Source organism: Choloepus didactylus, chromosome 8 (assembly GCF_015220235.1).
Source record: "Choloepus didactylus isolate mChoDid1 chromosome 8, mChoDid1.pri, whole genome shotgun sequence".
Classification (NCBI taxonomy): domain Eukaryota; kingdom Metazoa; phylum Chordata; class Mammalia; order Pilosa; family Megalonychidae; genus Choloepus; species Choloepus didactylus.
In genome coordinates, this window is record NC_051314.1 from 77,727,621 (window position 1) to 77,799,709 (window position 72,089).

The following is a 72,089-nucleotide window of genomic DNA, read 5'->3' on the forward strand; positions in this document are numbered from 1 at the left end:
AAGCCACACATAGTCTTATCAAGCTTCTTCTGTATGTGATGGATCACTGTTCTCTGGCTGCTTTCAGAATTCTCTCATTGTCTTTGACATTTGACAATTTGATTAGTGTCTTCTATTATGCCTATTCTGGTGTCTTCTGTTTGAGGTACGCTGCAATTCTTGGATCTGTAATGTTATGTCTTACATAACAGATGAGAAATTTTTGGTGATTATTTCCTCTATTATTTTTTCTGCCCCTTTTCCCTTCTCTCATGCTCTTGGACACCCATGACACTTGTATTCATGCACTTCATATCATCATTCAATTTTCTGACACTCTGCACATATATTTCCATTCTTTTCCCTATTTCTTCTTTTTCATGTAGGATTTCAGGCATTCTATACTATAGTTCACAAATCCTTTCTTCTGCCTCTTCAAACGCAAATGATGCCACTGTGTTTTTCATCTCTTCTATTGTGTCTTTCATTTCCACAAGTTCTGCTATTTGTTTTTTCAAATTTTTGAGTTCTTTCTTATGTTTGTTCATTATTGTCTTTATATCCTAAATCACTTTTGCCATATCTTCCCTCAACTTGTATATTTGATTTTTGAATTGACATAGTATGTATGTGTGAACTAGTTGTTTCAACTTCTGTATCTCCCTTGAAGTCTTAGTTTGTCCCTTTGACTGGGTTTTATCTTTGTTTTTCCTACTGGCACTCATAATTTTTTGGTGTCTAGGAATCTGATTTCATTGATTTGGTTATTCTAGAAGTTGTTCCCACTTTTTTACCTAAGTTTTTCTTGTTGGTTGGCTTTCTTCTCTATCTGTTCTTTGCCATTCAGTTCAACTTCTTTTAGCTGTCTAGCATAGCTTCTGTTTAACTTATGAGAATTTTAAGCTCTTATTCTGATTCTTTTCCTGCCTCTATGGTATCTCATTTAATTTGAGGAGTAGAATGTACCCAGGTGTTCTAGTTTGCTAATGCTGCCAGGATGCAAAACACCAGAAATGGATTGGCTTTTATAAAGGGGGTTTATTTGGTTACACAGTTGCAGACTTAAGGCCATAAAGTGTCCAAGGTAACACATCAGCAATCAGGTACCTTCACTGGAGGTTGGCCAATGGTGTCTGGAAAACCTCTGTTAGCTGGGAAGGCACATGGCTGGTGTCTGCTCCAAGTTCTGGTTTCAAAATGGCTTTCTCCCAGGACCTTCCTCTCTAGTCTGCAGTTCCTCAGAAATGTCACTCTCAGTTGCTCTTGGGGCATTTGTCCTCTCTTAGCTTCTCTGGAGCAAGAGTCTGCTTTCAATGGCCATCTTCAATCTGTCTCTCTTCTGCACCTCCTCTCTCAGCTCCTGGGTGTTCTTCAAAGTGTCCATCTTGGCTGTAGCTCCTCTTCAAAATGTCACTCTCAGCTGCACTGAGTTCCTTCTGTTTGTCAGTTTATTTATATGGCTACAGTGATTTAATTTAGGCACACCCTGAATGGGTGCAGTAACACCTCCATGGAAATTATCGAGTCATCACCCAGAGTTGGGTGGGGTGCATCTCCATGGACACACACACAGATTTACAATCTAATCAATACTGATACATCTGCCCACACAAGATTACATCTAAGATAATGGCATTTTGGGGGACATAATACATTCAAACAAGCACATTCCACTCCCTGGACCCCAAAATAACATGATCTTTCCATACACAAAATGCATTCATTCCATCACAATATCACAAATACTTATATCATTTCAGTAACAGTACAAGATCCCATCAAAATCAGTTACAAGCATAGTCTGTCTTAAAGCAAAATTCCCCTCTGGCTGTGGACCTGTAAACTTAGAACAAGTTATGTGCTTCCAGTATACAAAGGAGGGACATTCACAGGAAAAACATTCCCTTTGCCACAAGGAGAAACTGAAAGGAAAACAGGGTTCACAGGACCAAAACAGTTCCTAAAACGTTCAGGAAAAACTCCACTAGATTTCAAAGTCTGAGAGTCATGTACAGAACAGCATTGCATCCTTGGGGCTTGACATAGCAGGAGTCTAACCGGTCCTAAGGGCCTTTGTGGCAGCCCTTTCCCCTCCAAATGCTGGAGTGAGTGTTCCAATATATCCACACATTGGGGAGACCACCTTCTCAGCCCCACCCTTCTCAAATATTGGGGCAGTACCCAGATTCCCTTCCATCTCCGGGGCACACGCTCAACCCCTTCAGAACAGTGTGGTGGTAGCCAGGCTCTCCCCAATTCCCTGGAAATGTGCTCCAACCTCTATCTTTGAAGAAATTTTTCCTTCAATTTGTTCCTTGTGTGTCTCCTCCAGTCCAGACCAGCAGCACCTCTGTCTAGAAAGATCTCACAAAACTTCTGTTGGCTTCACAGGAAGCACACAGGAGTCAAAGCCATCAGACAATAAGAATTCCCACAAATCCTTTCAGGATGACTCCATCTCCAATCTTGGCTTGTACTGAAATGGTGGCTGGGTTCCATGTTTGGTTGCATCCTCATGTTGGGCTGTAGCTTCTGGGGTTTCACTCCCTGGAAGCCCACGGTTTTTCAGGACATCAATTTCTGGTTTCTTTGAAACCAAGAGTTCATTTCTCAGCTTATCTCTGTCTTCTCTCATTTTACTATAAGCTGCAAGTAAAAGCCAGGCTACTGCTTCTATATTTGCTTGAAGATCTCATCAGCTAAATATTCCAGGTCATTGCTTTCAAATTCTGCCTTCCATCCAACACCAGGACTCAATTTTGCCAAATTCTCTGCCACTTTAAAAGAAGGATCACTTTCCTTCCAGTTTGCAACAACACATTCATCATTTATGCTCAAGTTCTCTTCAGAAGTATCTTTACAGTCATTTCCACAGTCTCTTCAAAGCAGTTTAGGCCTTTTCTATCAAGCTCCTAACAATTCTTCCAGAATCTTCCCCTTATCCATTTAAAAAGCCACTCCAACATATTTGGTATTTGCAAACTCAGCAGCACCAGCACCCCACTTCTGGTATCAAAATCTGTTCTAGTTTGTTAATGCTGTCAGGAGGCAACACACCAGAAATGTATTGGCTTTTATAAAGGGGGTTTATTTGGTTACACAGTTACAGTCTTAAGGCCATAAAGCATCCAAGGTAACACATCAGCAATCAGGTACCTTCACTGGAGGTTGGCCAATGGTGTCTGGAAAACCTCTGTTAGCTGGGAAGGCACATGGCTGGTATCTGCTCCAAAGTTCTGGTTTCAAAATGGCTTTCTCCCAGGATGTTCCTCTCTAGGCTGCAGTTCCTCAAAAATGTCACTCTCAGTTGCTCTTGGGGCATTTGTCCTCTCTTAGCTTCTCTGGAGCAAGAGTCTGCTTTCAATGACCATCTTCAATCTGTCTCTCTTCTGCAGCTCCTCTCTCAGCTCCTGGGTATTCTTCAAAGTGTCCATCTTTGCTGTAGCTCCTCTTCAAAATGTCACTCTCAGCTGCACTGAGCTCCTTCTGTTTGTCAGCTCTTTTATATGGCTCCAGTGATTTAATTTAGACCCATCCTGAATGGGTGGGATAACACCTCCATAGAAATTATCCAATCAGAGTCATCACCCACAGTTGGGTGGGGCACATCTCCATGGAAACACTCAAAGAATTACAATCTAATCAACACTGATACCTCTGCCCACAGAAGATTGCATAATACATTCAAACTGGCACACCAGGTATGATCAATCCCAGTCAGAGCTTCCTAGACAAGACAGGGCTAGGTCTTATGAGGAGGGTGTAATCAGTATCAAGTTTCCCTTAGGATGAGACCCAGCAGAATGTCAGAATTTCCTGTGGTGCCTCCAAACTCTGTGCATTTCCCATTCTTCCAAGCAGGTACAGCTTGTCAGCCTCCAGTTCCCCACTGGTGTAAGGGGGTGCAGTGCCTTTAATACTCAGCAGACCCTGTTATTGCCAGGGGCATTGTTGAGACACAGGCATAGAAGGCAAGCTTAAGCTGTTTCTGTTTTGTTTTTCCAGCCCCTATAGTCTGAATTCCCTGAAATAGTTGTGCCACTTGAGCTGGGCCATTCCACCCACTTTTCTTGGGGAGGTTATGCCCTTTACAGAATTATCTCCTTCACTTGACTCTTTGTCTCCCAGATCTATCTTAACTCCACTTTGCCTGGGTCAGCACTGACAATTAAAATTGTCTGAGGCCTTCTCTAATGAGTTCCTAAGAATAGTTTAAAAAAAATAAGTAAAAAAGAAAAAAGAATCCCCCTTTTCAGAACCAGTCCACAGTCCCCTAGTTTCACCAATCAAGAGCCAGTGTTGATACATGGCTCTATGTAACCTTTTCTGGGGCACAGCCCTTTTCCAGTATTGTGAGCTCAGCTGGCTCTAAAAGTCTCTGCTTTTATTTATAAATCTTATTTTATTTTGTCTTCCATCTACTCCTCCTTCTCTCTGTTTAGAGAGACCTAAGTTTCCTTTCCTGTTTCTTCCAGGTTTATCTGTGCCTGTAGCATATATTCATTCATCCAAATTTGTTAGCTACAACTGCGTTTGGGGCTTGGTTGAGTTACTTTCCCTTACTCATAGTAGACTGTTTTTTTTTTTTCCCACAGGGAAGTGCTCCAACTCAGCCTGCCACCATCTTGTCCCTGCCTTTATTTTTTGTAGCCAAATATGGTGAATTTAATTAAAACCACTGAATTGTACCCTTGAAAGTGGTTAAAATGGGTGATTTTGAGTTGTATATAGGTTATTATATTATTTTTATTTTTTAAACTGAAAGCAATGGAGAAAGCTATACCATGCTAACACTAACCTTCAGAAAGTTGGAGTAGTGATACTAATTTTGGACACAGAAGACTTCAGAATAAGGAAGATTTTCAGTGGAAAAGTAGAGAACTACATAATGCAAAAGGGGGCAATTCTGCAAGAAGGCTCAACAATCCTAAAGAACCTAACAACAGAGTGCCAAATACAGGAGACAAATAATAGAAAGCTAGGATAAACTCTTGATAGCCTAATAGAGGGTCCCTTTACTGGCGAACTCGAATGAAACATTTAAAAAGAAACTATACAAATTCTCCACAATGTCTTCCACAATATAATAGCAGAGGTAACACTGACTCATTCTATGAGACCAGGATTATCCTAACACTAAAAGCAGAAGACATTACAAGAAAGGAAACTACCTACCAGTAGCTTTCATGAGGATAGATTTAAAAATTCTCTACCAGATACTAATAAGTTGAAAACATGACAACAAAGTAGGATTTATTATAAGTATGCAAAGCTGGCATGACATTTGAAAATTAATTGATGAAAACAATAAAAAACATGCTTAAGAATAAAAAGTATGTGTCATTTTAACAGATGCAGAAGAAGCAAACTAAGAAAAGAAGAGAACTTCTCAACTTTATAAATAACATCTACAAAAAACCTTAACATTAACATCATACTTAATGTTGAGAAACTGGACACTTTTCACCAAATTCAGGAAAAAGGCAAGGATATCCTCTGTAGCAAATCCTATTTTACATTATTTTAGAATTCATAGTAAGGGCAGTAAGATAAGGAAAGTAAAAAGGATACATACTTGGAAAGAAAGTAATAAAACAGTCTTTATACCCAGACGACATTATTGCCTAAGAGGAAAATAAGAAAATCTAAACAGAAAATAGAAAGCCTCCTAGAACTAATAAGCAAGTATATCAAGGTCACAAAATACAATATTGATTTGGAAAAGGAAATGGCTTTTCCACTTACCAGCAATGAACAACTGGAATTTGAAATTTTCAAATCAATGCCATATACAATAGCACCATAAAATTAGATGCGTAGGTATGAATATAACAAAATATGCACAAAATCTATTTTCTTGTACTACAAATGTATGATGAAAAAAGTCAAAGAATATGTAAATTAATGGATAAACAATAAACATTCATGGTTTGGAAGACACCCTAATATTAAAATTTCAGTTATCCTCAATGTGATCCAAATTAAAATTTCAGCAAGCTCTTTTGAAGATATTGACACACTGATTCTGAATTTTATATGGAAAGGCAGAAACTTATAATATACAATACAGCACTAAAGAAGTCTACGCTAAGATGACTCACACTAAATGAATTCAAGACTTACTATAAAACTACGGTAATTACCATAAAGCGTGGCATTGTCAAAAGAATACACACTAGGATCAAAGAAGCACTTTAGATGTCCTAGAACATACCAAAACAAATATAGTCAACTGATCATTGTCAAAGAAGTAAATGAATTTCAATTGAGAAAGAATATTCCTGTCAATCGATCATTGGCCATCCAATGCAAAAAATTAAAAAAAATAAAACTAGAAACAGACCTTATGTTTCACAAAAGTCATCTCAAAATGTATCATAAACCTAATGTAAAAATTCAAAAACTCTGAAATCTCTAGAAGAAAACATAGGAGAAAATCTAAGTAACCCTGCATGTGGTGAATGAGATTTTAGATACAGCACCAGAAATCTGAACCATGCAAGAAAACTGTTGTTCAGTTGGACTTCATTGAAATTAATAATGTCATCTCTGCAATAGACCCTGCTAAAAGAATGAAAGAAGTTACAGAGAGGAAAAGATATTTACAAAACATATATCAGATAAATTACTTGCATCTAAAATATACAAAGAACCCTTGAAACTCAAAAATAAGAAAATAAACTACCTAATTTTTCAATATTGAGCAATGTGTTGAACAGATAGCTCACATAAGATGATGTAAGATCTAAAAAAACTTGTGAAAAGATACCTTTCATAATTTGTTTTTAGGGAATTTCAAATTAAAATAACAAAGAATTAATCACCACTACGCACTTACTAGAATAGTTTGAAAAAAACAAAATAAAAGAAAACAGAAACATATCCATACCAAATGCCGATGAAAATAGGAGCTAACAGAAACTCATTCATTGCTGGTCACAGACTAGATGGTACTACCATTTTGGAAGACAGTTTAGAGGTTCTTAAAAATCTTAACATAGTTTTACTATGCAGTCTAGCAGTTGAATGCTTATATATTCACCCACCTGATTTGAAATCATGTCACCACAATTACCTGCATATGAGTATTTATAGCAGCTTTCTACTGATTGCCAAAACCTGGAAGCAACCAAGATGATATCAGTGAGTGAATGTTGTGCTTTAAATACATATGGCTAAGTAACAGAATCCAGCATGAAAGTATATATACTATTTGATTCCAAATATATAACATTCTTGAAAAAGTGAAATTATAGCAACAGTAAAGTCAATGTCTGTCAGGGGTTCATAGGGAGTGAGGGAATGGGGTAGGCTTGACTAGGTAAAGAACAGGGAATCTTTGAGGATGATGAGACTATTTTGTATGAAAATGTAATGGTGATATATTACATTATTCACTTTTTAAAATCAGTTAAACTTCACAGCATAAAAATTGACCTTAATTATGTAATTGAAAGGAAAAAAAACATTTAGGTGGCAGGGAAATTCAAGGATAGAATGCAGAATGTGACATAATAGTCCAACTGAATTACCAATTTATGAGACATCCTCACTGAGTACAATAGGGAAAATGGGTGCTGATCTAATAAATTTAGAAGTGAGTGGAGTATTAAAAATTAAAAGCATAAGAAACTGTGCAATGTATTTCTCTATCATTCATAAATCTGTGACCCATGGGATTACCAGCTAACTATTCCAGTAATGTTATCTATTTATACTGGATTTGAACAACTAATAAAGGATGGCAGATTGTGAGAATCAGGTTTCTCACTATTGGGTTGGAAGTTCACAGATATACAAGTGGAGGAAGTATTAATTATCTACTGAGATAAATATAAATACATATATCACTACTCTAGCACCTTAAGGGCTTAAAATCCATTTGAACTGCATAGCAATGTGTACACCTAGCACCCATTATCTTGATTTCTAATACTATTGTTCTGTAAAAGAAAACAGCTCATTGGAGAAATGACTGGATTTAATACTGGTACAGAAAACATAAAAGATAAGCCTGGAAACTGAAAGTTCAAGAAAATAAGGCAGCGCTCAAAACACACACACACATAAACACACACACGCAGAAACATAATGATAGGGGTATTTAAATACCAAGCTGGCACTAAATGAAAGAGCCCTTGTGCTGGGTTGAATCTATTATGTCGCCCCAAAAGCCATGTTCTTTAATGCAATCTTGTGGGAGCAAATTTATTGTGAGTGAGATCTTTTGATTAGGTTGTTTCCATGGAGATGTGACCCCACCCAATCAAGGTGGGTCTTAATTAGATCACTGGAGTCCATAAAAGAGCTAAGAACCCACACAGACCCAGATATTTGGAGACGCAGACACAAAGATGTTTGGAGATGCTTAGCTAAGAGATGAAGATCAGAGTTTGCCCCAGAGAAGCTAATAGAGAACCCCTAAACACTTAGAGAGAAATGCCCTGGGAGAACAAGCAACGATACACAGGAGCTGAGAGAAGTTAACAGAGACAGAAACCCAGAGACATTTTGGAGAAAGCCATTTTGAAACCAGAACCCGGGATCAGTAGTCAAGCAGATGCCAGCCACATGTCTTCCCAGTTAACAGAGGTGTTCAGGATGCCACCGTCCTTTCCTCAGTGAAGGTACTCTCTTGTTGATGCCTTAGTTTGGACATTTTCATGGCCTTAGAACTGTAAATGTGTAACATTATAAATCTCCTTTATAAAAGCCAACCCTCTGCAAATATTTTGCATAACAGTCACTTTAGCAAACCGAAACAGCCCTCAGTGACCAAAGTTGGAACAATTGTAGGAGCAACCTTGTAAATAAAGTGCTATTGGGTTATATCTCACAGTATATAATAAATATTCACGATTATGTCTCCAGTTATATGAATATGTTATTGAATAATTAAAATATGTGGAAGAATAGACAAATCTCCCATGTGTAAGAATTCTAAATGATTTATTTTGATGCTATAATCTCAAAGAAAAGGAACATAAATCCCCACACCCTAGTGTGGGCTGAACATAGTGACTTTATTCCACAGAGTGCAGAAAGGGGGTGGCTAAATTCACAGTGGAGAGCCTGAAAATCCCTACCCTCAGTCGGGCAATCAAGGTCAGCATCAGGAGTGATAATTCACATCGATAATATATGCCCTAGATATGAGGGGATGAAAATAAAACTATCTCTGTGAACATCCACCCAAATGCATAACTCCATTCTAATAAAACATCAGAAAAATCACAATTGAGGAATATTCTACAAAATACCTGGCCAGTAATTCTCAAAGTTATCAAGGTCAACAAAAATAAGTAAAGTTTGAGAAATTGTCACAGTGAAAAGGAGCCTAATGTCATGATGACTAAAGGTAATGCAGTATCCTGGAAGAGGTCCTGGAACAGTAAAAAAAATTAGGTAAAAACTAAGGAAATCTGAATAAAGTGTGGATTTTAGCTTATAATAATATATTAATATACATTTGATAATGATAACAAATAGACCACAATAATGTACAATGTTAATAACAGAGAAAACAGTGTATTGTTTATTGGGAACTCTCTGTGCCATTTCACAATTATTTTCTAGGAAGCCCGAACTGTTCTTAAATAAAAAAATGTATTTTATAAATATCCTATGAAATAATCAAAAAAGCTGCTAGAACTAATAAATGAGTTTAGCAAGTTTGCAGAATACTAGATCAATGCACAAAAACCAACCAACCAATAATTGGAAATATAAATGTAAAAAATTAACACTAGCATAAAAATATTGTACAAATATTTACCAGAATTTTACACTGAAATCTACAAATCAGTGTTAAAAGAAAATAAAGAGATATTTCTTATCCCTGCATCAAAAATCATTGGCTAAGTGACTGCTTAGGGCTATGTGTTTTTTCTTTTCTGAGAACTGAAAATGTTCTAAAATTGATGTGATGATGAATGCACAACTCTGTGAATATACTAAAAGCTATTTACTGTAAAATTTGAATACATTGTATTGTATGTGAAATTATCTCAATAAAACTGCTTTAAATTATCACTGGCTATATTTTTGAACAAATAATTGAGCCAAGTGAGCCCTCCGTTTTTTTTCCTTCTTATTCCGTTTCTTTTGTCTATATTATATCCTCTGCCATTTGTCACTGAATGTAGAATCATCTTATCTATTTTAATAAAACTCTTCCATAAGTTTGATTAGAATTGCATTATATCTGTTGATCAATCTGGGAAAAATTAACATCTTCACTGTACTGATTCCATTGATCCAGGAAAATTTTAAATCATTATTTTTATTCTTTTTTTTTTCACCATTTTATAATAGTTTTCAACCTACAGGTCCTGTACATATTTTCTTAGTTTCATACTTAAATATTTTATTTTTGTATATGTGGAAAATGTTGTCAGTTGTTAATTAGTATATAAAAAATATATTGATCTTTTATTCTGTAATATTTGTAAGCTTAGTTATTAGGTTTTGGAGGAAGTTTTGGAAGATTTCCATAATTTCATAAGTAATAATATATACTATCTACAAATAGGAGAGCTTATTCTTTTCCAGTCTATATACATTTATTTATTTTTAAGTCTTTATCAAATGAGGTAGGACTTCAAGTACAATAGTGAACAATAAAAATAATAGCTAACTTTTACTGATGCTTTATTATGTATGAGTTGTTCTTCTAAGTTCTTTACATTTAATTAAATAGTTTAACCCTCAACACAGCCATATGATGTTATTATATACTATAGACAATAGCTAAAAGTTTGATGTATGCAAGATCATATGTAGTTTCTTTAAAGCTACTGTGCATATATATGCAATTTCATTTAGTGTATTTCAATATGTGAATAATAAGAAATGTAGACAAACATTCAAAGAAATATTTTGTTGATAACAATGATAAAATCCGTTTATAATATTTCCAACAATTGAAGTCCATAGTTGCAAGCATTTCTTAAATTCTAGGGAAATTGATAAATATATTACATGACATATTTAATGCTCAAACTAACCGAATGAAGCAATTACTATCCTTATATTGAAGAAAAGAAAGTAAATTCCAGGAAGATTAAAAACCTGATCAAGGTCACACAAGTAAGAAATGATGGATCTTGGATTCTGAGCAGAAAGATGTACTCCAGAGCTAATGATCTTTAACCATTACATAGCATTGATTTCACAAAACAATCTAATTTCCCCACTGAAAGTAAAGCTGGAAAGAATTATGAAATGGAAAACAAAGTAATCAATAATTTTAATATTTATATAATACCATGAAAATTCTTCCAATGTAATGGGAACTAAAAATCAGTGTCAATTACTTTAAGTAGCATATAATCCCAGGTTTTTAAACAAATAATATTTGTAGAAAAAGAACAGAATGAGAAAATAAATTGCTAATAATAGTAGATATCTTTGTGTTTGGTTTGGTCATTGGATATTGTATTTTATTAGTGTTTTTTTTTTCCTCTTTGTATCAGCAAACATCTAAATAGGCTCATTCCCCTAAGCTATACCTTTTTTTAAAAAAAAGCAAATGTCTAATAAAAATGTTTAATTAGAACCAATCTGTGAGTTATTCCACAAAGATCTATTTCATTACTCTGAACATATTTCAGGTTAGCTCTTAGCTACAGAAAAATCAAATCTGTATTTTTTGGAGTTATTAGCAAAAACACATTTCTCACTGGTGAGATTGATTGGACTTAAGAGTAAATAAAAATTTTTAAATATTCTTTCATATATAGCATTATATTTGTTCACTCTATGTGAAACATGATTTCTGGATTTCAAGTGAGGTTGCTTTTAGAGTTTAGGAATATTAATTTCTGGAATCACATTCTCAGTGCCAATGGAAAAATGATAATGGATGCAAAAAACCAGGTTCTTATGAAGGATGCCAAGCAGAAATGGTAATTTAAACATCTGCAAAATTTTATGATTCATATTTAAAATGAATCTTTTTTCAACCAAAAACAACAAAACAAAAACGAATTGATAAGTAGGCAATTCATCTATATGGTTTACAATTTCAGCCATATTTTTCAAATTTATAAACAGAGGCGATTGTTACAGAATTGTGGCAAGTAGATTCTGAATCCAAATTTTAAGGAAACATTTCATGTTTGCATAATAGTGGAGAAGATACTTAAAAATTGACTCTATAAATATTTTGCAGTAATTTAGTTCTGAAGATATTTACACAACTTTATCTGTTCCCTTGATGTGAATATGTATAACTCTTTGAACTAGCAAAACTGTCTACATCACAAGAGACTAGTTAATTGGGAGTCCATCAACATGGACCCATCATTGTCTGTGAGCTGGAAAAATTTTAAATGAAATATTGAAAATCAATTGCATAAAATCTAAGGAAGTCACTTGAAAGTGATTTTTCCCTTAAATAAATAATAGATTAACTGCATTGAGTACCAATGAATAGGTAGAATATGTATTAGTTGGTAACTGCAGATAATTATAGTTTCAAGAATATAGTAAATGAACATGTGGATTGAAAACAAATATGAAAGATGAACAATGACATATCTATTACCCTTTTTGTCTGTGTATATTATTTTTAAAGCAGTTTTGCACCAACTCATTTGGCCTTTCAAATACCCTTTCAAAATAGACCATTGAACCCTGCTGATTTGGGGTGACTTTTCATTTTGTATCTTACAAATGTGTGCATACAGTCATAACAAGCTATACAAAGCCAACAGTGCTCATTCTGCTGGCATTGACAGAAAATTCAGACTGTAAATTTGTATCAAATTGGCTGCTGTTCTGGAAGCCTTTGCAGGCCTCATCAAGTATTTCTACCTGGACTTCTGTGGTGGCAATATAATTCATCATTACGTATGTGACTATGGCCCTGTCCTTCAGCTTTCTTGCACAGGTATCAGTCACATAGAATTCTTCTCTTTTACATTAGCCATACTGACAATTCTTTTCACCTTCATGTTAGTGATTATCTCATACACATTTATCATAAGGACACATTTGAAGATTCCGTCTACACAGAAAAGGAAAAAGACATTTTCTGCCTGTTCTCAAAAGATTGTCATCTGCATTTCTTATCAATGCTATACCTTCATGTACATTAAGCTTAATATACAAGAAAGGCTGGTTTTAAATAAAGGGTTGGCAGTGCTCAATGCTTCGGTTACCCCCCTCTTAAATCCCTTCATTTACACTTTGAGAATATCATAATTATATGATATGAAAAAGCACAGGAACATTAATGATAATGGTATAATGTTCCAACTTCCCAAAGGAAGAAACTCCAGAGGACTTTGCTGCTAAAATAGTAATGTAGGTTTTATTGAGCAAGAGCAAACATGAATGTGGGGCAGAGCTAAGAAATAGCATCTGCTCAAGGGTTGGGACTTAGGTGGTGCCTTATATGTGCTATCTGGGACTTGGATTGCCTTTGGAGAGGGTGGGGCATTGTTAGGGGTGGTCTCATGGTGGAATATCTTTGAACAAAGCAGGCCAGTTCAGATATAACATCAGAGCAGAGTATCCTTGGACCTGACTAGTTAAGATATTACAGAAAGATTTTGTTTGCAGACTTTTTCTTTGTGTGTGGCTAGCTTAAACTGGTTGTTTTGGCCTTATGGTTGCTGCAGCTGCAGAAATGTTCCAGGCTCAGTTGGTAGGCAGCACAAAGGATCACTGATATGCCAAGGTGGAATAGCAGCTGCTTTGCCTCCCATTAGGTCCTGATTCCCAATCAACTCAGTGGTTCTCTGGATAAGTTGGGAGTTCAAGCAGATCAAGATGGTTAGTGTAGTCACTAACCATTCCATTTTCACAACTGACATAATCAACCTAATATTATAGAACAACCAGATAGAAAAATACATAATAACACAAAAATGAAATACCTACAGGTAAATAAAATAATATTTGGGCAAATGTTATATAAGAAAAAAATTAATATATATTTGAAGTACATATAACTGATCCTGAACAGATGGGATGACATAAGGTTAACACATTAATACTCACATTGTAAAAAGTCAATTTTGTCCACATAATCTATATAATTAAAGTGTATATAATTAAAATACCCAATTTTCAATATCTGTTCAGAGATACAGAGAGATGTAAAGAACATTAATCCCATAATAACATCAAGAAGGAAAAAGTCCTGGACAAACTGCAAAATCATTGCATTTCTTGGAGCTATCTGAGAACTGAGGACAAAGACCAGTTAGCTAATCTGAAATCTGGAAGAGACAGTTGCCTGCAGGGAGAAACAGAAACTCAGCATTTGTTTATCTGGAGCTGACAATACCAAAGATACTAGAATTCCATAAAAGGGTACTGCTAGAAAATTTCAATGCATTCCTGAATGTCAAGTATGGGCTAGTACAAGAAAGTGAAGCCCCAGGGGTCATATACATGAGGGATTTCATACTCAATGCCAGGCTAATCCCCAAGAAATTCCATCAGCAGCTCATAAAGAAGATAGGGAAGAATCTCGAGTTAATCTTCCTATGTGGTACTCTCAGGCAGAACAAAAGAGCAACAACTGCACAAATTCTTCCCAGAGCCATCTCCTGAATGAAACAAAAGGATTAGTTTTCAGGGGAAGACCAACAAAACTGGTAGCCTGAGGACATTGGTGGAAATAAATTTAAGCTGTGTGAGGGGCACAGGAAAAAAGGTATATTCCAGGGAATGGAAAGAACTATATTCCAAACCCAGCACTAGATCTGAAGGATGGGCAATTACAGTTGTGAAGGCCACATCCCCAAGGCTAAGATTCATTGTGAATGGCTCAAATTGAAGCTTAATTAAAACATCAGAGAATTCTCCCTTCCTACCTCTCACCACTTCTCTAAGAAATAGTAAGGAAAATAATATATGGAGCAGCTGGAAGGGACAGATTCTTGCTAGGGATTAGAAAATTGAAAGTAGCAAATTAGCCAACAACCTAAATACAAGTTATCATTAGAGTAATTTGATGTCTCTGGGGAACTGATGGGAACCTTAGAAACAACAAATGTCAAAACACTTTTAACTGCTAACCAGTTTAACAAAAATTCCACACTAGTGGTCAAATGAAGGAAAGGTGTACTCTTCCCTAAGCATGAAATTATTTATCTTTGTAGACCCTGCCCTGAAATCCTGTCTGGCTTTCCTCAAATAATTATGAAGCAATAAAAATGAGAAGAGAAGCACAAATCAGAATAAGATTCACATAAGACACAGACTTGGACTTATCAGTGAGGTAATTTAAAGTTATCATGCTTAATAAATTAAAGGCTCTAATCAAAAAAGTAGACTACATGCAAGATCAGGTGGGTAATTTCAGCAGAGTGATGGAAACAATGAGTAGTAATCAAATACAAATGTCATGAGATTTCAGTTCTAGAATGACAGTAGAAGGAGCTCCATGGCCTGCTACTCCACAAAACAACCATAACTGATAAAATTTACTTTAATAACAAAAATCATGTAAGGTCCATGAATATTGCCCTAAAATTACATAGCAAAGGCAAATAATGTTTACTCATGAAAATTTTTAATCCCTGTAAGTGAATGAGAGCTTGTTATACTTGATCCATGACTGTTTCATATGTTCCTCCTACCACATCATCATTATGGAAACTTCACTCCAGATATAACAAAGATGGGACTCCCTTCTCTCCCAGTTCCCAATTAAAAGCTATGACATTTCCCCAGGAAGTACAAGCCACCAGTATGTCTTATATTCCTCAGCTCTGTGTTGCAAATATTAAATTCCGGATAAGTGCAATAGCTCAGGGGCTCCCTTCCTCCTCCAAATCCACACTTGTAGGGCAAAGGCTCTACCCCAGGTATGGCAGGCTTATCAGAATATGAGGGCCATTATTCACTTTTGCTCTAGCTCACTTTTATGGTGGAGTTTCCATGCTGGGAAAGGAAAGATTAGAGAAACAGAGGTTGCCATCCTAGCCCAACACTCTTCTTATAAAGCAAGAGTGTGTCACTCTAATAGAAACAGGCCACTGTCCCTATACCCATTTATACAGCAGTAGTTCAGAGCTTTTGAGCAGCATGGGAAGGCAGGTCATAAGAGCAGAGAGCTCTGAACTTTTCCTAAAAGGAACTGATTTCATTTGGAATTGCGTGGGAAACTTCAAATCTGAGGAAGCTTTGAAAACAATAGAAATTTTGGTGAAAAACAATTTAGAGGAGACTGGTAACACATGAGAATAACAAGCTAGACTGTAAGCTAGTTACTGTATCAGAGAATGAAGGTAAGAAGGAGACTTCTGAGAGTGTTAAAAAACCACTTAGACCAGCCTTAAAAATCAGTGAATATGCCCTCCCCCCTACGTGGGATCAGACACCTAGGGGAGTGAATCTCCCTGGCAACGTGGAATATGACTCCCGGGGAGGAATGTAGACCTGGCATCGTGGGACGGAGAACATCTTCTTGACCAAAAGGGGGATGTGAAAAGAAATGAAATAAGGTTCAGTGGCAGAGAGAATCCAAAAGGAGCCGAGAGGTCACTCTGGTGGGCACTCTTACGCACACTTTAGACAACCCTTTTTAGGTTCTAAAGAATTGGGGTAGTTTGTGGTGGATACCTGAAACTATCAAACTACAACCCAGAACCCATGAATCTCGAAGACAGTTGTATAAAAATGTAGTTTATGAGGGGTGACAAGGGGATTGGGAAAGCCATTAAGGACCACACTCCACTTTGTCTAGTTTATGGATGGATGAGTAGAAAAATAGGGGAAGGAAACAAACAGACAAAGGTACCCAGTGTTCTTTTTTACTTCAATTGCTCTTTTTCACTCTAATTATTATTCTTTTTATTCTTGTGTGTGTGCTAATGAAGGTGTCAGGGATTGGTTTGGGTGATGAATGTACAACTATGTAATGGTACTGAGAACAATCGAAAGTACGATTTGTTTTGTATGACTGCATGGTATGTGAATATATCTCAATAAAATGAAGATTAAAAAAAAAATCAGTGAATATTGTAGTGGACAATGTCTGTGATTAACTGTAGAAATATAAAAAGTTCTTTCATGAACTAGAACAAATGTATGACAGTATTACAAGGAGTTAATAATAGAACGGTAAACAGGGGAAATGTACCTATTACAAACTATGGACTATAATTAACAATAATATTTTAATCTTCTTTCATTAACAGTAACAAATGGACCACACCAATACTATAGGTCAGCAATAGGGGAGATAAGGGGTATGAGAGGATGTGTGTTTTCTTTTTTATTTTTATTTCTTTTCTGGAGTAATTAAAATGTTCTGAAATTGATCATGGGGATGTATGCACAACTATGTACAGATACTATGATCCAGTGATTGTATACTTTGGATAGTTTGTATGGTGTGTGGATATATCTCAATAAAATTGCATTCAATGTAAAATAAAAATGTATCCCTGCAAAGCAGCTTGCATTTAATTGGATCAGACCTTGTAGCTATTTATGTCCCACAGGCCTGCCAGAAAACAAGAGAAAAATCAATAAGCATTAGTGGAAACTAAGAGCTGGGTGTGAAAGTAAGGGAGGCAGACAGCTTAATGGAGAGCTCCAGGGAATAGTCAAGAGTCTTGCTAAAACCATTGTCATCCCAATGTGACTGTATGCCCAAAGCTGCATCCTTACACTATGGGGGAAATAGACATCATTAAAATAGGCCAGTCAAATCACCAAAAAAAGAAAACAACAAAACCATAACAAGAAAAAGCCTCAGTAATGGGGTAGGTTAGTATCTTCAGTTGCTACATTATATTTCAGAAAATACCTTAGTTTTTAACCAAACATTATGAGACATTCAAATAAATAGGAAAGTGTAAACCATACACAGGGAAAAATAATATAAGAGAGTCTCTGTGAAAAAGTCCCAAATGTTGGGATTACCAAAGGCTTCACAGCAGCCATGATAAATATATGCTTAAAGAACTAAAGGAAATCATGCTTAAAGAAGTTAAGGAAAGTATGATGACAATTTCTCATAGAAGACAATATCAAAAAAGAGGTAGAAATTATAAAATAAAAACCAAATGGAAATCCTGGAATTGAAATGCACAATAACTGAAATGAAAAATTCACTGTAGGAGTTCAAGAGAAGATTTTAACTGACAGATGAAACAATCAAAAGAGATTAATCATTCAAAGAACAGAAAGAAAAAAGAATGAAAAAAATCAGTCCTTAGAGGAATGTGAGACACCATGAAACCTACTATCATATGCACAATGGGAATACCAGAAGGAGACAGAGAAAGAGAGAAAGGAGCATAAAAATATTCAAAAAATAATTATTGAAAATATCCCAAATTTGACTTATTTAATGAACATATTTCAAACACTTAATGAAACACAAGAGGAGTAAACATAAAAGAACCACTCTCAGATGCACTATAGTTAAAATGTGAAAAGGCAAAGACAAAAAGAAATTTCTGAAATCAGAAAATAAAATGAAACATCACATACAATGGATGCCCAAAATATTGACAGCTATCTTATCTTCAGAAACAATGGTGAGCAGAGGCGGTGAGCATCATTTCAAAGCCAGGTGGCTTCACTCGTGAATTCTACCACATATTTAAATCAGAATTACTAATCACTTTTAAACCTATTTGGAAATGATAATATAATTAAAACATAGAATACTTGTATATTCATTTTGAACATTTATGGATAATATTTCTATATTTTATATTTTGAAATTTGCAAAAAGTCTCTGGAGTAATTAACAAATAGTGGTGAGGGTTGGTACCATTTATGTGTTGTCATTAATATGAATGAAACTACCATTTAACTTTGAATAACAGTTTAATTTTCCTATAAAATTTCTTTTCCTTAAGGCTTTGGCATAGTTACTTTCACATCAATGTGAACAAAGAATTTTTCTGTTTTTCCTTGAAGATTCATTTCCAAATAGAAACATACTTCAGATTCCCATAAATAGCTTTCTCATCTTAACTATTTAAAGGATAACATGATGCATTATATCACAAATGTCCTTATAAGCAGTATATTTGTTTCTTCATCTTGTACTCTTATGTTTTCTTTATTGCACTGATTCATCATACTTGGATTTTATACAGGATTCCATGCATATATTTTATGGATAGTTTATAAACTAATAACTATATTATTTCCCATTAATTTATGTATGCAACTATTTACATGGATGTACATTATAAATTACCCTTTGTACATTAAAATCTTATAATAAAATATTCAGAAAAACATGGGAATATTTAGGAGGCACCATTTTAGAACTTTGTATATTTAGTAAGTGCTTCATATTTAAAATATGTATTAAAATTTTTACTTCCTCAGGAACATTTGCTAATTCATACTTTGTCCTATAAAACTTCAAAAGTACTATTACATAATTGCATATAGTATCACTGCTACCTTAGCATAACAGAATTACACAATTTTACTGTGTTTTATCATAATGGAGGAACAATTAACATTAAAATTCTTATGTTTTAGTTTCAATTTTCAGAGTATTACAATTGCAGGAGTTTTGTTGTATAAACCTCATTGTTTATTTTTAATTAATTTCCACATATCTTTATTTTCTTTCATTTTTAATGTTCTGAATTTCACATTTAATTCCAATATTTTCATTCTTACCAATTATTAGCATGAGTCATTTAGAGAGATTATTTCATGCAGAAAAGGTGTGTCATTTGTCTTTGGACTCCTCTTATTTATTTGAGGATGATAAAATCATGTTCTTTGATTCTTATATCTGTGTTACTTAATATGTATAAAGCCTGCATTAATTGTATGTGACTTCAACTGAATTTCAGCATCTCACACTTCCCTCTATTAGATCATGAAGTTTTATAATACATCATTCATCCCTATTAACTCTGATTATAGAACTTCCTCAGAGTAGATCACCCTCCCCAACAACTAACTACAACTCTCTCCTACTTCTAGTTTATAAGGAAGTGAAAAATCCAAAAGGATGTAGATGAATATTTCTGTTGGAATTGAGTTGATGGAAGGGTAATCTAACAACTTAAAATGTCCTATCTTATTTTGAGATTTAAAAAAGTTACTTTGATTAAAAATAAAACATATAACATGGCATTAAAAAAAATATCCTGTCTTCACAACAGAAGATCATTGTTTCTCAGCTATTTTTCCCAAACAGATTCTGAATATCTGATTCAATATAATGGGGTATAAGAGTAGGGTAGAAACAGAGCCCTTTCCAAAAAATAAAACTTAAGAAGAACTGTTTCCAAGTCTCAAAATTAGGGCCCATTCCATTTTTTATTAGGCAGTTGCTGTGCTTTTTTCCTTAGGTTAATTTATTTTCAAGAAGGTTTTGAATATTCTGTCTAAATCTTGCAACATATTCTCCTGAAACAAAGAGCAAGACTTTCCTTCCTTCCTTCCTTTCTTCCTTCCTTCCTTCCTCCCTTCCTTCCTTCATTCATTCTCTCTCCCTTTCTCCCTTCCACTCCCTCTTTCTTTCTTTCCTTTTACAGTCACATCTCACAACCTTCATAGTCTTGGTATGTACAAAATATATTAACATATGGACCTGGGAAAATTAGAGAAAATAAATAAAGGATTACACAAGGAAATAAGTTTGAATGTAGAAAACATATACAAAAACGAACTATAAAATAACTCTGAAATCCATGAAAAGCTGTTTAATTTGAAGCCTGCCCCCTCCATTTCCATTACTGTATTTCTTTTTTTTTCCCTCATAACTTTTACTAGGGATTAGGTGGTTTGATTATTAATCATGCTTACTCTTTGAAGATAACTCTACCATGGTAGGAATCTTAATATGCTTTATTCCCTTTGGTATTCCTAGTACCTAGAACAATGGTTTGTGCTTATTTGTGGGGTTTTATTTGTGGTTTAGGGTACAGAATTAATAATAGTTAGTGTTTCTTTGATAATAACACCCTTTTGATTGAGTCCTTAGGGGCTTGTTTCACCTGCTGGTTCCTTAAGGTGTAAATGAAGGGGTTCAGCATGGGAGCAACAGAGGTAGTAAGTACTGCTGCACCTTTGCTCAAAGCCACCCCTTCTTTTGCTGAAGTTTTGATGTACATGAAAATGCAGCTCCCATACGAAATGGAAACCACAGTCATATGGGAGGAACAAGTGGAAAAGGCCTTTTTCCTTTGCTGGGCAGAAGGAATCTTCAGAGTTGTTCTAAGGATGACTGCATAGGACATAATCACCAAGGTCAAAGTTACCATGAGTGTGAATACCGCTAAGAAAAATGCCATGAGCTCCAGGAATGCTGTGTCTGTGCAGGAGACCAGCAGCAAGGGAGAAGAGTCACAAGCAAAGTGGTCAATAATGTTGGAGTTGCAGAAATCCAGTTGGAGACCCATAATCACAGGGGGAAAGATAATGAGGAATCCAGCCAACCAGGAGCAGATTACAAGCCTGTGGCAGACTTTGTTGCTCATTATACTTGTGTAATGCAGAGGTTTGCAGATAGCCACATAGTGATCACAGGGCATAACAGCCAGAAGAAAACTCTGTTGCTCCCAGAAGGATTAAAAAAAATGCTTGAGTTATGCAAGCATTATAGGAAATGGCTGTGTCTCCTGTAGTGATGCTGATCAGAAATCTAGGAATACAGGCAGTTGTGAATGAAATTTCTAAAAAAGAGAAATTCCTAAGGAAGAAGTACATGGGAGTCTTCAATATAATATTTGACATTGTTAATGTGATGATAATTGAGTTTCCACTTACACTCAATAAGTATGTGCACAACACAAAGAAGAATATCACAATTTGTAATTCCGGGTCATCCGTTAGCCCTAGAAGAATAAATTCTGTAATTGATGTCTTATTTGGCATGCTAAGCTCTGAATTCTGGAAGGTCTGTAGAGTAGAAATAAAAGTACTTGTCAGTCTCTTATATGACTTCAAATACCTTTAAAGTACTCTTATTCTGCACAAAGAACCATAAAGGATGCATTTAAGAACAAACGGAAAAATAGCTATCCCTCACAATTACAAGCCCTTTTTCCAATCTGTTTGGTGGTAAAATTAATAATCACTTCTACTACTTTAAAAATACAGTGTTTTGTCCTTGAGGATGAGCTCCTTTCCCAGGCTGACTACACTTCTGAGGTTTCTGGCTTGGGCAGACCTTGAGAACCAATCTCTTGAGCCCCTCAATTGGACCAGACCATCAGCTGACCTGAAGGTGGTCCTATTGCATGTAAAAGACTCTTCAGCTTTCCCCAACTGCTTCTGCTAGGTGTTAAGAAACCCAGCTTCTCCCTCTGGTACGACAGGATCCAGAGCAAGCCGACCCCACTTCACCTTCGGTGCTTGGCAGCAGGAGCAAGGATAAGGACAGACGCCAGAGAGAGGAAAATGTGACGTGTTCTGGGCAGGGTTTGAGGTTTTGGAACATTCTCTAAAAGGGACAGCAAGCACCCTGCTATGTTTCCTAATCATGGGGTTGGTGTGAAGAGGCTGGGGCCAGAGTGTGCTGGGTTGGTCACGATGCAGAGGTTCCTCCACTGCAGTAGACTTGTCCTGGCTCTCTCCTTCTCCTAATTTGGGAATCTTCAGTTCAAGGCTATCCCATGCAGACAGCCAGGTACCAGTGGGTGTGCTGCAGCCCAGACAGTAATTCTGCAAACTGAGTTGAGGAGAAGGGACCAGTGTTCAGCCTCCCTACAAGGACTGACCTTTATCAATGACAAGGTTCCCAAACATGCATGATGTTTTCCCTCTCTCTGAGGACTATTCTGGATCAGGCTCTGGATCAGGCTCTGGAAATTGCTTCCTAACTGAGATTGAACAAGAATACGAACCAATAGATGAGAATGATGTTCTCCATTACAATGTTCAGCCTTTCAAGAGGAATCAGCCTTCACACTAACAGGACTTGGGTCAAGATGGATCAGAAGACGATTTTATTAGATAACATAGAGGGTTTCCCCACCTTGACAGCAGGCAATGTATTCAGTATCTTTTGGGTACTGTAGTTAAATGATCTTGGGACAAAAAATTTTATAGGAATTTTAAAACATCTGAAAAGAAGCTTAAATTTATATCATTTTTTTCCTTACAGATTTTTTAAAGTTATAAGCTTATGCTTTAACGCTAATATCTATCATACTGTTCTGGAAAATACCTGAATTCTCTTTGTATCATATTCAACCAACCTCATTATGAAATTAACTAGACTCCCCATGTCCACATAATTTATTTAAAGAATAAATTATGCTGTTTAAAAAAAAAGTGTTTGAGAAGCAAGTTGACAGGCAATAATACTTCATACCATTTTAGTCTTCAGGAACAGGACTCTGAATGTGAATTACAGACATGCCCCTTTTCTTGTGAAAATAAATCAAGATATAACACAGTGAGTTTATGGAGTATATATTTGACTTGTTCTATGGTGCAAAGTGTATTACTATTATACTATGAATGGATGTGTTTGCAGAGCTAGTGGATGTTGTTTAAAAGTGTGGTGTCTTTTACAGTTAGAAGCTTAAGACCCAAGTTAAAGCACAGCTGTATTCTCAATGCCTCCTACACTTTTACCTCTTTCTTTGGATATCTGTATATTTTCAAATTACTCTATTAAAGCAGAAATATAACCAAAAAAATATAGAGAGTTTTAATTTCAGGTTTGTTAATCCCATAGTATGTATTTTTTTAATCAATTCACTCATAGAATGTTCCTTTTTATACTTACTAAAATAGGCAACAATGATAAATACTTAGTTTTCTTCATTTTGTTTTGGGGAAGATAAAAAAATATTGAATTATGTAGTATTTTGTTAACCTTAATGGTCAAAAACTTCTAGATGGAAATTTTGTTATTGGAAAACTTATTTTGTTTCAAAAGGTAATTTTTTCCTTATTGATACTTGGTTTTTATTCATGTAAAAAGAATACACTATGTATAGTAAATTAATTGACTCCCACCACTTCTTGCCTTTATGCAAAATGGCCCCTGTTAGCTATTCTGCCCAAATTTGGCATTAGACAATGCTAATTATTATATTATTGATAAACAAAGCCAGAGGGATAGATTTCCAATTGCATTTATAAAAATGGTAATCTCAGATGAATTCCATTTAGTAAATATATTATTTTAGAAAGTTGTGTGTCAGCCTTTGTCAAGTTCTGCTTTCAAAAATAATAATCTGATAGTTATTATTTTGTACAGTGTAGTTTCCAAGTATGTTAAAGGAAAAATACATATATGAGAATGAAGATAATTATTAATAATATAAAATTTAAATCATTATTATTACTATAGCAAATATCTATATATCCCTTATCCTGTGTCCAGCAATAATCTGGATATTACCTATTAAAAGATGCACTCTGCATATGAGGAAATTGAGGTACAGAGTGCTTATATATCTTGCCCATGTTAAATAGGTACATATGGCAGAGGGTGAAGCATTGGTGTCTGACTTCTACTGTGCCCTTTCCAGTGCCTAACATAGACTCAAGCTCAATTTTATCTTATGAATTGAGAAAGAATTAATGACTAAACAAATTATACCCAACCCTGAGCAGGACTGTCCTAAGATCCAGGGCTTTGTTTAAGATGTATGAGTTTAGCTTCTGTGTTTATCCTCCAATTATTCTGAAATAGTCCATCCTGACTGATATGGATACAAACAGTGGGGTCTGTCAGCAAAAGGAAAAAGTCCAGGAAACACAAATCCTAGAATCATAGTGAGGCTGATTCTTAGAATCTTGAAAGATACTTAACCTAGGAAGCTCTGTATTGCCTACTATGACCAGTTCTAGGAAGAGAGAAACAGACTAGGTGATCCTTCAGTGAACCATGAGGGTAGCCTGTTTAAATAACAGAATCAGAGTGTATGGTATTAGGCAGAGTGCAGATGACAATGGAGTGGGGTATGTATCCTGTGCCTAAAATAACTGTACTGTCTTACCAGATGAAGTCTGTCTAAGAAAAGTCTACCTGAATCCCTCCTGAGGCAGGTGTGATCAATTTCTGAGCTCAGCTCTCACAAATTTTGGAAGATATAGGCAGAGAAATTAATGCAAGTACTGATGAAATGCCCTCAGATTGCATCTCAAAGAAAGCAAAAATTCAATTGTTCAAGTCCAATGAAATGAAAGATAAAATAAATATCTTTTTATCATGCAAATCTGCCTGTTTTCCTAGATTTCTGATCAGCATTGCTACAGGACACGACCCCACTATGCCATAGACACTTCATCCACAAAGACAGTGAGGACAAACAGCTATGCCCAGAGGCACCACTGTGCCCCAGCAGGAGGTCAGTAGGTGCCAGCAGAGAAGCAGGACATGCAGATCCTTACCCCCAACCAATGCCATAGGAATCACAGGTGCCCCCTGCCACCCAGAGGCCACCTTGGAAAGAAGATTTTAGGAGAAAAAACTCAAGAGAAGAGGAACAGATCTTTCAGAGGATTTGAATAGATTGAATATTTACCAAAAGTCTAATTAACCCAAAATAGACAGTTGTAGTCTGGAAATTATGAATATTTTGTTTATGGGCAAGTTACATTTGTTTCTGGCAATAATAGAATTGGGGAATCCAGAGCAAGATGAACTTGGATTTGGAAAATGAAGAATATACATTTTTTTTACAACCAATTTGTAGTATGGAGATTTTGACCTTATTACCAGTATTGTTAAAAATAATTTACAAATGAGGAATCCCACACTAAGAAATTTCAAAATAATAAGGATCATAAAAGCAATGTATTTCAAGGTGCCACTTTCTAGGAAACAGGTAGGTTTTACACAGAAAACTTAGAGAAAGTGGCAGTTCTGCCACTTGAAGTCTAAGTCCCAATATGGATAAACACCAACCAAACAGACTGCAGATAAGGATGTGGGGAAAACACTTAACCAACCCTAAGGAAACTAATTTATAGATTTTCCAGTATTGTGGAATTACAGATATTGTAGTCCATTATTCTCAAAGAACACATACCTGGCAATCAAAAGGAAAGGAGCAATGGAAGAAAGGAAGGAAGGATGAAAAGAAGGAAGGATGAAGGGAAGGAAGGAAGGAAGAAAAGGAGGGAGGGAGGGAGGGAGGAAGAAAGAAAAGCCAAAGTGTTGTAGAATTGCCTTTGTTGTATTTTGTAGCTTAATGTATTTTGTTTATTCCTGGTCAAAATCCATCCATTTCTCAATCCAAAGCCTGGATCTACAGGATAGGAAAATCCAATCAGTATTTTTCCACAAATATTTTTCTGATATTCAAACAAAAGGTAGTTCATGTTATTTCTAATATTTCTAAGTGATGTAGGTTTTTGAAAAATCTTTAAGCCAAAGGAAACAGACCTGTTTTATGTGTTTTTGAATATGCTCGAGAAATTTATGTTTTGAAGGAAACATATAGAACTCTCTGGAGACAGAGAAACTAATGATCAACAATGCAATTAATTTTGGCATTACTTTGAAATTGGTTTCCCTTGGAAGCCATTAGTGGAATGTTGGAGGAATATAGAATTCTACCTATAATGCTAGACTCTCCTTAAAGCAAATGGAAAGACTGATGAAATAATGATTGCCTGCTTGTAAATTACCCCTCTCTTTATGATTATAAATTGAGAGAGATTAACCTTCACTCTCTATTCTATTTCAATGAGATAACATAAACTAAGGATCATAAATTAATCGAGGCCTAGAAAAAAAATCCAACTAGGTGATGCCATAGTGCCACAGGATGGATAAGTAGCTCCCTGAGTAGTTTTGAGGCTCTCCTTTGAAAAGAACATGAATTTTTAGTGGAGTGATATAGCAAAGTATTACAGCTTTCTTAAAATAAAAAGTTGGCATCCTTGGATTTAGAGCAAATAGAGAAAATGTTTGATCTGCTATTGGATATTTTCAGGGTGAAATATGAATTTTATCATTAGCATACTTGATTCCAGGCATTGATATAAAGTATATTTATATACTTTATAAGTATAAAGTATATAAAATATTAAGTGTATTTTACATAATATAAAGTATATTATAAATGGCCAGGAATGCCTGACCTTGTGTTTCATGCTTTACCATGCCAATAAAAGCTGAACAGTACTGGTTACTTTTCATAATATAGAGCATTCAGGGATATAGAATTGATGATTATGGCAAACAGTGCTCTCAGGTTATTCAAACAGTGGTGAAAACAAGATGAAATCTAATAGCTTGGGTCTAACTGGAGAGATTATTTTACTCTTAAACCAATATCAACCAGGGAATCCCTGGTCTTCAAATGGTTAATAAACTGATGAATATTCAACTGGGGTTCAATTGTTTTCTTTTCTTTCTCTTTCTTTCTATTTTTCTTTTTATTGACAGTCCCACAAAAGGAGAGGTGAGGAATTGAATCCCTGGAAAACATCCCATTGGAAAATGTATGTCTATCCTTATTTTATGCTCAATGCTACATATATGATCCATAAACAAAAAAATGTTTAAATTGGACTTCATCAAAATGTAAAACCAATACTCTGCAAAGGCACATTTAAGAGAATGAACATGTTAGTCAAAACAAACCAAATTTACAAACTTCATAGTTCATAAAATGTATTATCCTCAGCAATGAAAAGAAACAAATTGCTGCTAAACAGGAAAAGTTGGATGAATCTCAAAGGCATTACGTGAAGTGAAAGAAGCCAGTTTCAAAAGATTACAGACTGCATAGTTCTTTAATATGGCATACTTAAGAAGGAAAAACTTAAGGGACAGAAATAGATCAGTTGTTGCCATGGGATCAGGATAGAGTATGTATCTGACCACAAATAGTTATCATGAAGAAAATATTTGGGATGATGGAAATCTGTCCCTATAGATTGTTTATTCTGGATATTTCATGTAAATGGGATCAAATAATATATGGTCTGCTGTCCTTGGCATCTTTCACTTAGCATGTTTTCAGGGTTCATCAATTTTGTAGCAAGTGTCAGTACTGGAATCATTTTAATTGCCAAATAATAGCCCATTGTATAGATATTGTATAGATATTCCAAATTCTATTTATTCATTCATCAATTATGAATAATGCTGTTTTGAATATTTGTGTGCACATTTTTTCAGAGACAAGTGTTTTCATTATTCTTTGGTGTACACTTAGTGGAATAGCTGGGTCATATGGTAACCGTGTAATATAGTAATTTTGTTTTTTATTATGGTAACATATACATAACACACATTTTACCATTTTAAACATTTTTTAATGTAAAATTAAGTGACATTACATTCTCAATGCTGTGCTACCATCACCACTATACATTAACAAAACTTTTCCATCACCCTAAACAGAAAATGTATATCTATTAAGCAGTAATTCCCCATTCTCCCCTCCCCTGGTCCTGGTAACCTGTAATCTACTTTATATCTCTATGAATTTGCTAATTATGAATATTTCATATATGTGGAATAATATAATATATAAGTTTTTGTGTCTGGCCTACCTCACTCAACATGATTTAAGGATTCATCCATGTTGCAACATGTATGAGAACATCGTTCATTTTTATAGTTGAATAATACTCCATTGTACATATATGCCCTTTTGTTTACCCTTTCTTCTACTGATAGACTTTTTCCACCTTAGGACTATTATGAATAATGCTTCTATGAATATTGGTGTACAAGCACCTGTTTGAGCCCCAGTTTTCAATTAATTGGGGCATATAGCCAGGAAAGGGATTGCCACATCATTTTGCAGTTCTTTGTTTAAGTGTTTGAGGAATTTCTTAGTATTTTTCTGCAGTGGTTGCATCATTTCATATTTCCATGAACAATGTGTATTACAATTTTTTCCATATTCTTGTCAACATATTATTTTCCTTTATTATTTTTTTAAATAATAACAACCCTAATGGGTGTGAAGTGGCATCTTTTTGCATTTACCTAATGATTAATGATGTTGAACATATTTTCAGGGGTTCATTGGCCATTTGTAAATATTCCTTGAAGAAATACCTATTAAAGTCATTTGACTGAATGGTGCAGGCATTCTGGAGGGTAGTTTGGCAGCTCCTCAGAAAGCAAAGTATAGAATTGCCATATGGTCCAGCAATTCCATTACTAGGTGTGTACTCAGAGGATCTAAAAGCTAAGACACAAACAGGCATTTGTAAACCAATGTTTATAGCAGCATTAATCACAGTTGCTGAGAGATGGAAACTGCCCAAGTGTCCATCAATGGACAAGTGGATAAACAAACCGTGGTGTGTGTGTGTGTGTATATATATATATATATATATATATATATATACGTATGTATATATATGATGGAATATTTTGTAGCTGTAAGACAGAATAAAGTCATGGAGCATGTAACAACACGGATGAACCTCAAGGACATTATATTGAGTAAACTGAGTCAGAAACAAAAGGGCAAATATTGTATGGTCTCACTAATATGCATTAACTTTCATGAGCAAACTTTGAGAATTAAAGCTGAGAACTTAGGTTATCAGGAGATAGAAGGAGGATAGAGATCGGGCATTTGATGCAGAAGGAGTATAGAATGTTCAACAGGATTGACTGTATAGATCCAGAAACGGATAGCACAATACTGTGTGATGGTAGCACAAGATCTCAAGTACACTGTACAAATGTGACTGTCAATACAGTTGAAAGAGAAAGACTAGGGGCATGTATGACACCACAAAGAAAGATAGAAGATAAAGATTGTGACCATGTAACTTAGTGAAACCTAGAGTGCTCAGTGATGGTGATTAAATGTGCAAATATTAGAATGTTCTTTCATGAGGGAGAATAAATGAATGCCAGACTTGCAAGGTGTTTAAGATGGGATGGTATTGGGAAAAAATATAATCAATGCACACTAGAGTCTATAGTTAACAGCAACATTGTAATATGCTTCCATTAATTGTAACAAGGGCAGTGAACCAAAGCTAAATGTCTATAAGAAGCGGGTATAAGGTAGGGGTATGGAATTCTTGATGGTAGTGTTGTTGTCTGACCTTTTTATTCCATTTTATTTTTATTTTTATTTTTTATTTTATTTTTTTATAATACTCATTTTATTTTTTGGAGAATGTATGTTTGTAAGGACTGATTGGTGATGAATACTATATGATGATACTGAGAACAATTGATTGTACACTGTGGATGATTGTATGGTCCGTAAATATATCTTTATAAAATTGCAGGTGAAAAAATAAACATAGAGATATAAGTGCTGAAAAAAATGTGGAGAGAGTGATGGACCTATTCACTGTTGGTGGGGAAGTAGAGTGGTACAGCCCATCTGGAGAGCAGTGTGCCAGTTTCACAGGAGGCTAAGTATAGGATTGCCTTATGGTCCTGCAACCCTGTCATTGGGTATGTACTTAGAAGAACTGAGAGCAGTGATATGAATAGATATTTGCACACCAGTGTTCATGGAGGCAGTATTCACTATTTGCAATGGATGGGGGTGGCCTAAAGGTACATCAACTGATGAACAGAATGGTAAACTGTGGAGATAGCATACAATAGAATACTGAGCAACTGCAAGAAGGAATGATGATACGAGGCATGAAACTAGGTGAACAGACCTTGAGGACAGCATTTTGAGTGAAATAAGGCAAAATTAAAAGACATATATTATAATGCCTCACTTATACAGACCAACTATAATGTGCAAACTCTGAAAATTCAATCTTAGAGCATAGGTTATCAGGTGAAGGCTTATTGTAAAGGTCCCTAGATTGGAAATTCTTACAGCAGTCACATCTATTCCTGAGTTTTAATGGTTATGTCTAAATCCTGAGATGCTGAGCTTTGTGTATAACCTGGATGGCCCCAGGAACTTTTGGTATCTGTGTGACACCTGAGACTCAGAGTCAGAGTTTGGAAGCTATGAATGTCAGTATTACCCCATACAGCAACTGGATAAAAAGCTGAAAAAGAGTTCAGACTTCAGTTAGAGAGATGAATGAAACAAATCTGGTCAGGACTAAGGCAAATCAGATTGAAGGGTAAGGGGTGATATAGATGGTAATTTAAAACTTCAACTTCTGTGTGAGACCAAAGGAAGAGATGTTTATTTGCTGAAACATCTATATTTTCTGTAGCACACTATATAATTTAACTTGTATGCTCAGTTCATTCAAAAACCATAATTACATGGAACTTTGAATAGGGAGTGAGATCTGTTGGATTTTACAGGTCAGCATGAAGCCCCGATGCATCCCAGAGTAACTTGGGCAGAGTAAAAATATATTTGTAAAGTCCCCTTGAGAGACTGCAGAAAAATATGGAAATATTAAACTTCCCCACCTGGGGAATTGCTGATATTCTCACAAGGATTGGAGACTACCAATTTAGAAGGCTGAGCTCTTAATCTTGGGGCTTGCACTTACGAAGCTTGTTACTGCAAGGGAGAGGCTAAGCCTACTTACAATTGCACCTAAGAGTCACCCCCAGAGAACCTCTTTTGTTGATCAGATCTGGCCTCTCTCTCTAAGCCAACTCTGCAGATAAACCCACTGCCCCACCCCACCCCACTTGGAACATGACTCCCAGGGGTGAAAATCTCTCTTGCAACATGGGATATGACCCTTGGTATGATCCTGGACCTGGCATTATAGGATTAAGAAAGACTTCTTGACCAAAACAGGGAAGAGAAATGAAACAAAATGAAATTTCAGTGGCTGAGAGATTTCAAATGGAGTCAAGAGGTCATTCTGGAGGTTATTCTTATGCATTATATAGATATCACTTTTTAGTCTTAGTGTATTGACTGCTTTTTAATTGGATTTTTATCTTTTGTTGTTGAGTTGTGTTCCATGTATATTCTGGAAATTAAACCCTTATCAGATATATGACTTGCAACTATCTTCTTGCATTCTATGGCTTGTATTTCCATCACATTTTGGAAGATTTGGGCCATTATTTCTTCAAATATTCTTTCTGTCCCTTTGGTTTCTCTTTTTCTCTTGGGACTTCCATAATGTGTATGTTGTTATCTGTTATTGTATCCTACATGTCCATAAACTTTTCTACTGTTTCTAGTACTGAATAATTTTAACTGTCTTATCTTCAAGTTCTATGATTCTTTTTTCTGATTGTTCAAACCTACTATTGTGCTGCTTTAGTTATTTTTTAAAATTTCAGTTTTTATACTTTAAACTCCAGAATTTCTCTTTGGTTCCTTTTAAAAATTTATACATTTGTATTGAATTTCACCTTTGGTTCACATATACTTTTCCTGATTTCCTTTAGTTCTTTGCCCATGTATTCCTGTAGATCCTTGAAGTAATTTAGGGGAGTTGACTTAACACCTTTGATAAGTAATTCCAATGTATGGTCTTCCTCAGGGATGGTTTTTGTGGGTTTATTTTGTTACTTTGAAAGGGCTATCTTCCAGTTTTTTTGTATGACTTGTATTTTTTTTTTTTTAATCCTGGACATTTGGCTATTTTAAACTAACTCCTACATTCAGATTCTTCCCCCTTCTCCATGATTTGCTGATTTTTAAAACAGTTATTTACAGTTTTTGCTGATTTTTAAAACAACTATTTATGGCTATAGTTGTGTACTTTTTTGGTGATTTCACCAAACTATTTTTGCAAATTTAGTATTCCTTGTCATATATGATTACTGAAGTCTCTGTTCTATTGGTATGTATTCAGCTAGTATTTCAAAAGCAGTTTCTGTGAATGCCAGGGACTCAGAAACAACAACCATAAGTCAACCAACCAACCAAATCTCTCAGAGTCTCTGCAATCAAATCTACATGCAAGCTCTTCTTCAACAGTGAGTTCAGCTAATACTGAGCCTCTAGATGTGTCCAAGTTGAAAGCTTATTTTCTTCTGAGTTCAGCTGATGCTGAACCTTTCGATGTGCCCAAGTTGAATGCTTAGTTTTTTTCTGAAGTCTTTCTGAGCATACAACTATAGCTGGACATGAACAGCAACTTCAAACTTCCCCACTATACACAAATACACCTCACTGTCCTAATTTCCTCAAAAAACTCTCTCCTCAGTTTTTTTTCCCCCCGGGACCAAGATGCTCTATTATATAACCGCAGTCTTTTACTTCAGGCAGCTGCACTTTCCTCAGTTCCATGCCACTTCTCCACACTGTTTCTATACTTGAAGTAAGACTGATGGTTGGTGAAAAATAAATAACAGTGCTATGAGTCAGTCTTTCAAGAAGCCACCATACAGCAAAAAAACGGGCTTAGCTATCCATTAGGTGTGCTTTGCTCCCTCTATAACCAGGGCACTCCACTGAGAACATGAACACAGACTGTGGGGCATACCAGAGGAAGTAGAAGGCCACACAACTTTCCTACCATTTACATTGTCTTTTCTCTTGAATCAACATTCACTTGGTTGCTGTATACTGTTGATGGTATTCCAGAGTTCTCAGAGAGTTGGTTCTTACAGTTTCTGAATATATCTCATTGTTTCTTTGGGGTGGCATGTATTTGGAACTTCTTTCTCTTCCATTTTTCTGATGTCTCCTCCATGTTTAATGTTTTGAGGAATTGTCAGACTGTTTTCTGAGTGGTTGCACAATTTTGCATTCTTGCAAGCTATGTGTTAGGATTCAAACTTCCCTACATCTTCAACAATAGCTACTATTTGTATTGTTAATTACCAACATCATAAAAACTGGGTAAGAAGATATTTTTGATTGGAGTTTTGCTTGCATCTCCCTAATGGTGTTACCTAGCAGTGGGCTCACTGCCTGATGTGCACAGAAGCCAATACCATGACAACAAGAATTTGAGAAATGTGTTTTATGGTGCAGTTGACTGGCAAGGAGACAGGAGACAAGCTCAAATCTTTCTCCCTGATCTAAGAACTAAAGGAGATATATAGGATGAAATCTAAGGGAGGTAGGGAAGTGTGAGGGTTTCAGGTTGGCATATTCTGATGGGTTGCTTATGTGACTGTCTATGTACAGTAGAAATAGGCCAGAAATCTGCATCTTATCTTCCTTTTGCAGGACCCCTCACATTTCACTGGCTTCTGAGGACTTCTTATCCCCATAGTCTTGGTCCTGAGGAGGGTGATCTTTGTTCCTAGTATCTCAGTGGTCATTCAAGGGGGCAAGGGGATGATGTTTTTTTGTCTGTACATCTCAGCTATGGTTTCAATGGTTAGTGATGTTGAGTGTTTTCTAATGCTCTTTGTATTTTCTAACATTATCTCCCCCCATGGCAGATTTTGCAAATCCCTGATTGTTTCTGCATTTCTCCAATTATATTTTAATTTTAAAGGCTATATACTGTTTTCCTTCTATTTTTATTTTCACTATCTTACAAATTATGGTTCTTCTGTATTATTTCCACTGCATGATTATTTTGTACTTCTTCAGGATGTACAAGATTGTAGCTCAGTTAATGCTTCTCATTTCCTGTTGTTAACAATAACAGAAAAAATTTATTTTACCACTTCCTTGTATATCACCATGCTTCAAATTCACAAGGGCTTATGATGAAACCAGATATGACCCAAAGACTGTGAGTAATCCTGCCATACTTGCTCACCATTCTTAGCAATTGTCCAATTTTGTATTTCCTTTTTTTTTTTACCACTTTTAAGAGTTTATTTTACATCACAGGTGAAATATTTTATATCCCAGGTGAAATGCCCATTTTATGACCTGCATGGTATTTAGGCTATTTCTTTTATAAATTAGGAGATGTATGTCATTTTGCCAATATTTATCCTATCCTGTTATGGGAAGAGAAAATTTACCCTTACTGGGATAAAACACAAATTTTGTGACCATACATCAGTGCAGGATAACCATGGCCCAAAATATGTTTAACTGTCAGGAATGATAACAGCACACACACACACACCCACACACACACAGATTGTGAAAGAGTTTCCTTTTCTCATAATGAGACTTTCCAAGAAGAGCAAAGAGGCTTCAAAAATATCTGAAAAATGGCTGAGGAGAGAGCAGGGTGAAGAGACAGCACTGGGGAAGTGGGAGATGAGGTTTAATAGCTGTCAGCAGTCAAACATCAAAAAATGGAGTCATACATTCTATTAAAATTCATTCCTGATGTATGACTGATGACTGAAATATGCCATGCTTTATTTAACTGAATTTGAACTTAAGTTAGCCACTATGGCACTCTATGAAGCCTGCAGTTTGAAGCCAGTTAAAGAAGTGATATTCCATTGAATGCCTTGTTCAAGAGCCAAGTATTGTGTCTTCCAAGAATTGGAAAGAATGTCTTTGTCACTATCAGTGATGTAGGGAATCCCAAAGGGAATAAAAAGTGTCATAGTGAAGCCTTGTATTGTGGTTTTAGTATATTTAGAGATATATGTGTAATGTTGATTTATATTTTGGGTATATGTGAAGCAAATGATTGCAAGAATTATTTACCCTAAAGGAGAAGGAATTGTCACTGGTGCCGTTGACCTGACCAGATGGCTGGAAAATTTGCAGGGGTTGAAGAGTCTATAAAAGTCTGCAGACAAGACTGAGTGTTGGGCAAGGCATTAAGTCATAAATTGACTACCTAAAGACCAGAAAATCACACTGACCTTTGGTTCCTATCCTTTATCACATACATCCTGTTAAAGGGATGAAAAGCAGCAATTATCCATGGGCTCCATTAAATGTGAGGGTAGCAACATCAACCATAAAGTTTCCAAATTCTTTTGCTGCTAACTCAGTTGATCTCAAATGGTTCTCTCATGGGAGAAAAGTGAGCCTCTCAAAAACTATGGCTTATTGCAAGTCACTATATACAAGGAAGGGCACAACCTCCAACCAGGTGTGATTAGCCAAAAGACTCAGGTTAGGCTATGTCCTATGCAAGGAGGCATCAGTGGCTTTGGTATGCTAAGAGGGTGCTGCTTACAAACAGCTGGTTAGAGAGACCATTGGCCCTGAATTTGTGGATGTCTCCATTTCCAGTAAGTGGCCAGCAATTGCCACTCTAATGGCATAGAAAATGGCACTAAGAAAGACAGTTTCTTGCATCAATAACCCACAGGCAAACTATGGCTGCTAATAAACTAAAAACTAAATGGTTAGCGAGATGTCTTAGTCTGTCAGGCTGCTATGACAAATACCACACAACAGGTTGGATTGAACAAAGGGAATTTATTGGCTGATAGTTTTGGAGTACAAAATCAAAGTATCTGCAAGACTGCATTCTCCCAAAATTTGTATTGGTTGGGTGCTGGCTTGCCAAAGTCCTTGGGGTTACATGACTTATATTTCTGCCTCTTGTCACATGGCAGTCTCTCCTTTCTTGTGTCTGCTCTACTGGTTTCCACTGACTTCAAGCTACTTCCTACGTGGCCTTCTCTAACTCATTACGTCGGAATTTGTTCTACTTATATCAGAATCCAGTCATATAGATTGAGGCTCACTATGATTCAGACAGGTCATAATTTAATTACAAATATTATCTTCAAAAGATCCTATTTACAATGGGTCCACACTCATGGAAATCCAGATTAGTTAAGAACATTTCTTTGTTGGGGTACAGAATTCAACGTATCATGGTTAAGGTGTGTTCATTAAAAATAAAGTGAGCTTAAAAGGCTATTGAAATAGACAATGAACAGAATATATTCAACAAATTTCTAATAGCAGCATGCTTAAGTACAACTGGAACAAAATATATATAGAATCTATTTTCACAAACTACAAATATCTGATTAAAAAAATCAAAGAAGACTTAAATTTATGGAGAGATATCCCTCGTTCATGGATTGGAAGATGCCCCAATATTAAGATATTAGTTCACCTTAACCTGATCTACAGATTCAATGCAATCCAAATTAAAATTTCAGCAAGCTCTTTTAAAGATATTGACACATGGATTCTAAAGTTTATATGGAAAGGCAAAGACCTAGGTTATCCAAAGCTATACTAAAGAAGTCTAGGCTAGGATATCTCAGACTAAATGATTTGAGACTTTACTATAAAAATACAGCAATCAAGGCAGCATTGTCAAAAGAACACACACTAAGATCAAAGAAACACAGCAGAGATCCCAGAATACACAAAAACAAATACATAGTCAACTGATCATTGTTTAAGAACCAAATGCATTTCAATGGAGAAAGAGTATTCCTCTCAGCCAAGGGATCATTGGTCATCCAATGCAAAAAAATTAAAAACTGGATATAGACCTTACATGTTTCACAAAAGCCATCTCAAAATATATCATAAACCTAAATGTAAAATGCAAAAATGATGAAATCTCTGAAAGAATACAGAAAAAAACCTATGTAACCTTACATTTGTGAATGAGATTTTAGATACAGCATCAGAGGCATGAACCATGCAAAAAAAAACAATTGATCAGTTGGACTTAATTAAAATTAAGAATGTCATCTCTGCAAAAGATGCTTCTAGGAGAATGGAAGGGGAAGCCACTTAAAGTAAAAAGATATTTGTAAAACATACATCAGATAAATTATCTATATCCAAAATATGCAAAGAACCCTTGAAACTCAAAAATAGGAAAATAAACAACCTGATTATAAATTGAGCAACATATTGAACAGAAAACTCATAAAAGATGATATGAGATCTCAGAAAACACATGTGAAAGATGCATTTCACCATTTCTGTTTCTGGAAATTTCGGATTAAAGCAACAACGAGTTAATCACCAACACACAATTATCAGAATGGTTTGAGAAAACAAAACAAAACAAAACATGATAATACCAAATGTTGGTGAGAATAGGGAGGTAACAGAAACTCATTCATTGCTGGTCACAAAGTAGATAGTACTACAATTTTGGAAGACAGTTTTGAGGTTCTTAAAAAGCTTAATGAATCATAACAAAGCTTAACATAGTTATTGGCACATGAATATTTATAGCAATTTTCTACTGATTGCCAAAGCCTGGAAGCAACAAAGATGATCTCAGTAGTTAAATGGTTAACAAATTGAAGTCTACCTGTATAACAATATATTACTACATGATAAAATGGCATGAGTGATCAAGCTATGAAAAAATAGGTATGTACCTAAAATACATATGGCTAATAGAACCCAGTATGAAAGTCTATATACTGTTTGATTCTAAATATATGACATTCCTGAAAATCTGAAATTATAAACAGTAAAAATTGATGGCAACCTGGGGATTTGTAAGGAGTGAGGGAATGGGGAATGGTTGAACACGTGAACAGGGGATATTTTAGGGTGACAACACTATTCTGTAGGGTAATTTAATTGGTGGAAACATTATACTATACGTTTGTCGAAACCCATAGAACTTCGTAGCATAAAAACTGACCTTACATATGTAATTGAAAGAAAAAAAAAAAACATTTAGAATGCAGAGAGATCCAAGGATAGAATGCAGAATGTGCAAAACAGTCTAACTGTATTACCAATGTATGAAACATCTCACTGAATGGATTGTGGGAAATGAGTGCTTTCCTAATAACTTTGGAAATGAGTGGAATATTTAAAATTAAACGCATAACAGACAGTTATCTTTTTCTGTGAAACTGATGTTAGTTGGTACCACAGCTAAACATCCTCTATCTAATTGCAGCAGTATCATCAGACCCTGGCAGCAAAGAAACTGTACAGTGTGTTACACTAGTATTGTTAAAGTCACATTCCATATGGTTACCAGCTAACAGTTCTGATAATGCTTTATATTTACATTAGATTTGACCAACTAATAAATGAATGGCAGGCAGTGAGAATAAGGTTTCTCAATGTTGGACTGGAAGTTTATAGATAAGCAAGGGGAAGAGATATGAATTATCCATTTGGTAATAGATTAATGTTGGAGATATCTGTAGAAATGCATGCTTACCTTAAGATAAATATATATTAATACATATAGAACTATGTTATATTAATACATATAGAACTATGTTAGATATATGCATATATTGAGGTGAATATAAAGACATATACCCTTGCTCTGGCACCTTACAGGGCTTAGAATCCATTTGAACCCAGTAGTAATGATGAGACCTAGCACCCAAATCTTCGTATCAAATGCTATTGTTCTATAGAGGAAGACAGAGCTTATTGGAGAAATGGCTGGCTGTAATACTGGTGCAGGAAATATACGACATAAGCCTGGAATATGGAATTTGAAGAAAATAAGGAAGTACACAAAACATATTCACACAAACATACACAGACACACACAATAATGAGGGTATTTATATGCCAAGATGGGGCTAATTGAAAGAGCCTTCAATGACTAAAGATGGGATGATTTAAGGAGCAACTATTTAAATAGTTTCCTATTAGATTATATCCCACAGTATATAATAAATATTCATAAGTGAGTTTACAGTGAAATAAATAATTATGAAATAAATAAAATAATATATGTGGAGGAACAGACAAATCTCCCATGTGTAAGAATTCTAAATGATTTATTTTGATACTACACTTTCAAGGAAGGGGAGCATAAATCCCTGCTCCCTAATATAGGCTGAGCATAGTGACTTTCTTCCACAGAGTGCAGACAGGGGTGTGGCTAACTTCAGAGTGGAGAGTCTGAAAATCCCTGCCTCAGCCAGGCAATCAAGGTCAGCATCAGGAGTGATAATTGATGTTGAGAGCACATGCCCTAGATATGATGTGATGAAAATGAAACTATCTCTGTGGCCACCTCCCCCAAATGCATAATCCCATTCTAATCATGAGAAAAATGTTGGAATAGTCACAATTGAGGGACATTTTACAAAGTATTTGACCAGTAGTTTTCAAAATCATCACGATCATCAAAACCAGAAAGTGTGAGAAACTGTCATAGCCAAAAGAAGCAAAAAGAGACATGATTACTAAATGTAATGTGGTATCCTGGAAGGGGTCCTGGAACAGAACAAAGACATTAGGTAAAACTAAGGAAATTTGAATAAAGTAGGGATTCTAGTTAGTGATAATGTATTAATATGCATTCATTAATTATAACAAATGACCCATCCTAAAGTATGATGTTAATGACAGAGGAAACTGAGTAAGGGGTATCTGGAAACTCTCTGTGCTATCTTCATGATTTTTTTCTGTGGAGTGAAAAGTGTTCTAAACAAAGAAGCTTAATTTTTAAAATATGCTATGAAAAGTTCCAAAAATCTTCTAGAACTAATATATGAGTTCAGCAAATTTGGAATATACAAAAAATATACCAACCAATAATTGAAAATATAAATTAAACATTCATGACAGCTTAAACTATTGGACAGAAGTTTACAGGATCTTTACAGTAAAATCTACAAAACAGTGTTAAGTGAAAGTAAAGAGCTAAACAAATAGACTTTTCTTAGCTCTGTGTCAAAAATCAATTGGCTAAACTTGTGCAAGCATTCTCTGTACTCTATTTTATAAATTGATTCACATGCCTATTCATTTACTGGTTCCACACTGTTTTTATCAATGTGGCTACATAGTAAGTCTTACAATTGAGGAAAGTGAATCCTCCAGATTTTTCCATCTTATTCAATAGTGTTGGCTATTCTATTTCCTTTGCCATTCATCAGCTTGTCTATATTAATAACAAAATTCTTCTATGATATTGATTAGAAGTGCATTACAGCTATTGATCAATTTGGGAATAATTAACATTAGTGTGCTGATTCTACCAATCCATGAACAAGGTATGTCTCGCCTTTATTTGTACTTGGGTTTTTTCACCATTTCATATTTGTTTTCAACATACAGATCTTACATATTCTTTGTAATTTCATACCTAAATATCTCATTTTGTTAGGTATAGTAAATGTAATGTAAATTAATATTTGAAAAGTTGGCTTTCTATTTATTAATCATCATATATAGAAATATGTTGATTTTTTATTCTGAAATATTTGTAAACTTGATTTTAATACTTGGATGAATATCTTGGAAAAATTCCTGGAAATTTGTAAGAAAAAAGCACACTTTCTACAAATAGGAGAGTTTTATTCATTCATTTGCAGTATGTAGATATTTATTTATTGTTATTGCCTTATAAAACAAGGTAGGATATGAAGTATGATATCGAATAGTAGTAGTGGGAATGAACATCACTGACCTTTTCCCAATTTTAGGGGGAAGTATTTATTCTTTTGCCTTAAAAAATGATATTAACTGTAGGCTTTGGTGGATATTGTTTTTCAGAATTAGGATGTTTAATTGTATTCATAATTTGCTGAATATTTTATCATGAATTTATATTGAACTTTTGAAGTACCCAATACACACTGGTAGGTGCACCTGAATGGCTATGTCAGTTATAAGTGCTCAATTGGGCTGGTGATTAGAGAGTATTCTGAAGGAGAGGATGTCTTTGAATTTACTGTTAATGTGGGGAAACCGCTTGGAGGAGAAGGAGCAGGAGTATTTGGTATCCCATGGGTGAGGCATTTTACTGACACAAGGCAAGTGATGTTGGAGGAGAAAATAAGTGCTTCAAAGAATTTGGGAAATGAGAAGATGACGAGTTGAACAACAGATCTAAGTTAGGGAATACTTGCCATAAAAATGTATAATTGAGGGGGAAAAGGCCAGATTCTCTTCTTGTCACATTCCCAAGGGCGCTGATAAATATACAGGTTGAAGAGATCCAAGTCAGAGCTCCAGAGGGACCAGTTAAATCTCCAAATACAGTCATAAAGAGACTAATTGCCTTTCCCCCTTACTGCCTCCCTCATGTTCCCAATTTATTATTCCCTTCTCTGCTTTGGGCCCTGAACCCTACCTCTATGGGGCTCCCCTCACTATGCCACACTCTTAAAAATAAGAGTAGTGGGGGGAAATACTCCAGTATTCCCTAATGAGATAATAAATGTACTTGATTCAAATAATGTGATAGGATAACGTGAAGCCTTGTGAAATGGTGTCTTATATATCCTTTTTGTTGTTAAATTGCTTCTTTCCATCAGCATCTGTATATGGTAAAAAGGAAATAGCTAAATGATTATGACTGAATCGGTTAATTTCTATCCCAGAAATTCATTTCAGAATCATCTGGCCCTGAGAATACAAATATCCAGGAGAGCAAATATGTCTCCAATTTCTCTTTTAAGATTTCCTGGCAGTTAGTGCCTACATCAATCAGTATTCCTTTCAAATCTCATTTAAGCATAAATCTATGGAGCTGATGTCGAAAGAGTTGTCAACCGGATCTGATAATTTTGGCTTTTTCCATTTTGCCTCTGACCTTCTCTCTCTCTTCTTCAGGAAATATACTGTCAATCTTGATAGTTTATCAATTTTATTGATTTTTTATTTCATTTCCACTATTGTTTTCCTATTCCCAATGTAATGATTTCTGCTCTTACCTTTATTATTTTCTTCCTTCTAGTGCTTATTTTATTTTGCATTTCTTTTTCTACTTTATTGGGGAAAAAAGAACTTAGATTGTTTATTTGAGAACTTTTCTCGTTTTAAACATTTATTGCTGCTATAAATTTACCTCTTAGCACCAATTTAGCTGCATTCAAAACAGTCTGATATGCAGTATTTTCATTTTCATTTACTTCTGTGTATTTTAAACTTCATTTGAGATTACCACTTTGACCCATGGCTTATTTAGAAGTGCCATATCTAGGTGTTTAGAGATTTTATGGTTATATTTCTGTTTTAATTTATTGTCTTATTCCATTGATGGCAAGGTACATAGCCTGTATGATATCAATTTTATTAAATTAGATCAGGTGTGTTCCATTTCCTAGAATATAGTATGTCACACTGAATGCTTAATGAGAAGATGAGAAAAATGTGTTTTCTGCTGCTGGTGAGTGCAGTATCTTAAATATTTAAATAAGACCCTATTTATTGATTGTATTCTTAGACTTTTCCATATTCCTCCTGAGGTTACCGAGTAATTCTTTTAGTTGCTGAGAAGTGAGTGTTGATGTACCTATCTGTATCTGTGTATTTGCCTGTTTTTCCTTTCAGCTATATAGTTTTGCTTCATGAATTTTGGGACTCTGTTGTTTGATGTATACACAATTAGGATCATTATCTCTTCCAAGTGGTCCTTCTATCCTTCCATCATTGTGTTCCTCTTAATCACTAATCATTTTCTTTGCTCTGAAGTCTACTATATCAGATAATAATATAACCAGTCATAATTATTATCTACATGATATATCATTTTTCCATCATTTTACTTTCAACCTATGTATGCCATTGAAATAAACTGAGTTTCGTGTAAACAACAAGTAATTGGGTTGTGTTTTTATACACTAGACTAAGCTCTGTCTTTTGATCTGCATATTTATAGCATTTATATTTTAGGCCATAATTGATACATTGCAATTAAATCTGCCATGTTTTTATTATATTTTTTCTGTTTCCTCTTTTTTCCTCTCTTTTTTCTGAACATGATGGGTTATTTCAATATTTTTCAGGATTCTTTCAGGATTTTTGTATAGAGTTTTTGACTGTTTCAGTATACTTTTTGTTGTTTGCTCTGGATATTATGACATGCATATAGGAATATAGGACTTACGGCCATCTGTTGGTATCAACCTTTTATCACTTTGAATGAGGTGTGGAAACCTGACTTTCATTTAAACCCGTGTATCTTCTCCACTTCTAAAGATTGCTGTCTGCGGTATAAAATTTACTTATAATTTTTGTTTCATTCATCAGAGATGAGTTGTAAATGACATGAGAATAATAATATTCCACTATATGTACCTGTGTAACTGCACATTTTTTATTCTTCTACTGCCCTGTTGCTCAAAGGTTGTTTCTTTAATCATTTGCTTTGTGTTTGAAGACTTTGGTTAGTCAATCATTAAGAATATGACTGATATAGATTCTTTTTCCTTTGTCTGAGAAAGTCTTTAACTTCCCTTGTTTCATGAAGGATAGTTTTGCCAGATAAAGAATCCATGATTGACAGTTTCGTCATTCAGCAACATTGTGCGATTTATTCTGCTCTCTGTGGTTCACAGCAGAAATCTGCAGTCATTGAAATTGATGCTTCCTTACAGAAAATGGCAACTTTCAGCATTTTTTCTTTGTCTTTAGTTTTCAAAGTTTAAATATGATGTGTCCTGCCATGGTTTTCTTAGGATTTATCCTTTTTAGAGTTTGTTCATCTTCTTGGATTATGTGCTTTTATGACCACCACTCAAATGTAACCTACATTTCACTGAATAATGGCCTCTCTTAGCAATTATAGCCAAAATATAGATGTACTAAAGCTATATCAGGGTCCAAGCACCATGCTAGAAATGAAAATATGTTACTTCAACTAGGAGAGCATGACATTATTTTTACACAAGAGTTTAAAATAATGTAGTCCTTTAGTAATTGATCATTTTTTCCCCTCATAGCCACAAGATAGGTTTCTATTTTAACATTGTTATGATAATTAAATATTGGAATGAACATAAAACAAAGGGATTTCTCACACTGCTGATTGAATTGTAAATTGTTACAAAAACATTGTGAAACAAATTGGGCATGTCTATGAAAGTTAAACATATTTATATATTATAATGCAGGAATTTCACTCTTATTTGCATTCTCAGTGGATAAGAAAAATAAAGGAGTAGGGAGGATGGGTAATAATAAGTGAACAACAAAGAATGTAAATTCCAAATATTTAGTAAACTTTTTTTCTCTCTCTCTTTGTCTTTCCCTTTCTATATATAAGAAAAAATGAATTTTTACTTTCTCCTTAGATTTAAACTATTCTAATATTGGGAAATAAAATGAAACATAAGTATTATAATGCAGCTGTAGGGACCCAGGTCCTGGGCTCCCCCTTCCTAGTGGGGAATGAAGTCACACAGCACATAGCAACCTGCGTGACCAGGACAGAAGGTGAAGGTCATCAGAACTCCTCAAGGAAGACAGTATGTACAGGTAGTCTTGTAAACAAAGTACCAAAACTCCCCTCCCCTGATCACTATTCATAACAAATCTCCATACCACTGTGTCATGACACTGCTAAAACTCTGTTCTCATATGCTATGGAACATCCTTGTCCTAAGCTGTCCCTTAGCACCCCCACCCTTGTGGAGTACTGACCCCCATTTTCCAGCCAGTTGCCACCAGGAAGAATTTTCTGCTGTTCCTAAGTCCTAAGAAGCCCATGTTTAGCTCTGTTCCTCATGTGTTCTTTGGTCTTAAAGCTGCACCAACCCAAGCCCTCCAAGAGCTGTGTTGGAACAGCAGCTTAGCTCTAAAGTGAATACTGCATATTTTCTTGTGATTATTTAAAAAGTATTTATTGGCATAAGTCAAGCATGCAAAACTTTAATTTTATTGAAACTAAAGTGTAGACTGAACAGCCTTGATAATGCAAGCATTTCTAGTTATGTGAAATTGGTAAAAAAAAAAAAATTAAAAAGTAGAAAAGAAAGAAGATATCAGAAAAAAGTATAGATACTAATATTCTTACCTTAAAATGTAAGGAAAAAGATTGTTGTCTTATTAATTTAGTATTATCTTATTATGGCAATAAGAATTTATATCATATAGATATAGATAAAGCCAGGGGCTTTTCTTTAATTTGTTTTTATCATGTTTTATCCTTCATCCCTAGTTTTAGGATGCTGTGACTTTCAAGGGAAGATGAAATAGATCTGCTTTTTTTCATTACATTGATTGCATATTAAAAGGACATATTCCAGTTTGGCTATGGTATGGACCTCACAGTCTTTCCTTTTTGTTCATATTTACTTGTATATTGGTTTATACAGGGGCCATTTATTGAGTTACTTCCAAAGGATCTTCTAATGGATAGGCATCATTTTAGCCAATCCAGGGAAATCAGTTAAAGAGAATATGCCTTCACTTAGTTGTTTTTCTTCTAATGACAGAAGCAAAATTAACTTATAAACAAGGAAGTAAATTAAAATATAGCTGGAAAAAAACATCAAACAGTTATGGTGATTACACTTAGGGTAACAATTAAGGGAATTAAGAATAGTGATATATTTCCAAGGGCTAGAGGATAAAATAAGTTTAGGGTACCATTAAGATCAAATTCACACCAAACATAGCTTAAAGTCATTATGTAAAATCAAATGTCAATAGTTAAAATAGAGATATTTAATAAAAACAAAACCTGATTCTTTGAAAGAATAAGACAATAGACAAAAGCCTGTCAGTATTAATCAAGAAGAAGAACTATACAGAAATGATATTGTAATAAATGTAAACAAATCATTAAGTAAGAATTAAAATAGCAGAATATTACTTTAATCAACATTTTACTAGTATGTTTAAAAATTAAAATTAAACTAAGTTTTTCTACAGAGTATATCTTTTCCAAAGAAACAGATGGTAAATAGAATAAATATAGTTAACTTAGTAATTATGCAGATATACATATAACACAAAATACAAACATGTCTAGATTATTTTAGGGGAAATTGTGCTAAAACTTCAAAGATCAACACAATATCAAAGTCTTCGTCTTATAAAAATTTTTATAAAATCAAAAAATTACTGTTCCAGTTTGCTAATGCTGCCATTTTGTGAAATACCAGAAACAGATTTGCTTTTATAAAAGGGGTTTATTTGGTTATGAAGTTATAGTCTTAAGATTATAAAGTGTCTTGCTCCTAGGTTGTGATTCAGAATGACAGTCTCCAAAATGTCAACTTTCAACAGCTGTCTTCAAAATATGTCTCTCAGCTGCAGCTGCTCTCCAAAATGCCACTCTTAGTTGCTCTGAGGTCCTTCTGTTTGTGAGCTTTTATATAGGGCTCCAGTGATTCAATTAAGACCCACCCTGAATGGGTGGGGTAACACCTCCATAGAGATTATCCAATCAACTCACAGTTGATTGAGTCACATCTCCATGGAAACACTCTATCAAAGGATTTCAACCTAATCAATACAAATACATCTGCCCCCACAAGACTGCCTCAAATGACATGGCATTTTGGGGGACACAATACATCCAAAATGGCACAATTACCATCTCCACTACCAAATATATTTTATCTTTTTTTGTCAAACAGGCAAGGACACTTGGAAGCATTTATGAATATATAAATACAAAATGATTAAATGTTTCACTAATGAAATAAGGCAAAATATAAACATTCTTAAGAGTAACCAAGTAAATATTACCCCAACAAAGTAAGGATGATACATGATTATAAAAATATAACATGGTATTTGGCACATTAAAAGTTTAAGGAGAATATCTGTGGTAGACTTCAAATACATATAAACAATAGCAAGTAATGAAATTCAACAGCAATTTACGGCAAGTTTGTAATAGAAGGGAGCATTTATAAAGTGATACTACTACTGAAAACAGTAAAAATGAGTTTACTTTTATTGGTGCTTTAATACGTACAAATTGTTCTTCTAATTTAATCCTCAAACAAACATATAATGCTATTATAGATTAGAGACAATAGCTAGAAGTTGACATATGTAAATAATATGAAATTAATTAAAAGTTAACATATATATGCAGTCAATGCATTTAATTCAATATGTGAAAAATAAATGAAAAACATTCACAAAAGATGTTGATTTTATTCATAAAACATTAAACCTTTTTATACTCTTTATAACAATTGGAAACAATAGTTGCAACATATCATAAAGGCACACATATTTTGCATGACTTATTTACTGTTCACATAAACAAATTAAACAATGTTATATCCTTCTATTGAAGATAAGAAAGTAAATTTGATGAAGATTAAAACCTTTATTAATGTCACTCAGATATGAAATGATATATCTTGACTTCTGTGCACAAAGCTGTACTCGACATCTAATAATCTGAACTAATAGATGGCATTGATTTTATGAAATAATCCAAATGCCTAGCTGAAAGGGAAACTGAAAATAATTAGGAAATGGTATAAATGTGATCATCAAAGTTTTTTAATGCTTATATAAGAGTGTGCAAATGCGTGATATAATGGGAACTAAGACAACAGGATCCATTACTTTAAATAGCATATAATCACAATTTTTAAAACAGTAACTTTTATAGAGAAAAAGTGAGAAAATAAATTGCTAAAAATAGTTAATTTTGTGTTTTATTTGGTTATTGGATACTGTACTTTGTCAGTATTTATTCTTCACTTTGTGTTAGCAAGCATATAAATACGCTGATTCCCCGGGCTACATCCTTTTTTTTAAAAAAAGAAAATGACCAATAATGATGCTTAATTAGCACCATCCTGTGAGTTATCCCCCAAAGATCTGTTTCATTACTGTCTGAATATATATCATCTAAGTTCTTGGAAAAGAAAAAATCAAGTCCTTATTTTTTGTAGCATTAGCAAAAACATATTTCTCCCTGGTGACTGATTTGACTTAGGGGTAAATAAGATTTTTAAAGTATCATTCTTTCAGATAAAGCACACATAAGCTCACTGTATTTGAAACAAGATTTCTGGATTCAAGTGGCATTGCTTTTAGAACTTAGAATACTGATTTCAGGTGAAAGAATAGCACTATCAGTGTCAATGGATGAAGTAAAATGGATGCAGAAAACCCTGCATGATTTGAAATCTCCAAACCAAGGATATTTTTATAAGTTACTATGCAAATAAAGAACTTGCAATTGAAATAAATGTGTGTCAAAGAGGCATCCACAATAATAAAAGCAAAGCAATCACCAAGGCATTCTTACGAAGCACAACAATGAGAAATTTTAATTTAAACTTCCAAAATTTTTATGATTTCCTCTTAAAAAAGTGAGTATGTTTATCATTCTTCCTGTTAATGCATCTGTTTTTTTTTTATCAAAAAAATGAAACAATATAAAGAATGGATAGGTCCATCATTTGCTTAAAATAACTAAACATTTTAGCCATATTTCTCAAATTCAGAAACACAGGCAACTATTACAGAATTCTAACAATAAATCCTTAATACAAATTTTGATAATATATTTCATGTTTGCCTAATAGTGGAGCAGAGTCATAAATGAAATGCCAGTTTTTCTTAAGGATTGATGATATGAATATTTCAGCATTTACTTAATTCTTAAAATATTTGTACAGCTTTATCTGTTGCTTTGATATAAATATGTATATTCCTTTAAACTAGCAGATCTGCATAAATCACAAGAAATCACTGTTAATTGAGAATCCATAACCATGTGCTTCATTATCCAAGAGACGGAAAATTTTGAAATGAAATATAGAAGACCAATCACATAAAATCTAAGGAATTCACTTGAAAATGTTTTTTTTACATTAAAGAAATAATAGACTAACTGCACCAAGTACCAGTAAAAACTGGAATATGTATTAGCTCTAAAAAGTAATTTTCATTTACAGACTCTGAACATGAAAGGTAATGTGTTTACTAAAAATTCGTTTACACCATAGGATATATAGTGTTATTTAACAGAGTTTAAACATTGACTTGAAACAAATTGTATATGACCTATAAATATGTTTTCAAACTGAAACATTCTGCACAAATACATCTAAATTAAGTAGAGGTGTTTTTCTCTCCCTCCACCTCTAGGCTTGCTGCTTGATAAAAGCCACCAAGGATATTGAGAAGCAGGAATAAACAATACATTTTTTCTGAATCAACAGTGGTTTTCTTTCACCCAGTGCAAACACAGTGATGCAACTGTTCAGAATATGTGAAAATGAGACTCTTGGAAAACTGGGATACATAGATAATCCAAGAAGAATGCAAATCTGTATATGATAACTGCAGAGAATTATAGATAAGTGGATATAGTAAATGAACATGTAGATTGAAAACAAATAGGAAAGATGTATAATATATATCTATTGCACTGTTTAGTCTGTATATTATTTCAAAGCACTTTTGTAATGATTCATTTGGCTTTTCAATACACTTTCAAAATTGTCTGTTAAAAACTTCCAGTTTGGGGTGACTTTTCTTTTTATTTTCCTTCCAGCTCTTAGAAAAGTGTGGATACAGCCATGAAAAACTCTACAAAGCCGACATTGTACATTCTGCTGGGGTTGACAGATAATTCAAATTGGCAAATTGTGTTATTTTTTTTTCTATTTATAACCTATATATTTAGTATCTTAGGAAACCTGACGATCATCATGCTCACTCTCCTTGATTCCCACCTTAAAACACCCATGTATTTTTTTCTGAGGAACTTTTCCCTTTTAGAAATTTCAATGACTACAACTTGCATTCCTAAATTCCTAGTCAGCCTAGCAACAGAGGACAAAACAATTACCTATAATGCTTGTGCAGTCCAGTTATTTCTGTTCATTTTTTTTGGAGCAGCAGAGTTCTTCTTATTAGCAGCCATGTCCTATGACCGCTATGTGGCCATCTGCAAACCCCTGCATTATACAACCATCATGAGCAGCAGGGCCTGCACCAAGCTGGTCTTTATTTCTTGGTTGGTTGCATTTCTAGAAGTCCTTCCAGGGATGATCATGGGTCTCCAGTTGGATTTCTGTAGAGGCAATGTAATTGATCACTTTGTATGTGACTATGGCCCTGTTCTTCAGCTCTCTTGCACAGATACCAGGCACATAGAACTCTTCTGTTTTACATTAGCCTTAGTGACACTTCTTGTCACCCTGATGCTAGTGATTATCTCTTACACACTTATCATAAGGACGATTTTGAAGATTCCGTCTGCACAGAAACGGAAAAAGGCATTTTCCACCTGCTCTTCCCACATGATTGTCATCTGCATTTCATATGGAAGCTGTATCTTCATGTACATTAAGCCTAATGCACAGGAAAGGGTGGCTTTAAATAAAGGTGTGGCAGTGCTCAATACTTCAGTTGCCCCCCTCTTAAACCCTTTCATTTACACTCTGAGGAACAAGCAAGTCAACAAGCCTTCAGAGATCATGTAGGAAAGATGTTTTCTTTCTTCTCAAGTAAATCCTTTTGTCTGCAAAAAACGTGAAAATAGAAGTTGTACACTCACTTTGATCTATGATGCCCAAATCATCTTAATTTTACATCTTCTTTTATTCCCTCCACCCAGTTGTGACCAATATTATCATTCATTTTTGTGTAACATTCTCCTAAATTCTACTCTTTTCAATAGGTTCTTCTAGATCTAGAATTCCTTTGATTAAGATAACATATTTCTGTTCATAACTTCAACTCTCTGATTAATCTACATTTTAAACATATCAGAATGAAGCATCGCTATATTTCTCATGTCTTCCTAATCTGGAAAAATAAATTTAAGTGTCCAGAATTTGTGTTTATAATTCACTTACCCTCAGTAAATAGAATGTTTGGCATATTATTAATAAATGTAAATTTACTGTATTGAATTTAGCAATAAATTTCAAAATAGAATCTTCTTATATTTTCAATGAGATATTTTAGCTTCTACATTTCATGAATGAGATAATCAGTGTTGATAAGAATTAAGAAATGTGTCCAAAGTCACGCAAACAGTAACGGAAAGCCTTTATTTAAATAAATATAATCTGATTCCAGAGCACATGTGCTTAATCATTGCTGCCCTCTGCAATTAGATGTAACTTACTGACCTCTACATGATACATTTACATTTTTTTAGTAACATACTATTTTAGAATTTTCTGTATTAATATATAGTTGGTTCATCTTGATGTCACGTTATTTATCTTGAGAATGAGCTTCTGTTCAAATGTAAATAGATATCCAATACATTCTTCAGGAATTAAGTCAATATATTCAATATTTGGAATTCACAGAACTGTTTGTGAGTATACAGTGTCTTATAATTCTCTTTCTCTGCTTTGCCTCATTGAATTGGGAAAGGAGAGAGGGATAGGTGGTATGAAACATTTGTGGCATATGTCTACATATAAACCAGGACCTTTTGCTGTTTCTGATTTTCTGGGTTACTATCTTTCATCAAATGTCTCTAAACTATGATGGTAATGATTTATCTGTGATTGTTGACCTGCTATTAAAACATCACTAAGTTTTTTGGTCTTTAAGTAAAGTCATCAAGGAATAAACATACATATATGAGTAAGACATCATTCTTTCATATATGCAGATAAAAAAGGTATACACTATGAAAGATGAAAATAATTCTGAGATTCTGTGAAATTTATTTTGATCGCACTAGATTCTCTGTTGTAGAAGAGCATCAATTATAGACTGTATTTGCAATTGGTAAGTGAGCCCAGAACTGCAGATCAGTAAACACTTATTTGCTTCCAAATGGACAATATTCTTCTTTAATCCATGGAAATTTTTATTTTTTAATTGGAACCTGAAGTACACACCTGAAGAGATCTCCATCATCTCTTCACAGTAGAGTTAAAGTTAGCTGCTCTTCTGGGGTGACTACCTGTTGTCATTCTCTTAGAATTCCAAAAATTTTAGTTCTCAGGTACAGAAACAAAAAAAAGATATTTCAGAATTTATGAATATACATTTAGAATTCACTAATTATTTTCTCCACCAGATTTGAAATTCACAACCAACCAAAAAAGTAAATATTAATATTTTTATTTTATGTGCTTATAAATCGAGACTCAAAAATTAACTTGCCCATGGTTTCATGGTTTGCCAAATAAATTTGGAACTTCAGATTTTAAAAGCCATGAATCAAGAGAGTAGACAAGATTGAAGTGGTAAAATTGTGTTAACAAAGTGCTAAAGTAAATGTCTTCTATTTGATATTAACCCCTCCAATATATATCTTCTTCCCATCATATTACTGTAGTTACTGTTGAAATTCAAATTATCCTTTTGCTTTTAGTTTCCCCCTATTTAGTCATCTTGCTCATGAATATTTCAACAGGGAAACTTTTCTAATGTGAAATACTATGTTTCTTTAAAAAATGTGGTAACTCCTGACTTTGTCATTAACATCATCTGTTTCTCTTTTCAAATTGTCTTAAATCTAGAATCAGCCCTTTTTCTTCCCACAATTTCCCATAAACCCAATTTTTAGACTGGCTAGCCTCAAAGTATTTCCAAAAAATATATAATAATAAAAATAAAAAAATAAAAACAGCAACAAAAAAACTGTATTTGCCCCTGACATTGAAATTCACAACTTTGCTCATAATGTTCTCTAACCTTTATTATATAACTCCCTGTTTGCTGCTTAATTACAGTGTGCATAACTTTCAAATCTCAGGTGATTGTAACTGTCTATAAACTAAATATGAAGCAGCTATATTATGTGGCTAGCATGCTGTCAATTGCTATCCTTCACAGCAATGAAAGAAATGAGTAAATAAGCAAAAAATATCCCTATATATTCAAAAGTATTCTTGAGCTCCACACTGAACTCAAAAAATAAAAATAATTACAAAAATAGGATAAGGCATAATGATCATGTGTCTATGAAAACGTGTCTATAGGGCATATAAAGAGGAGTTTTCTTGTAGAAAGTGTGTTGTAGCCTGAAAATGGTAAGGCCATATTGAGAGATAGACTGGGAACAGTAACTCTCTTTAAGAACTTGAATTTTATGTCAAGAAAAACGAGTTCTATTTCATCTGTATAATATCATAGAAGAAAATACTTCCAATGATCAAAAAGATGTATTTATTCATTATAAAACAAGCAAGACAATTTTACTATTAAAATAATCTCAGCTCTTTGTGTCACATAAAATTATTTATCAAGCTTTGGTTTTAAAACATGGAAAGCTCAGGTACTGGGCGATTAAATAGTGTTCAATGTCAAACAATCAGCCTGTGGTCTTGTTAGGTTATGAATATGGGGAATCTGCCTCCATAGTTTATGCATAAATAGTAGGCTATTAAAACTCCAAGTAAAAAGAACATATATGACCATTAGAACTCATAAAAGTGGATTGAATTGATAGCTAATCACTTTTATTTCTCATTGGCTGGTAATGTTTAAAAAGGAAATGGATAACAATCTCTTGGGGATTCTATAAAAGCAATTTCTGTGTAAACTGGAGTAGATTAACATCAATCCCTTTCCCACTCTAATTTATTTTTTCTAAATCTATAGGGCCTACAGATTAGGTAATGCACTGTAACTCAAATCTCATGATTGCCTCCTAGTTCTTTCAGTGAATATTGCTATGTACTTTGTAGAGAGTAGTCTGAATGACAAAAAAAATTGATAAGATGCACCACACGTGCATATTTTGTCTCTAACTAGGTTGTAAGCTTACTATAGACACAGGGGAAATCTCAGACTACTCTGCAGTCACTATTGCCCAGCAGACATATTTGAAACACTATTCCATTATAGGATAATTAAATTATTGAAATTGTAGTAATCACATTAGATTAGAAATTTGTACTTGATCATTTGTTATTAATGCATTTAACATTCACTCAGTCAACCACACCGATGCAGAGTTTTCTATGTGATTGAAGTACCACATCCTGAATGTGTGTCATGAATGCCAAATAAGCACTCTATTACAGCCAGTGCACTGGGTCCTTTTTATTTACTGGAATGCTTCTATACCAAGTGTTGAATAACTACCATTCTAAGCACCTCAATCCTAATCACTGCTAGGTGTTAGCAGTTTAAGGTAAAGGAGAATTTGATCAGGTGTGTCTTAGACTGAGAGGTTATGAATAATTTATGAAATATCACTCCTTCCAGCACATGGCTTGCTGATTAGTCCACAATTTTTTTTCAACCTGTACATCATTTTTTAAAAGACCTCTGGGTAACAATTGGCCACACTTTTTCATGCACAGTATAACCTAAGAAGCTTATTAAGAATTTAGTTTTAAAGAATAGCCATAGTATAACCACGGCTTATCCATGTGATTTGAGACTATAAGGGTTTGCATAATTACAATGACAAGGAGAAAGTTCAAGAACTAGGAACCTTTTGCTGTTGTTTTAAACCAAGGGTACAGTTTAGAGTTACAAAGACAGTCATGAAAGTTTTATGAATCCACTCCCCACAAGTAAGTTATTTATTTCAATATTAAACTTAAGAACAAGACAAAAGTTATACCTGGTCAATTTATGGCTTATTCCCAAGACCTTTCTTCATCACATTAATTTGGTCTCCATATGCCCTTTGCTGCTTCCCCAAAGGAAAACTATTCTTTTCAGTCACATACGTTGATGTATAAACCAGCATGACCATGAACCTGGTTTTCTGTTACAGTTTGAATTTACACCTATTGCCTTGGATACCCTTGGGTCTTTGAATTTCCTTTAAAAATTGTATTGCTCTAAAATGACTAAGGCTTGGTATGGTGTCCTATATGTTTATTGCCATATTCTGCATTGATATTTTCTGGAAATATGTTTGATGCCTATTTAATGAGTTTCATTTTCAATTAAAAACATGATTATGCTGAGAGACAATTAATAACAACCTATCACTATTCTCCTGAATCTTTTCAAATGCAGTCGCACCAAAACAAAGGTGGCTAGGTAGATCTAATTTCTTTCAGACTTGGAAGTTGGGGGTGGCACTCATGACAGAAATATCAGAAATTTGACACCCACAGATCATCTGATGTACCATCTAGTTCTGCCTTCCCCGCAATGGTCAGCAAGATAATTAAGTCTCCATGTGTCCTGTGGACTGGGTCAACAGGAAACCATGAAATTAGAGGCCAGTCATGAATGAAACCTGTGCAGGAAATAGACAGTGAGTGTAGTCTGAACATTTTTGGTACAGATTTTTATTCATTTTGCCATTTATTGTATGTGTTATAGTGTTGGCTTAACAAGAATGTATTGGCTCACAGATTCATTGGTTAGAAGACTTGTTACCGACTAGGGTCAGTGTCTTCCTGACCTTCCCTGTCCAGCAATTGTTGGGTTTCCTTGTTTATTCTGTCACAGGGCAAGGCATATGATAGCGTCTTTTCTTTTCTCTTCACGGTACTGTTGACTCCATCTTCTGGCCGCTCCCTGTGGCTTCCTCCTTCTGTCCAATTTGCTTTGCCTATAAGGACTTCAGCCATATTGAAGCCCAATATCATTCAATTTTGACACACCTTAATTAACAACATCTTCAAAGGCCCTATTACAAATGGGTTCTACCCACAGGACCAGGAGTTTGGACCTGAACAATACATTTGTGGGGGGACATGATTTAATCCCCAACACCATTGCCAGTTTTCTATATATTTTATTAGATTTTTATTTTGAAGTAAGCTTTTGAACAGCAATGAATAAAAGGAAACTTCATGTTTAATGAATAATTGACAATGAATTTGCATTTTGCACAAAAATTTATGGCAATATGTAACTTGCCCAATTGTGTTGACATTTTATTATTTTCCATGATAGGGACTAGTAAAACATGAAAACTTGAAGATACAAAGATGCTGAGTAGTCAATAGGAACTTCTCCAAAATTATTGGTCATTTTCAAAAGAATTTCCCTAAAGATTAAGATTTAATCATGAATGCCTGCTGAAGATGTATTCATATACCACACTGTAAAGCATGACCTTTCACTTAGGTCAAATAATTGTATGTCTAAATAAGTTTTCCTTTCTTTCAATTCCAAGTTGTTCGGTGCATGCATGAAATCATTTATGAAGCAATACTTGTTAAAGTATTGTCTCCATTATCAGAAGAAGGTCTTTCCAAATGTGTAACCAATGTAAGTTCAACATCAGGGTCATTGGATACATCAAAGAAAATCAGTTAAGAAGACACTTTTGATGAGCAATGTGGTATAATTTTATAAATTTATGTTATGTATGATGGAATAAATGAAAACTCTTAACATTTTGTTGCATCTATAATTAGCAAAATAATGAAATTAATCAAGATAATTATTTGATATGAAATATTGATATAAAATATTTGTTGAATTTTATAAAATTTTGCACTGAGTAAAAATAAACTACATATTTAATTAAACCCAAAACAATAGATTCTCATTTCTAATAAAAGCTTATGGGCAATGCATAACCTGCAATAAGTATTTGTTGACGTTTACCATTTGCTATGTGGTATGGTGCGATCACTGATAAAAGCAATCAATAATCACAACTTTCTCCAAAAAATAATATTTATTGTACTAAAATATATACACATGTCAATAGAAAATGATTAGAATTGAAATATATTCCAATCACCCCTGAACTTGAATGGCTTACAAGCAAGCAAAGAAACAAACAAACAAAAAATGTGGGGCATCAATGGAATACTATATGGTGATTAAAAATATAAGCTCTCAATCCATCCATAACATGGAGAAATCTTATATGTGTATTTCTAAGTAAATGAAGGCAGTCTGAAAGCCTACATACACTAACATCCTGGACAATATAAAATTAGGAAGACATGAAGGCAGTCTGAAAGCCTATATACACTAACATCCTGGACAATATAAAATTAGGAAGACATTAAACAGATCAATGAATGTCAGTTTCATTTAATTGAAGAGGTGAAAAATGGCTTGGGGTGGCAAAGCTATTCTGTGTGATACTCAAATGGCATTATGCATTTGTCAAAATTCATAGAGACTTACCACACAAAGAATGAACTTTAATACATGAAAAGTTTAAAAATCATTTATAAGATAGGGGTCATCAGAATAGAATTCAGACTGTTACTATGTAACAACAGTTAAATACATTACTGTAATATAGTATAACCTAACTGAAAAGGATGGGATTAAAAGTTGCTGACCCAACTGATTTTGGAAATGAGTATAGTTTTTAAGAATAAGGATAAAAAGAATATTACTTGAATACCATACTTTATGTGGTAAAGTTCATTCCCATGGAGTTGTAGGGTAACAATCCTAAAACCACTGTGCATGCAGCTGGAATTGAAACGATTTAAAAAATGGATGTTGGATGGTGGGAGCCTGGCTTTTCGCTGCTGGAATTCTAGGCTAGAGACTAAAATGTAGAGAAAGCTAGAATAATAGGTGCTATTGGATTACGGTTGGAAACATCTATTGACCTGGCTTCAAGCTCACTGGTTCTTCCTTGGATGTGCTAACCCATCTCATGGAAAGCACTCTTCATCACTGTTCCTGTGAGTTTTTGTCTTTTTTGTTTCTAGCATTTCCACTTTAGTCTCTTACAGTTTCCATCTTCTGCTGAAAATTATAATTGTAGAACAATGTATGCTATGTACCTCTTCCCCTAGTCTTTTATGTGTTAATCATGGTTATTTCAGTTTTAATTTCCCTGTCTGATACTTTCAATATCTCTGTCATACCAGGTTCCAGTTCTGATGATTGCTTTGTTTATGTGGACTGGTATGTCTTTACTTTTAGTAGTCTCATTAGTTTTTGTTGAAAGAATTACAAATTGTTCAAGACAGCTGTGTGTGCGGTTGAACATGCCTTTTCTTCTGGTAGAGCTTTAGTGTGGTTATTTACATTAATGTAGCCAAAGACTGTATTGAATTGTCTTGTTTCAATGGTCACATCAGTCATCAAGGATTTCAGATTTCTTTAGTCATTCCTGTTTTTATTTTGTGGGCTAATTAGCCAGAGAGTTTTTCTGAACACCTAACCCCTCTTGGCTTGGGTCTTCCTGCTTGTCTTTTTCCCTTGTCTTTGCACTGGTCCCGGAGACAGTCTGTTTTTTTGGAACTCTGCAAAGTGTATTCCACTGCTATGTATTCTCCACCTTTGTTAGCTTTGTTAGCATGGCAATTGGGGGGTGGGATGGAGTAGGAGAAGGAGGTGTTTTCTGATCTAATGAAGCTGGTCTTAGGCAGGTAATATAAACTTGGGTCTCTGGCTTGTGGCCTTCACAAGTGTTCCCACCACTATTCAGGGTTACAGTTTCTCCCCCCATTCCTCTCCCACAGCTGCATGGATTTCCTCCAGAAACCTTAGGCTATAATTTTGTGGTACTTCTCCCTTAAGTCAGGCTTTTGTTGAATCATAGAGATAAGGAAGATGGGTCTAGGCATAGTTTCATAGGTAGTTCCCCTTCATTTCCCACTGCAGTGGCCCTCTACTAAATTTTGTGGTTCTTCTTTGAAGATTTAGTTTTGCTCCATAGAAGCTATAAGAGAAAGGGTCTGAGCAAAGTGTCACAGTGGCTGCTGTTTACCTCCCTCAGGCAGCACCACGGAGGATGCTTGATCAGGATTCTGCCTCATTGGACCTGTGAGAACCTGGTGGGCTTCCTGGAGGACATATGTGGAAGAGAGCCCAAATCTCTCCTCTTTGGACTCCAGGTGCTTCACATTCTCCTGCTGGTCCACGTTCAGCATTTAGCAATTCATTAAAATTCTCTGTCTGAATTTGATTCTTTTTACATGCTTATATAGTGTTAAGCGTGGTTTATATCACAGATAATAGCAATTTGGTTCCTGTTTCTCCCTGTTGGCATGTCTCCCTCTAGATTTAGAAGTTAATTGTTTGCTCTGCAACCTTAAATTCACCATGCTTTTAAGAAAAGTCATTAATTTGCAGTCAGTCCAGCTTTTGATATTATTATAAGAATGTGAGTGATGTGCCTGCAGCTTTCTACTCTATAAACTCAAATAGAGTACCTTGATTTTTTTTTTTTTTTTTTTTAGCCATCTCAGTAACTCTCCCAAGGCAATCTGATTAAAAATGTATCAGTTTTAAGAGTGGTGTTCATTCCTTAGTGTTTTCCATCTCTGGGGATCTTTTTCTTTTGTTTACCCAGGAGAGAAAATCCCTATACTTATTTATTCAAGTGAAATATATGTGTATGAACTGTTCAATGATGCCTTTTACTAGAAACATCATAGAAGTAATGAAAAAAATATTCTGCAGATAATCTTCTATTCATTATAGTAATATATATGGTATTAAACTAGCAGATTGTTTCTGAAACTTCACTGTATACCTGATCTCATTTTGTGATTACTTAATAATTTATTTATCATTTATCATTTAGAAATTATCATATCATTCCCTTTCTTGTGTTTACATATATATATATAAATATATACACAAGTTTAACCAAATTCATTACATTGTATCCTTAAAATGGGTACATTTACTCTATGTAATTTTTATATCATTTCAAATAATTGTAATACTTAGACTTGGGGAGAGGCATTTCAATCATATCATGTGTTTGGCTTATAAAAATATAGTAGAAACATGATATATTGTTTGCATGAAAGCTCAGCATTACCTTTAGAGATCTGATCACTAGCTATCACTATAAATGCTGGCTTATAGTATTTAATAAATATTTGTTCAGTGAATAAATACATCATTCAATTCTATGCTTATGCAAATTTAGATAACTTTCTCTGGATAAATACCGTGTTAGTGGAAGTTCACCTATGGAGAGTGTACATTTACATTGATATTTTGTTGCTTTCATTAATATTAAACTAGAATTGAGAGTCCATGTAATATTACACATGATGCTGCCCACCAAATTTACTGTCATTTTCTTTGAGATATTTGTTTACATTTTACCAGGTGTCAAAGATTTATGTCTTCATAAGGGACAATAAGAAATTAGGTAATTTAACTTGGGTAATAAATTCTGGAAATTGAACTTTTATAATTTTAGTGATTTTTTTAAAAACATGCTGCATTGCAAAACAACTGGAAAGATTAGAAATGTTTATTAGACCATCAGATATATTACCTTGGTCCTTCATTGCCAAAGTCTGTATAAGCATTTCTAAACTTCATAGCTTTAAACTCTAAAGAAGTGAAAAAAATTTTCCAACATTGTTCTTGCTAGTCTTTAAATTCATCTCCAGTTAATAATTATTAATATCCTCTTCCTTGTAAAATAGGCAGTGCACTACTGCCATAACTTTCATTTCCCTACACTAACAGGGGCTTTAAAATCTTGCATCAAGACAAATGTAGATTAAAACATTTAAAGTGTCTGTGGGGGCAAGAAAATGCATAGAAATAGCATCTGAAAACTTTACTGTAGGGGTGGGGGCAAGATAGCAGAGTGGTGAGGTGTGGAATTTAGTCTCTCTTTTAGGGCAGCTGATAATTACCCAGGAACTGTATGAAACAGTGTTTGAAGGGTCTCCAGTGAAGAGTCACACATTGTACACAAGTTTGGAACCAGAGGAAAAGCTGAGATCACAGCAAACTTTGTAAGTTTCCCCAACCAGGGGTTTGACACCCCTCCCTGCCCAGACCCCACAGACTGCCTTGCAGCTGGCTCCCTGAAAGTCAAAACAAAACAAAACAAAACAAAACAAAAAAACAATCTGCTGGGAGCAAGAAAGGGGCTCAACTTAGACTCAACTGCAGAATTAATTAATAAATTAATTAACTAATTTTTGGAGCTGGGGTTCATAAAATCAGGAACCCATTCCCTACTCCAAAAATGTTTTTTCCCCCCTACATTTTGTACCTTCTCCTTTCTCACTGACTCCTTATCTTTTTACACTTCAATACCACCCCCCCCCCCAGCATGGATGGAATTAAAGCTGTTGGAGAGTAATTATCTAGATAATAGCCCAAAGTGTGTCTTTAAATATTCTATTCTGACACTGACACAACTTCCAGGCTAAGGAAAGATTTAAAAAGGGACTTCTTTTTTTTTTTTTTTCTTTTTCTTAAATTTAAAAGTAACATGTGTGGATATTTTCTATCAGACAGCCCAAGTTGAAGGTCTAGGCTAGTCTTGAGGGGAGACAGAGTACTCAGAACTTCTTTGAATTTCAGATTCACTTCTAAAGAAAGTCCCAACCCCAGTCTCTAATTGGCAACTCAGGCTGACCAAGGAATTAAGCTGGATTTGCCCCAAAGAGGAGAGGGGAGAAAGGAATAGTGCCCCTGGGAGACAGCTGGAGTTCCCAGGATTGGGAGAGTGGAGGGTGTTCCAGCTTAACTGGCAGCCCTCCTTCTGGGAACTCAGACACCAGGGGCTTGAATTCAGATTCCAGCTTCAGTCAGCCACACCTATGACAGGATTAAAATCACCAGGAGAACTAAGGGCACCACACCTCCTTACACTGCGGGGGGGGGGGGGGGGGGGGGAGCTGTGGGCTGGCCAGTGCCACCTGCTGGAAAGGAAAGGAAAATCACCAAGTCTAGAAGCCTCACAGGAGGATGTTATTCTCAGGGAAACTCCATATCCTCTGCCTGAGACCTGAGCCTCTCTAGACTGGGAAAACATGACTGGAGTTGATCATATCTGAGGAGACCCTCTCACAAAGAGGCTACATAGAGAGAGGACAAGAAACAGAAAAGCAAGAGGTGAAAAATTCTGATCACCTAAATAGAACCTAAGTTAGAGGTCTAGAATAAGTTGAACAGAACAACAAAGGTCAGAGAACAAAGTGAACCAATAAGAAAACCCTAGATAAAAGAGTGAAAATGAGCTCCAGAATAAACTAATCAAGAAAATCAGATACCTAGACAACTTAAGATAATGAGCCATACTAGGAAACATGAAAATGTAGACCAATCAAAGGAACAAACTAATAGTTCAACCAAGATATGGGAGTTGAGACAACTAATGCTAAATCAATTCAGTGAGCTGAGGGAAGATATGGCAAAACAGATGAAGGATATAAAGAAAACACTGGATGACCATAAAAAAGAATACATAAACTTGAAAAAACAAATGGTAAAATTTATGGGAATGAAGGGCACAATGGAGGAGATGAAAAACACAATGGAGGGACACAACAGTAGATCTGAATAGGCAGAAGAAAGGATCAGTGAACTGGAAGACAGTACATTTGAATTCATACACACAAAAGAACAGATGGTGAAAAAATGGAAAAATTTGAGCAGGGTCTTAGGGAGCTGAATGACAACATGAAGTGCATGAATATATGTGTTATGGGTATCCCATAAGGAGGAGAGAAGGGAAAGGGGGCAGAAAGAATAATAGAAGAAATATTCATTGAAACTTTCCCAACTCTTACGATAGATAGAAAATTAGAGATTGGAGAAGTATAGCATATCCCAAACAGAATAAATCCCAACAGACCTACTCCAAGACACTTACTGATCAGATTGTCCAATGTCAAAGACAAAAAGAGAATTCTGAAAGCAGCAAGAAAAAAGGAATCCATCACATTCAAAGGAAGTTCTGTAAGACTATGTGCAGAATTCTCCACAGAAACCATGGAGGTGAGAAGACAATGGTATGATGTACTTAAGATACTGAAAGAGAAAAACTGCCAACCACGAATTCTATATCTGACAAAACTGTCCTTCAAAAATGAGGGAGAGATGAAAATATTTTCAGACAAACAGACACTAAGAGAGTTTGTGAATAAGAGATGAACACTACAAGAAATACAAAGGGAGTGCTACAAGGCTGATAGGAAAAGACAGGAGAGAGAGGTCTGGAGAAGACTGTAGAGATGAAGATTATCAGGAAGGGTAAAAGGAGAGAGAGGAAAAAGTAAGATATGACATATAAAATCCAAAAGACAAAATGGTAGAAGCAGGTACTGCCCTTACAGTAATAACACAAATGTTAATGGATTAAACTTCCCAATAAAAAGACATAGAGTGGCAGAATGGATTAAAAAACTGGACCCATTTATATGCTGTCTGCAAGAAACTCATTTTAGACACAAGGACAAAAATAGGCTGAAAGTAAAAGGTTGGAAAAACATATTTCACACAAACAACAACCAGAAAAAAGTGGGAGTAGCTATATTAACATCAGACAATTTAGACTTCAAAAATAAAAAAATTAAAAGAGACAAAGAAGGACACTATATATTAATAAAAGGGTCAAATCATCAAGAAAGCCTAACAGCCACAAACATTTATGTGCCAAGCCAGACTGTCCCAAAATTCATGAGACAATCACAGAGAAAACTGAAAGGAGAAGTATATACCTCCACAATAACAGCTGGAGGTTTCAATACACTGCTGTCATCATTGGATAGATCATCTAGACAGAGGATCAATGAAGAAATAGAGATGTTGAATTGTATGATAAATGAACTAGACTCGACAGTCATTTATAAATCACAACCCCCCATAACAGAAGGGTATACTTTTTTCTCTTCAAAAAAAATTGAAGAGGAAGGAAAGTTACCCAACTCATTCTATGAAGCCAGCATCAACCAAATACCAAAATCAGACAAAGATACTACAGAAAAGGGAAAATTATAGACAAATCTCTTTAATGAATATAGATGCAAAATTCCTCAACAAAATACTCACAAACAAATCTAGCAGCACATTAAAAGAATTATACATCATGATCAGGTGGGATTTATTCCAGGTATACAAAGCTGACTCAACACAAGAAAATCAATTAATTTAATACACCATCAAAGTGGAAGAACCACATGATCATCTCAATTGATGCAGAAAGGGCATTTGACAAAATTCAACATCCTTTCTTGATGAAAACACTTCAAAGGATAGCAAAAGAAGGGAACTTTCCCAATATAATAAAGTCAATGTATGAAAAACCCACAGCTAACATCATACTCAATGGAGAAAGACTGAAAGTTTTCCCTCTAAAATCAGGAAGAAGACAGGGATGCCCACTATCACCACTGTTATTCAACACTGTACTGGAAGTTCTAGCTAGAGCACTTAGGCAAGAAAAAGAAATAAAAGGCATCCAAATCGGAGAGGAAGAAGTAAAATTTTCACTGTTTGCAGATGACATAATTCTATAAGTAGAAAATACAGAAAAATCTACAGCAAAGTTTCTAGAGCTAGTCAATGAATGAAGCAAAGTGGCAGGCTAGAAGATCAACATGCAAAAATCTGTAGTATTCCTGTGCACAAGTAATGTGCAAAAAGAGGAAATCAAGAAAAAAAACCCATTTACAGTAGCAAAGAAACAAGTATTTAGGAATACACTTAATCAAGGACACAAAAGACCTTTACAGAGAAACTACAAGAAACTGCCAAAAGAAATTGAACAGGACCTTAAAAAATGGAAGAACATACCATGTTCATGGACTGGAAGAATAAATATAGTTAAGATGGCAATTTTACCCAAACTGATTTATAGATTCAATGCAATACCAATTAAAATACCAACAAATTATTTTGGAGAAATAGAAAAATCAATAAACAAATTTATTTGGAAAGGCAAGGTGCTTCAAATAGCCAAAAATATCCCGAGAAAGAGGAAAAAAATTGGAGGTCTCACACTACCTGACTTTGAAACATATTACAAATCTTCAGTGGTCAAAACTGCATGGTACTGGTATAAGGACTGATATACCAACTAATGGAATAGAATTGAGTATTCATAAATAGACCCTCACACCTATAAGCAATTGATCTTTGATAAGGTAGTCAAGCCAAATCAATTGGGACAGAGCAGCCTCTTCAATAAATGGTATTTGGAGGACTGGATATCCATTTCCAAAAGAAAGAAAGAGGACTCCTACCTCACACCTTATACAAAAAATAACTCAAAATGGATTAAAGATATAAACATTAGTGCTAAGATCATCACTCTTCAAAGAAAACATAGGGCAATATCTTAAAGATTTTGTGATAGGAGGTGGCTCCCTAGACCTCACACCCAAAGCACAAGCAACCAAAGAACAAATAGAAAAATGTGATCTCCTCAAAATCAGACACTTTGTACATCAAAGGACTTTGTCAGAAAAGTAAAACGGCAGCCTAGGCAATGGGATAGGATATTTGGAAACCATATATCAGATAAGGATTTAATAACCTGAACATATAAACAGATCCTACAACTCAACAACAGAAAGACAAACAATCCAATTTAAAAATAGGTAAAAGATATGGGCAGACACTTCGGAAGAGGAAATGCAAATGGCTCAAACACAAATGAAAAAATGCTCAACTTCACTGGCTATTAAGGAAATGCAAATCAAAACTTCAATGAGATATCATCTCACACCTAACAGAATGGTCATTATTCAAAAACCAGAAAATTACAAGTGTTGCAGAGAATGTGGAGAAAAAGACACACTTATTCATTATTGGTGGGAATGTAGGATGGTGAAACCACTCTGGAAGACAGTGTGGAGATTCCTCAGGAAGCTAAGTACAGACTTGCCATATGACCCAGCTATTCCATTGTTAGGTTTATACTCCGAGGAACTAAAAGCTAAGACACGAATGGACATTTATAAACCAATGTTTATTGCAGAATTATTCATGATTGCCAAGAGATGGAAACAACCAAAATGTCCATCAATGGATGAGTGGATAAGAGAACTGTGGTATATCACATGATGGAATATTATGACAGAGCAAAGTCATGGAACATATAATAAGGTGGATGAACCTCGAGGACAGTATGTTGAGTGACGTCAGCCAGAAACAAAAGGGCAGATACTGTATGGTCTCACTAATATGAACAAACATTAATGAACAAATTTTGAGAGTTAAAAGCTGAGAACACAGGCTTTCAGGGAATAGAAAGAGGATAGAGATCGGGCATTTGATGCTGAAGGACTACAGAATGTTTAGCAGGATTGATTGTATAGATTCAGAAATAGATAGCATAATTCTGTGTGATGGTAGCACAATAATGTAACTACACTGAACTAAGATGTCTATAAGTACAGCTGAAAGAGGTGGGATAGGGGATTGTATGACACCAGAGCTAAAGATAGATGATAAAGACTGGGACTGTATACTTGGCAAAAGCTGGAGTGGCCAATGACAGTTACTAAATTTACAAATATGAAAATGTTTTTTACATATGGGAGAACAAATGAATGTCAACCATGCAGAGTGTTGAAAAAGGGTTGGTATCTCAGAAAAAACATAATCAAAGCAAACTGCAGTCTATGGTAAACAGTAACATTGTAAAATGTTTCCATTAAATGTAACAAAGGCAATATACCAAAGTTAAATGTGTATGAGAAGGCATACAAAGTAGGGATATGGGATTCGTGGTACTGGTGGTGTTTTTTGTCCTTACTATTATATTGTACTGTATGATATTTTATTTTTCTTTTCATTACCTTTTTTATTATTTGCTAAAAAAAAGAACTTTTTTTTCATAGTAATCAATATGTTCAAGTGCTGACTGTGGTGATAAATGTACAAGTATATGATGATACTGTGAACAACTGACTATACACTGTGGATAATTGTATGGTATGTGAATATGTCTATATAAAATTGTAGGAAAAAATATAGAGGTAAAAATGCTGGAGAAAACATGGAGAGAGGGATGTACCTATTTACTGTTGATGAGGAGGTGGAATGGTGTAGCCTTTCTGGAGTTCAGTGTGGTGGTTCCACAAGAAGCTAAGTATGTGGGGGCCATAAGGTCCTGCAACCTCATTATGGGTTATGTAATTGGAAGATCTGAGAGCAGAGACCTGAATGGACATTTGCACATCGGTGTTCATGGAGTCAGTATTCATGATTTGCAATGGGTGAAAGTGGCCTAAGGGTAAATGGACTGAGGAGCAGAATGGTGAACTGTGGTGTATGCGTAAAATTGAATATTGAGCAACTATGAGAAGGAGTGAAGTTGTGAGTCACACAAGGAGGTGAATGGATCCCGTAGACAGCATTTTGAGTGGAGTACACCAGAAACCAAGGCAAACACTATAATGCCTCGCCAATATGGACTAACTACAATGTGTTAAGTGAGAATTGAGTCTTAGAGCACAGCCTAACAGGGGAATGATTATTGTAATGGTCCCTAGATTTTAAGCTCTTACAGCAGTCAAATCTATTCCTGAATTGTAATGGCTATCTCCAAACTCTGAGAAGCTGATCCCTTTGTGAAACCTGATTGGTCTATGAAACATTGGGTACCTGTGTGACACCTGAAACTCTGAGCTAGAGCTTGGCAGATATGAATGCCAGTATTAGCACATACAGCAACTGTTAAAAGGAAAAAAAAAAAGCTGCAAAAAAGCCCAGACTTCAATTAGAGATAAGAATGAAGCATATCTGGTTAAGACTAGGGCAAATCGGGCCAAAGGGTGAAGGTTGAAACTGACTGTGTGTTAAAACTTCAACTTCCATGTGAGACCAAGGGAAGAGATGTTTATTTGGTGCAGGATCTAAATTTTCTAAACAATATAACTTCTACAGTCAGTGTGTTCAAACACCAGAATTACATGGAACTTCGAATAGGAAGTGAGATATGGCAGGTTTGTACAGGTTAGAGTGAAGCAGTGGCACATCCTAAAGTAATTTGGGCAGACAATAAAAGTATATATGCAGGACCCCCCTGAGGAGCTGGGGGAAAATGCAGAAGTGTTGGACTTCCTCATCTGGGTTGTTGCTGATATTCTCACAAACATTGAGGACTGACTGTTTGGTATGCCGTGCCCTCTATCTTGGGGCCTGCCCTGATGAAGTTTATTACTGCAAAGGAGAGGCTAAACCTGCTTATAATTGTGCCTAAGAGTCTCCCGCTGAGTGCCTCTTTGTTGCTCAGATGTGGTCCTCTCTCTCTAGCTAAGCCAACTTGGCAGGTGAACCCATTGCCCTCCCCTCTTCATGGGACCTGACTCCCAGGTTTGTAAATCTCCCTGGCAATGGAGGATATGACTCCCAGTGTTGAATCTGGACCTGGCATCATGGGATTGAGAATATCTTCTTGACCAAAAGGGGGATGAGAAATGAAATAAACTTTCAGTGGCTGAGAGATTTCAAATGGAGTCAAGAGGTCACTCTGGTGGACATGGTTACTCACTATATAGATAACACTTTTTAGATTTTAATGTACTGGAATAGCTAGAAGGAAATACCTGAAACTATCCAACTCCAACCCAATAGCCTTGACTCTTGGAGATGATTGTACAACACTGTAGCTTACAAGGGGTGACAGTGTGATTGTGAAAGTCTTGTGGATCACACTCCCTTTATCCATGGGGACAAAAACTAAATGAAAAATAGGGTGGGGGGAATGAATTGGGTGTCCTTTTTTACTTTTATTTTTTATTCTTATTCTGATTCTTTCTAGTACAAGGAAAATGATCAAAAATAGATTGGGGTGATGAATGCATAACTATATGATGGTACCATGAACAGTTGATTATACACCATGGATGATTGTATGGTATGTGAATATATCTCAATAAAACTGAATTTAATTAAAAAAAACTTTACTGTACACCTTTCTTTTAGATTCCCACTTTAAGTAGGAGGGGAATTGTCTGTAGAAATAGTAATTTGGAGACTTTAGTTAAAAATGAGAAATTATACATAGATTTTCCTTCCTCTGAAAATCCATGATAAAGGTGCTGTAAATGTATACAAACTGATGAACAGAATAGGAATCTGGACATCACTGGGCAGAATTTTTCAGTAACTTTTGGAGAATTGAAAGATGGAGAAGTGGAAATTGATACAGCTACATAGGTGGAGATGGAGCCTTTTGGATTTAAAAAGGAAGTTGTCTAAATTGTCCTCTGAAGTCTCTTTCTTCATAATTATAAAATATTCCTGGATAGACAGGATATGATGAAACTCTCACCATCATGAAAACGTGAAAATTGCAGAGAATTCAACACAAGGTTTTCTTAAGTTTCCCCATCCATAAAAGTGGATTTGTATTTAGAAAATAAATATTAAGAAGAAGAAAATGAAAATAATCATCAGCGCTAAGTCAATGAAGGAATTACCTCAAGAAATTGCATATACCTGAAAATGGCAGAAAGTGGCTTTGACTCTAGATTCAGAGACTAGGATTTTGTTTTGTTTTGCTTTGTTTTTTTTAAGAGAATTGAGAGTTGTATCTCTAACCTCATAAGTTTTAATTTGTGAAATAGTCTGTGTGATGATATCATACATGATCATGTATCTTTAATACACTCATAGGGCCACACTCAAAATGGTACCTTCATGGATTTTGATATAACACACACATATACAAGCCTCTTAGGCATAGTCTTGATAATTTAAAATTTTTTATTGCTGTCTTTAGTTCAGAGAATGAGACAACCTGGCAAAGTGACATTTGAATATGTCAAACAGAGAAAAAGTAATAATGGGAGCAGTATATGCTGTGTGCCTTTCAAGTACATAATGTTGAAGAAAATTTGGCTGTCAGAAAGAGGAAAGGAAAAAAAAAACACAAAGAAAAAATTTAGTATAGAAAAATATAAAACAATGCAAAAGAAAATAAGTAAGAGAAAAGGAAAAGAAGAAAACTCTATTTCTGAAAAGTGTGAGATACAGAAATAAGTTTGAGATCTTGATTGGCAAGTTCAATACTGTAAAAAAAAAAAAAAAGATACATTTGATTATAAAGCCAGACAAAAGTACATGCTGTTTATAGCAAGAATGAGAAAGAATAGGAAGCAAGATTATAAGAAATTGAATAAAAGAAAGATTCTTAATATAAAAAAACTTTGCAATGAGACAAGCTAAAATAGACTAACAACTGAGATCCTTAAAAGTCTAATAAATTTGATGCTGTAGCATATCAAAGCAGTGATAAGGAGGACTAATATAAAAAGTCCTCTTTATATTCAGAAGAACAGCTTGCAAAATGCTGAAGGAATATTTAATCAGTATGGAAACAATGGAGAGTCCAAAATATGGAAGATTAGAATTATCCAAGGAGCAAAATTAATGGTAGAAATGAAGAGAAAATACAGATATGAACCTGGAAGAAATAGTTTTTTCAAGTAAACTATAATTGCAGATACAGAAAGTTGGCAGATAGATACATAGATGCATAGACAGGTATTGCTAGAAATATCTCAATTAGACAATGAAAAACAATATGTAAAATTATTAAACACAACAATTAAGTTAAATATCTGATTGAGTTGAAAAAGTAAGAAAAATGAAATATCTGTAACCTCATATGAAGCATAAACAGCACTGCCTTGTAAATAGAACACATGCCTTTTGTTTAGCTTAAACATGTGAGTATGCAGGACAACTTCTGACAAAGAATATTTAAAAGAGATGATAAAACAAGCAAATAGTAAAACAAATTATAAAGAAACTGTATTTCTAGAGTTGGCATTTATTGTTTAAATATAATTGTTCAGTACCATGTACCAGTCAGTCTGCTAGGCTTTGTGAACAGAGGGGTGAACAAATTAAAAGCCCCTACTTTCACTGAGCTGACATTCCAAAGTTTGCAACAACTATTTCTTGAATAATTGTTATTGGTATGTGCTATAAAGAAACATTAATCAAGGAAAAGAGAGAGAATGATGGAGTTGCTATATAAGAAATTAAAGTTGAAACAATAAAATGCCGTAGTTTACTCTTTAGATATTCTAATTTTTAAAATATGTCTTTTTGATGACAGGGTTGAGATACATGCTGAATAAAAAGTGTAACCTAACAGAGAGAGTGGTCTCTCAAGAGACTAGAACATTAATGATTATTCAGAGCATGGTATTTGGAATAGAGAGAAAGGAATATCAGAGAACGAAAGGACATGTGTGAAGACACAGTCGTGAGACAAAATATGGCAAAATATTGCAAGATGAATAACAGTTCTGCTTGAGTTAAAATGTGTATCTCAAACATCTCAAGCATAAATTTTATTTGTGTCCCATAGAGATAAACAATCAATCTTTTCTGCCTCCTAAGATGGATTTTCAAATATTTTAGGGTAGTTGCCATTCATCCCACTTATTTTCCAGAACGTAATCCCATTACGTTCACATAAAAAACAATATTAAAGTTATTACTTGCATATGGTTTGAATTTTAAAACCTATATACAAATTTAAGATCCAGCATTTACTTAATGTGTGACCTTGGCATAATCTACCTAGATTCTTTAAATTAGCTTCTGATATAAAGCATTCTTACCTAAATGAAAAAGGCTCCATTGATTTACAGATGAATAGAGATTTGGAGAATTTTTAAGCCTGAATACAAATACCTATATTGAAGTTCATTATTATGTTTTTTGAAACATCAACTATTTTGCTAAGATGTATACACTCTGTAGTATAAGAAAGAAAAATATTCCTAGAAGTTAAAAAAAAAAAATACATACGGAGTGCACAAGTGTTCTGTATTCTGAGCACACCTCTGCTGGGAAAACATGCAGATATTTGATCTCCAAAATAAATCCCTAGTGGAATATCTTGAGGTTGAACAAAATCAGAGACTTAAGTTAAAAAAATTAAGTGATTGCAGCAATGGATAAATGAATATCATGAATACAGATAAGAGCACTAAAAGGCTTCTTCTGATTGACTTGTCATTATCATCATATAAAAATAAACTAAAGGAATATGTTGAAAGGGTAGTTGATATATGAAGCAATTTTAAACAAGCTTTAGTGGGATGCTTTTATAAAAGCCAAAGCTATTATTTTAAGGTTATAAAGATCTGATTTTTTTATTATATCCTTCAGGGCTTGTTTCACTTGTTTATTTCTTAGAGTATATATAAAAGGATTTAAGACAGGTGCAACTGAAGTGCAGAGTACTGCCACCCCCTTGATTAAAGATACCTTTTCCTCTGCAGAAGGTTTAATATACATAAAAATGCAGCTGCCATAAGAGATAGAAAC

At 34.8% G+C, this 72,089-nt stretch overlaps 1 protein-coding gene and 3 pseudogenes across 1 annotated transcript; 2 read left to right on the forward strand and 2 right to left on the reverse strand.

Moving 5' to 3' along the window:
• Positions 1–20,873: 20,873 nt before the first annotated feature.
• On the reverse strand, positions 20,874–21,810 carry LOC119543097 (annotated as a pseudogene).
• A 657-nt stretch (positions 21,811–22,467) lies between these two features.
• On the forward strand, positions 22,468–22,894 carry LOC119542726 (annotated as a pseudogene).
• Positions 22,895–49,774: 26,880 nt separating this feature from the next.
• On the forward strand, positions 49,775–50,683 carry LOC119542727 (olfactory receptor 6C74-like). Its single transcript, XM_037847405.1, has one exon. The coding sequence runs from the start codon at positions 49,775–49,777 to the stop codon at positions 50,681–50,683; it is 909 nt and encodes a 302-aa protein (XP_037703333.1).
• Positions 50,684–71,852: 21,169 nt separating this feature from the next.
• Positions 71,853–72,089, reverse strand: part of LOC119542728 — a 2,115-nt pseudogene continuing 1,878 nt past the window's right edge.

Bases quoted from the DNA above. Each gene is read 5' to 3' on its own strand.
- LOC119542727 (XM_037847405.1), top strand. From the start codon at position 49,775: ATGAAAAACTCTACAAAGCCGACATTGTACATTCTGCTGGGGTTGACA.